This window comes from Arachis hypogaea, chromosome 14 (assembly GCF_003086295.3).
Source record: "Arachis hypogaea cultivar Tifrunner chromosome 14, arahy.Tifrunner.gnm2.J5K5, whole genome shotgun sequence".
Taxonomy (NCBI): Eukaryota; Viridiplantae; Streptophyta; class Magnoliopsida; order Fabales; family Fabaceae; genus Arachis; species Arachis hypogaea.
In genome coordinates, this window is record NC_092049.1 from 128065481 (window position 1) to 128137569 (window position 72089).

Consider the following 72089-nt stretch of genomic DNA (forward strand, 5'->3'; position numbering starts at 1 on the left):
AGGTCATTCTCAACTCTCTTAAGAAAAAACTTGGCAATGCAAAAGGAGAATGGGCCGAGTTAATACCAGAGGTACTCTGGGGTTATAACATAACAATTCAATCCACAACACAAGAAACACCGTTCAGACTGGTATATGGAGCAGATGCCATGATCCCAGTTGAGGTCTCAATAACGTCAACACGTAGAAATCAAATATCGACCGAACAAAATGACAACATCAGACGGACAGAGCTCGACACGATCGACGAAGACAGAGAGAAAGCCTGAATAAAACAACTCGCAATGCAACAAATAATTAGAAGAAAATATAACAAGAAAGTACAACCAAGAGCATTCCACGAACAGGACCTCGTCCTCAGAAAAACAAAGGAAGCAAGAAGACAACATACACATGGCAAACTAGCAGCTTCATGGGAAGGACCCTACCAAGTTCTCAAATTACTCGGAAAAGGAGCATACAAACTACAGACACTAGAAGGTGAAGAAGTCCCAGGAATCTGGAACATTTCCTCTTTGAAGTCTTACTTATTATAGAAATGATATGGACAAGAGGAGATACTCTTTTTCCTACCCCCAGGATTTTCCCCACATAGGGTTTTGTCTGGGAGAGGTTTTAATGAGGTCCCTCACACCCATATCAACAACATGTACAAACCATTCATATATATAACAAAACAACATTGTCAAATCCATTCATTCAAAACTCAAACAAAAGTACAAACATGCTCTACCAAACCATAACAAAATCAACCACACATTATCCAGTGTTCCAAAAGAAAGCAAAAAGCTTTACAAAAAACAAACTAAAACATAATAACTTCTTCAATCTACTTTCTCAACAGAAGCACTCCCATTCCCCTTATCAGACAGAGCTTCATCATCGAGCGACTGACCATTACTAGCAATTTTTGTAACATCTAATTACTAACATCAAAAGAGGGAGATAACACTCCTATCTGAGCTACAGCACGATCAAACCCAAGAGTAAAGGCTGACAAAACCTCCTCCTGCAGCTCAGGAATCTGAGCATTCGCCTTTTCAGCCTCTTCAACTTTTGACTCAAGATCTCGCTAACTTTCTGAAGCTCAGACTCAACATTCTTTACCTTCTCCTTCAAACCCCTAACTTCAGTTTTTAACTTCTCAGCCCGAGCATCCCTCTCCTCCAAAGACTCTTTCAGCTTCTTAATTGCAGCAACCTGATCACCCTCCAAGATAGCATCCAACTCCGAAGTCTGACCAATAGAAAGAAGCCTAGCCCCAATCACCTACGAAAAAAGGAATCATCACAAACCAGTATTTACAATAGCAAAAAGACAAAGCACACTAGAAAATATACCTGCAAATAGCGAGCAACCCCAACCTTTCCTGCATCATGAATTATCTTAACATCAGAATCCACCTGAGCAACCTCGTCAGCCACGGCCATAAAAAGATACCCAGAGGACCACAGAGAGTTACGAGGACCTTCCCTATAACCATGAAGAACCACCTGACTCTCATAAGCAGCACTTATCTCCTCAGGAGTAAAAATGGCAGAACTATCTCTCGTAGCAGTAAGGTCAACAATTTTTGGTGAACCATCACCTCTCTTCCTCTTAAAGCTTCCGTCAAGCTTCCCAACACCTCCCTCACCTTCTTTAACTACATTGGTAGAGGATCCCTCCTTTTCTTTCTTTCTGTTCTTCGAAACAAAAGCTTTCAAATTCGCCGTAGTGAGCATGGAAGTTTTCTCACCTACACAAAAAACACAGAAACCATATAAGATAAAAATACCAAACCCAAACCACAGCTCAAACCACACAACCTACAGGTTACCTAGATACTCCTCCAACGCCTCCTTATTCCCTTTAAGCTCTAGAAGAGTAGACGTAGAAAGTAAAGAAGACGACGACATTGCAGACATCAAAAAATTTAACAACAAATCTTCGCTAGAAACCCTATTTTCGCAATCTAAAACCTGTTTGGGCTTGGGAGACCAAAAAACCAGAAATCTCTCCTCAAGCAACGAGTCCAAAAAGAAGGGATAAAAACCTTCAACAATCTGAACTTTAACAAACATTTCTTTAAAATCTTTGAAAGATTGTTTGTATAAAGTGAAAATCCCATGACCTGGATGACCACTCAAATTCACCTACCCACCTCTACGAACACCCTTAGCTTGGAACAAAGAGAAAAATAAACCAAGTGAAGGATAACATTCCAAATAATCCATCAGACATTCGAAAGCTCTAACAAACACCCAGGAATTTGGGTGCAATTGTGTCGGAGCACAGTTTAACACCCCCCCGAGATATGCTTCAACAGGAATCACACAGGGGTAGATTGATACAATAGAAACCTCTGGTAAAATGCCCACCCGTAACCCGATAAAGTACATATGCGCCAACCGAAACCAGGCGTTGAGCTCATCCTCGATGCAGTGAAAAGCTGACACCTTCCTCAGCCGCTTTTGATCGGCCCTAAATAAAATCCTTGCCCTTGTTCGATAGAAGAATCTGGAGCGGATTTCCGATAGTAAACAAATTCTCTATGGTGGAACAGGATATCTTTTATTTTTTCCTCGAGTAAATTCTTTTTTTTCGGAGCAATCTTAATAAGTTGTCTTTGCTTTGAAGGCTGTGTTACCCTTTTGAATCCGGTAGACGATGTTTGTATCGCCGACGAGAATGTGGCCTGGCCTCTCTTCTTTATCGCCAGACAGTAAATGATCTAGGTCTCGCAATAAGAAAAGATGTAAAACTCCACACTCGAAGTCAGTAAAAGGAAAACGTATACCAAGTTCAGTCAACAAACATGTAACACTCTACAATACAGAGTCTTATGCTTAAGTCATAATTCAGAGATGGCAAGGTATTACGACCTCAAAAATAAAAATATAGTACGTATAGTAGTATGAATGATTGATTATAACTAGGAGCCTTTGTAGAAAAAGGGGTAAACAAAAATCGCAACTCGAAAGCGCAACACTCCGATCGATAACGTAACGAACAAGGATAACCAACGCGAGATTATATATATACAAAGGAGTGTCAAAAACAGGAATATCAAGACTCAAAATCCGGCTGCGAAGATAACCGGTCCGAGCATAGCAATATATACATATGATAAAATAAGGAAAAACCCCAAAGGAAACCCAAAGGGACACAAATACATAAAACCTATTCTCCAAAATCTCCCATAAGAGGAGTCATTACAGTTTGTATTATTTAAAGGAGATAAAAGTATCTAAGCAAAACATATAAACCAAAATATAGTCCTGAGAACAAAGGATCTTCGCAAATCTAGAAGTCTCCAGCATGCCTCAGCGGGAAACCTCACGTCCTACATCTGAAAACCACAAAATCCGAATAGGTGAGAACTAGAGGTCCCCAGCATGGTAACATCTTCCACATATATAATACATAATAATAGAGGAACGCCGAAGGCAATCCTAGAACTTCCTCTAGATAAAAATCAAAGCTTATAAACAAGCTAAACCATAAAAGGGCATCTGACTAAAGATTCTTCAGTCTAACTAATACTTCCCTTTCCAATTCCTTCAAACCTCCCAACCACCAGCAGGAGTATAATGTAGCAAACACAGTTATATCAAACAAGAAATATACAAATAGGAACAATTAAGGTATTTAGATAATTACCAAATAATATGCAGTCAATTAGGCAATCTCGAACAATTCATATAGTATGCATATGATGAATGCCTGTCCCTAGTGGCTGATGATATCATCTGTCAGTTATAGAGCCAACCCGACAAGTCCTGGTAGCTAACCATTGGACTGTCCCTCTGTCACGCATCCCCAACTCGAGTTATACTCATCATAAACTTGATCATAATCATGATCCATATCCATCACCTTCACTGGTGAATATTTACGGGGGCGAGCTCATCCAGGTCTTTCACAGTGCCCGGCCACACTTATGACATAGGGTCAAAAGAGCTTCGAGTCTCAACCTGGAGCACGTGGTGGCTGGCCACTGCTTCCTCCCAGGGAAACTCTCATCTCCAACAGTGGAAGTGCAACATTCACAATTCATTCAACAGCATATATGCATTTATACATAGCCATAATCATGGCTCCGCCGTAACACGGCAATAATCTAGCCATCCGGCTCACGGTTAAATCCATAACCAGCCAATTCATTAACAATTACGGCCCTTCGGCCCATGGCATAACAAGCACTTCTACCACCATCCTCCGCCTCTCACATAATCATCTTTGATCCTCATTGATCATTTATTTTTTCCTTGCTTCACTCGCAAGTTACCACATTCACTAGCCCTTCTTCTCATAGCTAGACATGTCATAATGATTTAAGACATAAGTGGTGAGATCGGAGGCTTAGAAGTATGAAATTTGGCTTTTAAAACTCAAAAATCAACTTTGGGATGAAAACAGGGCCACACGTACGCGTACTCCACGTGCATACGTGGATGGCCTCGAAAACTCATCGACGCGTATGCGTCATGCACGCTAACGCGTGGATTGAAAATTAGCCAAGTGACGCGCACGCGTCGCCCACGCGTACGCGTGGGTGCTCTCGTGCCCTAGGCACAAAACTAGCACAGTTCTGGCACAACTCTCTGGCAAATTGGCTGGGCATTGGGTGTAGCACATCGGCGCGCCCGTGCAGACCACGCGCACGCGTGGATGGCGTTTTCCAGAAGAACGGCGCGTACGCGCCAAGTGCGCCTACACACAAGGGGTCATTCTGCTAAAAATTTTTCTAAGTTAAAAGCTGCAGAATTCACAGATTTAAACCCCAATCTTCCAACGGACATAACTTTCTAATTTTAAATCATTTTTCACCCGTTCTTCGAACGGCATGGACATCCCGGATCTAATTTCATTTCTAAACAGATTTGGCACAAAATGTAGATCCGTAGTCCAAGTTATGTCCCATCAAAGTATGCCCAAAAACCATATTTTCATACAAAACCACAACATGCCATTTTCAAAACAAGCCATTTTCAACTTTTATCAAAATCAATCAAAACATGCCAATTTCATCCCTTTTCTTTGAAATCAATCAAAATATATCAAATTCAACATCAAGCCTCCTCAACTCACACATTGAGACTTTACCGCAATTTACCAAAATCACTATCTCATCATTTTAACCCACTTCACCCAAGTGGCTCAAATTCAAACATATTGACATATCATATACTCTTCCTCATGCCAATTCTCAACAACACCAATTCCAATAAATCATCATTATACACAATTAATATCATACTCACCATCAACATGGTTCAACCCACAATTCAACCATAACCAATCATCAAGCATATATCACAACATACATATTTCTCATACATCATACCATCAAGGCATCATTAATCATCATCACATATATGACCACATCACATATTTCAACCATTCAACAATATCAACAATTCAATGCCTATCTTAGGGCCTCTAGCCTAAGTATTTCCTACCACATTACATATTAGATACGGGAAACCGAGACCATACCTTAGCCGATTTCCCAAGCTCAACCGGAGCACTTCCAAACCACTTTTTCTTCAAGCTCTCAAGGTCTCAACACCTTCAAGAATAGATTTTTCACCACCAAATCCCTTTTTAAGCTTTCCAAAATCACCAATCAAGCTCCAATATTCACACATACACAACTTAAGCCACAATCATCATACCCATACACAACATCTCAAAACCCAAACATCATAGAACAACAAAATTACACTAGGGTTGAGAATCTTACCACACCCAAGGTCCAAGGAGATAAGATTAACCTTCTCCTTCAAGAGAGTTGGGTCCTATAACATCAAAGAGCCCAAAATCTCAACATTTTTGCTCATAAAACTCGAAAACAAGGCTGGAAATTCGAAGAGAAAAACGTGGCTTACCTCAAGATTAATTGTATGGGTTTTGTAGAGCTCTCCGCGGTGAATGCGTGGCCGCAAATGGAGCGGCAATCGGAGCTCTAGATCAAAAGTTATGGTAGTTTAAAGATCAAGTGAGAGATAGAAGTTGAGAGAGTGTTCTTCCCTCTTCCATCTCAATTTTCAGCGTGTTTTGGTGTTGTGTGAGGAGAGAGAGTACTGAAAACTAGGGTTTTGGTTTAGTTATGTTGGGCCAAGGGCCCACTTTGGGTTTGATTGGCCCGGTTTGGCCCGTTCGGTCCAATCTTGGTCCGAATTCTATAAAATTGGTACTGAAATTCTCGTATCAATCTCCTCTATCATATTTAGCCATAAAAACCACATTTTTGGCTTTCTATAATAAATTCTCATTTATAGGTTAATTAGCCGTTAATTAACAGGGTTTTACATTCTACCCACCTAATTGGGAATTTCGCCTACAAAATTCAAATGCAATTACCTGAGAATAAATGCGAATAATCCGTTCGCATCTCCGACTCAAGTTCCCAAGTGTGTTCCTCAACACCGTCTCGACTCCAAGCCACTTTGACTAATGAAACCTCTTTTTTCACGCAACCGTTTGATACTAGTATCATTAATTCTGACCGGAGCTACTAGAAGCGTCAAATCTTCCCTTAACTGAACCGACTCAGGTTCTAACACATGGCTAGCATCTGGAGTGTACTTCCGAAGCTGCGACACGTGAAACACGTCGTGCAGGTTTGAAAGATGAGGTGGTAGAGCCATCCGATACGCCACCGGTCCAATCCTCTCCAGGATCTAAAATGGACCAATGTATCGAGGATTCAACTTCTTTGTTTTAATCGCCCTACCTACTCCCGTGGTCGGAGTAACCTTAAGGAAAACATGGTCTCCTTCCTCAAATTCTAAGGGCCTTCGCCTCTGATCGGCGTAACTCTTTTGACGACTCTGCGCCGTAAGCATGCTATCTCGGATTTTCTTGACTTGTTCAGTAGTCTCAGCTATCATTTCCGGTCCCAACAAGCTTTTCTCTCCAGCTTCATACCAACATAGCGGAGATTAACATTTCCTCCCATACAAGGCCTCATACGGAGCCATTCCGATGCTCGCATGATAACTATTATTGTATGCAAACTCCACTAATGGCATATACCGATCCCAACTCGCCGGTTGGTCCAAAACACAAGCTCTCAACATATCCTCTAGTGTTTGGATCGTCCTCTCAGATTGACCATCTATTTGAGGATGGTAAGCCGTGCTCAAGATTAGTCGAGTTCCAAAAGCTTTCTGAAATGCACCCCAAAACCTTGAAGTGAAACGAGGATCTCTATCAGAGATTATAGTAGCGGGTACACCATGAAGTCTCACAATCTCCTTTATGTATAACCGTGCTAGCTCCTCAAGGGTGTAAGTCATCCGAATGGGTAAAAAGTGAGCTGACTTCGTCAGTCGGTCCACAATCACCCAAACAGCATCAAAACCAGCCCTAGTCCTTGGCAATCCTGACACAAAGTCTATTGCAATACTTTCCCACTTCCATTGTGGAATCTCTAAAGGTTGCAACATCCCGGAAGGTCTTTGATGTTCAATCTTTACCTTTTGACAAGTTAAGCACTTTGATACATATTCCACCACATCATTCTTCATACCCGGCCACCAGAACATCGCCTTTAAATCATGGTACATCTTAGTACTTCCCGGGTGAATGGAGAATCCGCTTTTGTGTGCCTCCTTTAAGATATCTTGCCTCAAAGTGCCAACATCCGGCACAATGATCCTACCCTTGAACCTCCATAACCCATCTTTTTCTTCCGACACTCTCCACTGTTTTTCTTGCTCAATAGCCGGTAACACCTTCCATAACGCTTCATCATTTTGATGAGCCTTTAGGAGTTTGGACTTAAAGTCACTTGAGATTTCTAGTCGACTCAAACACAAGGTTCCGGATACTTCTCGAGCACCAATTTTCAGACTCTCAAATCCATTGAGCAACTTCTCCTCTTGGAGCATCATCCAAGCCGCATATAACGACTTCTAACTTAACACATCCGCCACTACGTTCACCTTTCCCGGATGGTAATGCAACTCAAAGTCGTAGTCCTTCAATAATTCCATCCACCTCCGCTGCCTATTGTTAAGCTCTTTCTGATCAAAGAGGTACTTCAAGCTCTTATGATCAGAGAAAACTTGGAACTTAACCCCATAGAGATAATGCCTCCACACCTTCAAGGCAAACACAACCGCAGCGAGTTCCAAATCGTGCGTAGGGTAACTAACTTCGTGAGGTCTCAACTATCGTGAGGCATACGCCACCACATTATGATGTTGCATCAGCACGCACCCTAGACCCTTCAATGAGGCATCACAATACACCTCAAAAGGCTCGTTTGGCTCAGGTAACACTAACACAGGTGCAGTGGTCAACTTTTTCTTCAATGCCTGAAAGCTCTCCTCGCACTCAGGAGTCCAAACAAACGGAGTGTCTTTGCGGGTTAACTTTGTCATTGGCAAAGCTATCTATGAAAAGCCCTTGATAAACCTTCGGTAATAGCTAGTTAAGCCCAGAAAACTCCTTATCTTCGTTACGGTGGTTGGTTGCTTCCAATCCATCACAGCCTCCACCTTAGTTGGATCTACGGCTATTCCCTTTTTACTCACTACATGCCCCCAAAAACTTCACCTCACTCTTCCAGAACTCACACTTAGACAGTTTCGCATAGAGTTTCTTCTCCTTTAGAATCTGCAACACGGTCCTCAAGTGTTCCGCATGCTCTTCTTCAGTCTTGGAGTAAATCAGTATGTCATCAATGAAGACAACAACAAATTTATCCAGAAACGGATGGAAAACTCTATTCATATAATCCATGAATACCGCAGGAGCGTTCGTCAACCCAAAGGACATTACAGTGTACTCGTAATGACCATAACGAGTCCTAAAAGCGGTCTTAGGGATATCCTCACCCCTCACCCTTATCTGGTGATAATCGGATCACAAATCGATCTTGGAGAAAACTCCAGCTCCTTGTAACTGATCCATGAGATCATCAATTCTCGGCAATGGGTACTTATTCTTTATTGTAACCTTGTTCAGCTGCCTGTAATCCACACAGAGCCACATACTCACATCCTTCTTCTTTACCAGTAGCACTGGCGCACCCCACGGAGAGACACTTGGTAGTATAAAATTCTTTCCCAACAAATCCTCTAACTGAGACTTTAGCTCGTTCATCTCTAACAGTGACATCCTATACCTGCACTTGAGATTGGGCCTGCCCCAGGCACCAATTCAATAGCAAACTCAACCTCTCGGTTAGGTGAAAACTCATCAATATTATCGGGAAACACTTCTGGAAACTCACACACAACCGGAATCTGCTCCAACCTTTGATCATCACCCGAAACACCCGCGGTTAACAATAGGATACCCTGACATTCGGTTCCGGAACAGTTCACCATCATCAAATTCAAGTAATAATTATTCACCACGACCGGCGCTTCTGTATCTTCCGGCATAAAGTATACCAACTTTGTAGAACAATCAAGCAGAACATGGTTCTTAGATAACCAGTCCAATCCCAAGATAAGATCAAGACCAATCATCGGTAAGCAGACTAAATTATGAACAAAATCACGCTGCTTGAACCTAAAGGAAACTTCCGGGCATCCTAGCCTAGTCACCATGGCTTCATGGGTAGCATTATACACTCTTAGATCATAACCTAAGGTTACAATCTTCAATCTTAACTCATGGGCTTTCTCAAATGCAATGAATGAATGTGATGCTCCCGAATCAAATAAAGCATTTAAAGTTTGACCAGCCATTTCACAGTTACCTCGAATAAGTGTCTCAGATCCCTCGGCACCTATAGCTGAGGTGGTGAACACCCGACCAGTCTGTTGTGCTTTCCCAACACCTTGTTTCTGCTTCTCCGGACAGCTTGCGGCTTTATGCCCCGCCTTTCCACAATTGTAGCACAAACCCCATCCGGCCTTGCATGGTGCTCCCGGATGGTGACTTCCACATCTAGTACAAGCTTGATCATTCTGAGGCTGCTTTCCAAACTTCTTCCCTTGGGAGTTGTTGTTGTTGGGCCTCCTAAAAGAGTTTTCCCTCTTGAAAGGCGGACTTCTAGGTGCAAAGCTCTTCCCTCGGTTCTGTGGGAATGATCCTTTGTGACTCCCTTTCTCAGCGGTTGCCCTTTTTACACACTCTTCAGCAACCCTACACTTGTTTACCAACTCGGAAAAAGTCCTAATCTCCATTGGTCCCACTAAACTGAAAATATCGCTCCGGAGTCCTCCTTCATACTTAACACACTTACATTCCTCATATTCCACCGGAGTCCCTTGGCACATACGAGAGAACCTGAACAGCTCCTCAAACTTGTCAGTATACTCTGATATGGACATGGTACCCTTCTTCAGCTGCAGTAACTCAAGTTCCTTAGCCGTCCTGGCAGAAGTCAGAAAGTACTTCTTATAGAACTCCTCTTGGAAGACATTCCAGGTGATATACTCATCACCCTGCTATAGAAGACGTCGGATACCTTGCCACCAATGCGACGCTTCACCGGTGAGCATATAGGTAGCAAACTCGACACGCTGTCCTTCAGGTACCACTTGTGCTTGCAGTGCTCGCTCTATAGCCTGAAACCATGTATCAGCCTCAGTCGGACTAGCAGTTCCCTTGAACTTAGGTGGATTAACTTTCAAAAAGTCTGCCAGTGTCATCGGGCCCTGAACTCCACCTCCATCATTACCATGGTTGTTCATCTGTTGACCAAGAGCCTCAACAGTGGCTTGCATAGCAGCAACCATGTTCTCCAACGCAGTCATAAAGTTCACCGGGTCATTAGGGTTATTCTCCGGCGCATGAGCATTCGTACGACCTCTCACACTACCTCTACCGCGTCCACGAGGCGCCATCTGGTTCCTATACACACCAAACAATCGATATTAAGTTGATCAGTCTCAATATCGGAAGTCTAGTACTTCAAGGTCCCAAATGTAAGCTCATGAATGTTTATGCCAATTATATCAAGCAGATATACTAATAGCACATAACACACACACAGAGAATGCACAGAAGCATAGTCAGTCCATCCCTCAGGCTCTACAGGAACGAACTGCACTGATACCATAATGTAACACCCTACCATACAGAGTCTTATGCTTAAGTCATAATTCAGAGATGGCAAGGTATTTGATAAACCCATATTTCATGAGTTCTTTTGTGCTTAATTAGAGTGATTTATTCAACTCTTCACCTACTTATTCACATTAATTGCATAGTTTTACTTTCCCTTCCTTATTATGTCATATAATGAAAAACATGTTTTCTAAGCTTTAAAAATTAATTATTTTAATTACCTTTATTTCCATTCGATGTCGTGATTAGTGTGTTGAGTAGTTTCAGATTTTCTAAGGCAGAATGACTTAAGGGATGAAAAAGGAAACATACTAAAACGGAAGGAGGAAGCAAAACAGAGCTTTAAAGAAACTGGTATCCACGCGATCGCATGGATGACGCGATCGCGTGCCAAGCACAAATCAACAGCGACGCAGCCGCATGACTGACGCGACCGCGCGCCTTAAGCAGAACGCACATGATGCGGTCGTATGACTGACACGACCGCGTGGCAAGGAAAAGCTCCAAATGATGCGACCGCGTGACCCACGCGGACGCGTGACCCACGCGGACGCGTGACAGAGGCCACGCACCAAAAATTGCAGAAAATGCTCGTGACGAGTTTCGAGGCCCTTTTTGGCCCAAATCCAAGTCCAGAAGGCCTAGACCAGAGGTTATGAAGTGGGGGAATGCATCCAATTCAGAGAGAGCTCGCATATTTTTACTTTTCAATGATTTAGATTTAGTTGAGAGGGAGATCTTCTCTCTCTCTCTTAGGATTTAGGATTTCTTCTTGTTTTGGGAGTAACTCTGGATCCAGGTTTAATTGTTCTTTTATTTTAATTCTACAATTATTTATTCCAACATTTGAATTGATTATTATAATTTATGAATTATTCCATGTTATAGATTCCTATTTGAATTAATGATAATTTGAGGTATTTTCAGTTTATGATTGTTTTCTTTGATTTAAGTTGCCATTGCTTCCCATCTAAGGACATTTTTATTATTTCAGCAATTTACTTTTTCCCCTTTTGGTTTCGGTTAAGAATTTAGTAACTCAACAGTTATCAAACTCAACGTAATTGATAATCGTTATCTTGCTAATTAAGTTGAACTTGAATAATCCCAACCTTTTCTTAGGAAATAATTAGGATTCAAAGGTCAATTTAATTAGTCCCTTAACTTTCTTTTGCTCTGGTAAAGGTTGACCAAGTGGAATTAAGATACAACTTTCATTATAGTTGAGAAGGATAACTAAGTTGGACTTCAAATTTCCCTTATCTTGCCAAAAGTTGTTTTACAGTTATTATTTATTTTTAATTGCCATTTAATTCACTCGTCACTTAAATTACTTGCTTCTCACCTTCTAAACCCCGATTACAACCTTTATAACCAATAATAAGAACATACTTCCTCGCAGTTCCTTGAGAAGACGACCCGAGGTTTGAATACTCGGTTAACAATTTTTAAGGGGTTTGTTACTTGTGACAACCAAAACGTTTGTAAGAAAGGTTGATTGCTTGGTTTAGTAACTATACTTACAACGAGAGTTTTTATAACCTCTAAACCATCAATCCACAGTTCTTCAAAATGGCGCCGTTGCCGGGGAACTGCTAACGTGTGCCTTATTATTGGTTATTGTAAATATTTTTCTTTTGCTTGTTTAATAATTGTTGTTTTTCCTTTTTCTCTTTATTTGCTACTATGAACTCTCACCCCTCTCGCTTTGAGTTTGGTTCTAATATTGTTAAAGGAAATAGAAGTTATAGCAGGAATGTGCATCAAGGTCAGACCAATCAAGGATGGATGGAGCCAAGAGGATCTAATCAACCCTTTAGGCAGCAACACCCTCCGAGATATCCTGGACAAAGACCATTCTACAATGCATACCCAGCTGAAAGACATGGTGGACAACCTTGTAACTACCAACAAGCCCCACCCCGTGCATATGAACCATCCTTTCAACATAACCTCGAACCACCACACTCACAAGCTTCTCTTCACCATTCGCCATCATATGATCCTTCCTTACCCCAATACCAATCCAATCGTTCCCAATCATCACCACTTTCCTTTGTATCATGTCCAAGTCTGGCAAACCGCGAAGCAAAGGATCGCCTAAAAGAAACAATGATTAAATTTCAAACAACCGTTCAACAACTGGAGCAAGCACTAATTCAATGGGCCACTATGCGCTCAAATATACAAGGATCAACCACAGCTCCGTGTGGACAGCCCGATGAAGAGCGTAGCATGAAAGAAATACTAGAGACTCCAGTGGACAAGACAGAGAATGAATTCGTACTAGAACAAGTGGAAGAAGCTGTCATTGTTCAAGAAGAAGAATTGGTTGAAGATCTAGGCAATGCTGAACTTCCTTGGGAATCCAGAATTGAGGAAAACTCCGTTCAAGATGCCACAGTTGATGCTAAGGAGGATACCGTACAATCTCCAAGGCAAGTCGTTTACGAAGAATCAGACGGAATAATCCAAGAAGCAATTTTCCTTGATGATGATAGTCACAAGTCTAGTTCTCCTAGTGATGAACTTGCATCCGCAAGTGAATTCTCTAAGATCGAAGAATCTTCCCCAAGTGAATATGAAGATGATGCGGAGGTAGATTTCTCTCAACCTCCAATATATGACTCGAGTGATGAGGAAGACATAGAAGACTTTGACCAGGATACAGATACAATTGAAGATCTTTGCAAGGAAGTGGAAGAACTCACAGAAGAGCACAAGGAAACGGGACTTGCTGAACCACCAAAAACACCTATCCCACGGCCATTACCACCTAATACAAGCTTCAAGTGGGTACAATCCTTAACTTATAATTTTACTTATTCACTTGATTATGGTTTGCTTGAAACAGATGGCCAGCTTAGAGCTCTTTGCGGCTTTAAGAGTAAGAGGGAATTGGCTCGTACTCAGAACTGGTACACCAGGTTCAATAAGGTTCCACACTTTACCTCGAAGTACACGGATTGGTATCATGCTCAATTGCACGGATCACAGAGAACGTTTGGTCACCACGGTGAAATTCTACTTTTTAAACCGCCCGGATGGAGACATGTAGACCAAGACGGAGGCGGATTTAATCGCAAGGCTTGGAATCCTGAGGTTTATTCTGATATTTGTTACCCCAGGAGCCTAAAAATTTGTTTGAAGCTGCTCAGAAGCTTTACATGCCTAGTTTGGGACCCCGGAGGCTATTGGCATTCCAAGCACTGGTGGAGATTTTTGGACGAATTTAAACACAAGCCACCATAACAGGATACTCTTTCAATGTCCAACTTAAGGACTTTAACTAAAAGTGCTAGGTGGGAGACAACCCACCATGGTATGGTCGCCTCTTTTTCAACTTATTTTACTGTTAATTGCTTTTATTTTTCCTTTTTCATTTTAATTTATTAAACCTGGAATCATGCATAAGCATTCATGATAGTCATTGCATTCTGCACTTTTCATGTACAAAAAAAAAAGAGGCTGCACGACGCGACCGCATGCCCCATGCGATCGCGTCATATCGCGAAAAACACCACCCATGCGACCGCGTGACCCACGCGGCCGCGTGATATATATATCGGCGTAAGGATCCAACGAATAGAAAGTTGGGCTGGAATCGTGCGGCCCTTGTGCGTTTCGCACAAATTAGCCCACGCGATCGCATGCCCCATGCGACCACGTCACTTGCACAATACCAATCCCACGCGACCGCGTGAGCGACGCGATCGCGTCGCATGGATTGCACATCGCCCCAAAAGGAGACAGAGAGTTACGCTAAAACGGCGCTGGAGTCGTGCGTTTAGCACGACTTCCAGTGACGCGATCGCACGACCCATGCGATCGCGTCACCCTTCTTTCCCCCTCGCATGCGATCGCGTACCCCACGCGATCGCGTCACTTCCATTCTCGCCCCAACCATGCAACCGCGTGCCCCACGCGCCTGCGTGGATTCGAAAATATAACCCCCCCAGCCCGCGAACCCTATCAGTCGCGCAGCCCTCACCCCCAACCCTCTTCCCCTTCTCTGCCTCCTCTCCCTCCAACCACCACCCACCACCTTCCAGCCGCCACCGCACCATCACCCAGACGCCGCCGCCGACCCGCCACCGCCGCCGTACCACCCCCTCCCCTACTCTCTCCTTCGTTCTTCCTCTCTCCTCCCCTTTTCATCGTTGCTCGCCTCCGCCACCGCCCACCACCGCCGGCCATCCACCGCGCCCCACCCCTTCCGCCAGCAACCCCAACCCCCACCTCCCACCCCTATCCTCTCCCTCTAACCACCACCCACCACCTAAACCCTTTCTCCGACACCAACCCCCTCCGCCGCCACCACCGCATCGCCGTGCACCACCACCGCGCCGGACGCCGCCGCAGCCACCTTCTTCCCTGTTCCACCCCTTCCGCTTACCAGGTTCCGCAAAACGCAACCAATTTTTTTTTATTTTATCTGTTCGTCACTTTTCTGTATTTTTTTTATTCCATTTATGTTCATAATTAGGATAGTTAGACTTGCATGTCGTAGTGGATTTTTAGGTTGTTAGGTAGCTTAGGCTGTGGTTAGTGGATCTAGGTCTGTTTACTTGCACTGTTCTTACTTCTGTTTTACCCTATGTGCCAATCTGTTGCTGCTATAATCATGATTCATATGCTGCTTTCTTGTATGTTGCTGCTGTTTACAATTGAGTTTTTATGTTTATTTTATATCTATGTACATGCGGCTTGATTTTTTTTTTAATGCATATGAACTGATTAAATTGCTGTTTATTTTCCGGGACAATCCAATTTTAGCCGGAATGCTGCCCAAATTTTTTAAAATTATTTTCATGCATGTTTTGGTTTGGCATTTCTGAAATCTGTTTTACTTTGCTTTACCCAAACCTTTACATGCATGCTATGGCAGACTTTCTCATCCTTTTTGATTTCCTGGTTCATAAACTGCTTGTTCAATTATGAGTACTTCTATTCTTACCTGTGAATCCTTGTTACATGGAATTTTTTCTATGCCACTTACCTTCCTAACTCACTGATTTTAATTTACTAATTTTTTTTCAAATCCTAACCACACTAACCCTTTTGGTCTCTTTTCTGATTATTTTTACTTTCCTCTAACTTTCTAACCATGGCATATTGCTTATTTTTTTTTTCCATTTAACATTCATTCAATGACATTTCAATTACTCATTTTTCTTATTCTATTTCTCCCTTACCGCTTTGAGTCTCCTTTGTTTAATTGCCTATTTGCTTTCCTATATTTTTTTATCCATTCCTGATTTTCTGTTTTTCAGGATGTCTGCCTCACACAGGAAAGGTAAAGGCAAGGCCACTGGTAAGCGCAAGAGAGGAGAATCCTCCCAGTCCATCATTTCTCTAATGCACGATACCTCATGGCGGGAGAAGAACTTCACACCGCAGGAGAAAGCTAACCAGCTGCTTCCTGCAAATGATCCTATAAAATTTGCAAACCGGTACTGTGAACTGAAGTACCCGGCTTTTGCAAACTCCAAAAATCTATATCTGGAACGTACCTTGAAGAATCCAGAAGCCCTTCAGCAGTACACTACTGAGCAAATCAAGCAAAGGGGCTGGTACTTTCTGGAGAGACCACTGACAGAGGTCAATGCATCTTGGGTCCGGGAATTCTATTGCAACTACTACCTTACTACCCTAGATGCAGTGAACCTGAGGGAAAAGTAAATTTTGGTCACAGAGGAAGCCATAGAGACCATTCTCCAACTCCCAGCCAAGTCCGATCAGCCATATGGTTTTGCACAGGCTGATGAGGACATGGGCCAGATGCAGTTTGACTGGGATGCTGTGAAAGCACGGATAGCTCTCGACCCTGCTGTTCCTTGGGAGATGGGTCAGAACACCACTATGCCTAGAGGGATCAAGAGAGTGTACTTAAATGATGAGGCTCAACTATGGCATCAGATCTTGAGTAATTTTATGATGCCGAGTACTCACGAGACCGAGATCCCGGCTACCATGATCACCCTCCTTTGGTGTGTGCTGGAGGGTAAGGACATTTATCTGACTCGTTTTATCTGGCATTATATGGCCAGGGCCCACGTCCGAGGCAACCTCCCCTTTCCTTACCTGGTTACACGGCTAGGCCGTCAGGCTGATGTGCCTTGGGAGGATGCCGATGAGCGACCACCAGCAGCGGACTGCAGGAAGATCATCCCGCACAGCAGGAACTTCCTTGCCTTGGGCTACAGACCACCACCTGTCACTGCTACTGACGAGACAGCCCCTCCGTCTGCTGGACCCTCTTCATCCACAGCTGCCCCAGCTGCCCCTGCTGCCATCACTGCACCTCCACCCGCCTCTGTGCCGGTCTATCGCCTCGTGCACCGTCTATTCCGCCAGCTTGATCAGATGGAGCGCCGTAACAGGCGCCGGTATGAGAGATTAGAGCACCGTAGCAGGTGACGCTATTCCCATCTGAAGCTGATGATCAGATAGGGCGCCGACATCTCCTCCGAGCCCGACACCCCTTCAGAGCCATCAGAGGATGAGCACGAGGAGGAGGATGAGCATGAGGAGGAGCCTCATTTCCAGACGGAGACTCATCAGCAAGCAGCCACAGAGCAGGCTGCCCCGCATCAGGAGGTTATGCCCCAGATAGAGGCTACAGATCCGGAGATCCCGCTCCAGTCCGTCCCACCTCCACAGCAGCCAGACCCTCAGCCCACCACCGCCACGGAGACCCCAGCTACCATCCCTACCATTGATGACACTCCTTCACACTAGGCTTGATTGAGCATCGAGGACAATGCTTCATTTTAAGTGTGGGGAGGTCGCCATCTCTGGCGTTTATTTTGGTGAACTACTACATACTTTTTCTTTTATTTTGGATATTTTTCTGTATTTTTCTCTTTTTCTTTTATTGTTATTTTCTTAGTACTTATACATTGCTACTTGTGTATTTTACTCTATGTGCTGCATTTTGCATCTTTAGTTCATACTTTAGCCATTTAGTTTATTTTAGTTATTTAGTTTAGTTTGCAATTCTGATTTATTAGTGGATTAATTAGTATAGTTTACTCTTTTTGGCATAAGATAGTATAGTTTAAATAGAAAAATATAAAAAGGAAGTAAACTAGAAACTTTAAACAGAATCAAAACACCCACACCTTATATATATAGCATTACATGTTAGTTGACAACATTTCATCAAGGAGGAACATTAGAACTTTAAAAGCTACCCTAAATAATTTTTTCAAGAGAATAATGGGAATTTTTAACTAAACCTGCATACAATATATGAATGATATATGATGCTTGAGTTAGAGAACACACAGCCTGTGAGTCTTGAGCTTAAAGTGTATGGTTGCATTCAGACCATAATTTTATTTCTGTGTGTCACATTTCTTTTTATTCTGATGTTCTTTACTTTGCTTTAATCTATATGTCTAATTATAGAATATAGAATAGATACATACCAAGAGAATGATTGAGGCCATCATTTGATTTTAGCTCACTCACCCCAAATCAGCCTACCTTTTACATCACCCTTGTTAGCCCCCTTGAGCCTTTTAAAACCCCTTTATTCTATTTAGCCAAATAACTAGCCTTAAGCAGAAAAACAAAGAAAAATCCCAAGTGAATCCTTAGTTAGCTTAAGATAGAAAATTAGGAATAGAGTTAAATGTGGGAAACCTTTTGGGAACATGGATGATAGAAACAAAAGGTAGAGAAGTTAAAAGGAATGAAATAAAATTTGGAAAGCATGCTCATGAGAAAATCTAAATGATTTAATTATCATGTGCATTAAAATATATATATATATATATTTTATTTCTTAAAGGGGATACAAAAGAAATTCCCCAATACAAAATAAAAATAATGCACATGGAATAAAAATAAAAATTAAACATGAGCATGTAACAATAAGTGGAGAATTATGGAAATTAGGTAAAGAAATTTTATTTTACTAAATATGTATGTTAGGTGAGATCTTAGTCTAATTAAGGATTCACTTATTAGCTCACTTAACCATATACATAAACCCTTACCTTTACCTTGGCCCCATTACAACCTTAATTAAGACCTCATGACTTTTTGGTATGACTATATTCTATAATTGTTGATTGGTTAGATGAAAAACAAAGCTGTAGAAATTAAGAATAAAAAGAAAAATAGAGTGGATAAACCCAATAAACACTGAGTGACTAGAGAGTAAACACAAAATCCAGCGAGGGTTCAATAACTCATCAACATATATCCGTGCTCAAAATTTACTAATTGTTTTGCAAGTTGTACAATGTTTTCTTTCCCATCTCATTTGCTAAAGTGCTTTATTATTTAAGGGTTGGCTATATATATATATATATCCATAACTCCTTGAGAATGTGAATTAACTTAGCTACATGTAAGCTTTATATATGAGTGGATGAATTAGGAATTGCATGACTCATTAGGTAGATACATTTAGCATAGGTTGCATTTCATAACATTCCATCACTTTAACCTTAATTATTTGCCTTGGATTTAGCATGAGGCATGCTAGTGTTTAAGTGTGGGGAGGTTGATAAACCCATATTTCATGAGTTCTTTTATGCTTAATTAGAGTGATTTATTCAACTCTTCACCTACTTATTCACATTAATTGCATAGTTTTACTTTCCCTTCCTTATTATGTCATATAATGAAAAACATGTTTTCTAAGCTTTAAAAATTAATTATTTTAATTACCTTTATTTCCATTCGATGCCATGTTTAGTGTGTTGAGTAGTTTCAGATTTTCTAAGGCAGAATGACTTAAGGGATGAAAAAGGAAACATACTAGAATGGAAGGAGGAAGCAAAACGGAGCTTTAAAGAAACTGGTATCCACGCGATCGCATGGATGACGCGATCGCGTGCCAAGCACGAATCAGCAGCGACGCGGCCGCATGACTGACGCGACCGCGTGGCAAGGAAAAGCTCCAAATGATGCGACCGCGTGACCCACGCGGACGCGTGACAGAGGCCACGCACCAGAAATTGCAGAAAACGCTCGTGACGAGTTCCGAGGCCCTTTTTGGCCCAAATCCAAGTCCAGAAGGCATAGACTAGAGGTTATGAAGTGGGGGAATGCATCCATTCAGAGAGAGCTCGCATATTTTCACTTTTCAATGATTTAGATTTAGTTGAGAGGGAGATCTTCTCTCTCTCTCTCTCTTAGGATTTAGGATTTCTTCTTGTTTTGGGAGTAACTCTGGATCCAGGTTTAATTGTTCTTTTATTTTAATTCTACAATTATTTATTCCAACATTTGAATTGATTATTATAATTTATGAATTATTCCATGTTACAGATTCCTATTTGAATTAATGATAATTTGAGGTATTTTCAGTTTATGATTGTTCTCTTTGATTTAAGTTGCCATTGCTTCCCATCTAAGGACACTTTTATTATTTCAGCAATTTAATTTTTCCCCTTTTGGTTTCGGTTAAGAATTTAGTAACTCAACAGTTATCAAACTCAACGTAATTGATAATCGTTATCTTGCTAATTAAGTTGAACTTGAATAATCCCAACCTTTTCTTAGGAAATAATTAGGATTCAAAGGTCAATTTAATTAGTCCCTTAACTTTCCTTTGCTCTGGTAAAGGTTGACCAAGTGGAATTAAGATACAACTTTCATTATAGTTGAGAAGGATAACTAAGTTGGACTTCAAATTTCCCTTATCTTGCCAAAAGTTGTTTTACAGTTATTATTTATTTTTAATTGACATTTAATTCACTCGTCACTTAAATTACTTGCTTCTCACCTTCTAAACCCCGATTACAACCTTTATAACCAATAATAAGAACATACTTCCTCGCAGTTCCTTGAGAAGACGACCCGAGGTTTGAATACTCGGTTAACAATTTTTAAGGGGTTTGTTACTTGTGACAACCAAAACGTTTGTAAGAAAGGTTGATTGCTTGGTTTAGTAACTATACTTACAACGAGAGTTTTTATAACCTCTAAACCATCAATCCACAGTTCTTCAGTATTACGACATCAAAAATAAAAATATAGTACGTATAGTAGTATGAATGATTGATTATAACTAGGAGCCTTTGTATAAAAAGGGGTAAACAAAAATCGCAACTCGACAGCGCAACACTCCGATCGATAACGTAACGAACAAGGATAACCAATGCGAGATTATATATATACAAAGGAGTGTCAAAAACAGGAATATAAAGACTCAAAATCCGGCTGCGAAGATAACCAGTTTGAGCATAACAATATATACATATGATAAAATAAGGAAAAACTCCAAAGGAAATCCAAAGGGACACAAATACATAAAACCTATTCTCCAAAATCTCCCATAAGATGAGTCATCACAGTTTGTATTATTTAAAGGAGATAAAAGTATCTAAGCAAAACATATAAACCAAAATATAGTCCCGAGAACAAAGGATCTTCGCAAATCTAGAAGTCTCCAGCATGCCTCAGCGGGAAACCTCACGTCCTGCATCTGAAAACCACAAAATCCGCATGGGTGAGAACCAGAGGTCCCCAGCATGGTAACAGCTTCCACATATATAATACATAATAATAGAGGAAAGCCGAAGGCAATCCTAGAACTTCCTCCAGATAAAAATCAAAGCTTATAAACAAGCTAAACCATAAAAGGGCATCTGACTAAAGATTCTTCAGTCTAACTTATACTTCCCTTTCCAATTCCTTCAAATCTCCCAACCACCAGCAGGAGTATAATGTAGCAAACACAGTTATATCAAATAGGAAATATACAAATAGGAATAATTAAGGCATTTAGACAATTACCAAATAATATACAGCCAATTAGGCAATCTCAAACAATTCATATAGTATGCATATGATGAATGCCTGTCCCTAGTGGCTGATGATATCATCTGTCGGTTATAGAGCCAACCCGAGAAGTCCCGGTAGCTAACCATTGGACTGTCCCTCTGTCACGCATCCCCAACTCGAGTTATACTCATCATAAACTTGATCATAATCATGATCCATATCCATCACCTTCACTGGTGAATATTTACGGGGGCGAGCTCATTCGGGTCTTTCACAGTGCCCGGCCACACTTATGACATAGGGTCAAAAGAGCTTCGAGTCTCAACCTGGAGCACGGGGTAGCTAGCTACTGCTTCCTCCCAGGGAAACTCTCATCTCCAACAGTGGAAGTGCAACATTCACAATTCATTCAACAGCATATATGCATTTATACATAGCCATAATCATGGCTCCGCCGTAACACGGCAATAATCTAGCCATCCGGCTCATGGTTAAATCCATAACCAGCCAATTCATTAACAATTACGGCCCTTCGGCCCATGGCATAACAAGCACTTCCACCACCATCCTCCGCCTCTCACATAATCATCTTTGATCCTCATTGATCATTCATTTTTCCCTTGCTTCACTCGCAAGTTACCACATTCACTAGCCCTTCTTCTCATAGCTAGACATGTCATAATGATTTAAGACATAAGTGGTGAGATCGGAGGCTTAGAAGTATGAAATTTGACTTTTAAAACTCAAAAATCAACTTTGGGATGAAAACAGGGCCACGCGTACGCGCACTCCACGCGCACGTGTGGATGGCCTCGAAAACTCATCGACGCGTATGCATCATACACGCTAACGCGTGGATTGAAAATTAGCCAAGCGACGCGCACGTGTCGCCCAAGCGTACGCGTGGGTGCTCTCGTGCCCTAGGCACAAAACTAGCACAGTTCTGGCACAACTCTCTGGCAAATTGGCTGGGCATTGGGTGCAGCACATCGGCGCGCCCGCACACACCACGTGCACGCGTGGATGGCATTTTCCGGAAGAACGGCACGTACACGCCAAGTGCGCCTACGTGCAAGGGGTCATTCTGCTAAAAATTTTTCTAAGTTAAAAGCTGCAGAATTCACAAATTTAAACCCCAATCTTCCAACGGACATAACTTTCTCATTTTAAATCGTTTTTCACCCGTTCTTCGAACGGCATGGACATCCCGGATCCAATTTCATTTCTAAACAGATTTGGCACAAAACAAAGATCCGTAGTCCAAGTTATGTCCCGTCAAAGTATGCCCAAAAACTATATTTTCATACAAAACCACAACATGCCATTTTCAAAACAAGTCATTTTCAACTCTTATCAAAATCAATCAAAACATGCCAATTTCATCCCTTTTCTTTGAAATCAATCAAAATATATCAAATTCAACATCAAGCCTCCACATATTGACATATCATATACTCTTCCTCATGCCAATTCTCAACAACACCAATTCCAATAAATCATCATTGTACACAATTAATATCATACTCACCATCAACATGGTTCAACCCATAATTCAACCATAACCAATCATCAAGCATATATCACAACATGTATATTTCTCATACATCATACCATCAAGGCATCATTAATCATCATCACATATATGACCACATCATATATTTCAACCATTCAACAACATCAACAATTCAATGCCTATCTTAGGGCCTCTAGCCTAAGTATTTCCTACCACATTACATATTAGATACGGAAAACCGAGACCATACCTTAGCCGATTTCCCAAACTCAACCGGAGCACTTCCAAACCACTTTTTCCTCAAGCTCTCAAGGTCTCAACACCTTCAAGAATAGATTTTTCACCACCAAATCCCTTTTTAAGCTTTCCAAAATCACCAATCAAGCTCCAATATTCACACATACACAACCTAAGCCACAATCATCATACCCATACACAACATCTCAAAACCCAAACATCATAGAACAACAAAATTATACTAGGGCTGAGAATCTTACCACACCCAAGGTCCAAGGAGATACGATTAACCTTCTCCTTCAAGAGAGTTGGGTCCTATAACATCAAAGAGCCCAAAATCTCAACATTTTTGCTCATGAAACTCGAAAACAAGGCTGGAAATTCGAAGAGTAAAACGTGGCTTACCTCAATATTAATTGTATGGGTTTTGTAGAGCTCTTCACGGTGAACGCGTGGCCGCAAACGGGGCGCCAATCGGAGCTCTAGATCAAAAGTTATGGTGGTTTGAAGATCAAGTGAGAGATAGAAGTTGAGAGAGTGTTCTTCCCCCTTCCATCTCAATTTTCAGCGTGTTTTGGTGTTGTGTGAGGAGAGAGAGTGCTAAAAACTAGGGTTTTGGTTTAGTTATGTTGGGCCAAGGGCCCACTTTGGGTCCGATTGGCCCGGTTTGGCCCGTTCGGTCCAATCTTGGTCCGAATTCTATAAAATTGGTACCGAAATTCTCGTCTCAATCTCCTTTATCATATTTAGCCATAAAAACCACATTTTGGGCTTTCTAGAATAAATTCTCATTTATAGGTTAATTCGCCGTTAATTAACCGGATTTTATAAAACACGTATACATATAGAAGTAGCTCCAGTCAGACCTTTTCTCACAAACCCTGTCATTCTCACTACATGGCAGAAACCTAACCTCAAAATCATGCCCACGCCTTACCCAATTAGCCTCATTCAGTTGTTTCACAAGCTCATCATTACAAAATATAGATACGCAACCCCTAACATCACTATCAACCCAGCTATAGACATCACTCTCATCAATAGCAACAGTACCTTTTTTTCCCCATTTTAACAAAGAAACGAAAGAAAACCAACAGACAATAACAATTTACTAACCTTTTTTTAGTCATGATGCGTTCCAAGAACAATGTAATGAACTCCAACGCGAACACAGTAGCCAGTTGAAGAGACAACCCCAACTCCCAAGATACCCACTACCCCACGTTTCCTAAAACCACTAAAGGAAGCGGGAACGAACATCACACTTCGCATAAAAGCCCAACACATAATAGCCCAAAAAAAAGTTGAACTTGGGGGCTCCGTTACGGTCAACAAAGCTTCAAAAGCCAAAAACATAAAAAGCTCAACTTGTTTTTTCACAGGACAAGCTTGGGGGCTGTGATCCATACCAAAATACTCGGCTTCCAGAAGCTTTGACCGAGCTTAACCACAAATAGAAAACGTCGGATTCGAATTCTCCAAACTAACCGATAATAGCTGAATCTTCCAAACTTACCGAGATATAAGGGCACAACAGAAAATATCCATAACAGCCCTACTATCAAGGTCGGCATAACGGTGGAATCACTAAGCTTTCCCATCTATATAAGTCACCTCCTAACCCCACTAGGGGACACGATTCTGATCCAATCTCATCTGAGCACTGAAGAATAAAGCACTTCAGCACACATAAGACACCTATTTTATTTTCTTTTAAAGTATTTTTCGTTATCTTAGAATATTACTGACTTGGGCGTCGGAGTCCCTTTTGCAGGTTCCACGCCGACCTCATCCCGGTTCCAAGGAGGACGTTCCGAGTAATAGAAGGACCTCTCAATCTGACCGTAGCTGAGTTATAAGTCGGAAGCCACACTCCAGAGCGGAACAGTTTCAATTCACAAATGTCATCACTCTTCAATCCTCTCATCTCATACTTGAATCTCTTCATCATGTCTCTTTTATTTTTGAGTTTGCATAAATTTTATTTATGTTTTTTTAATTTACTTTTTAATTTGATATTATATCATAAAATTACTTAATTTAAATATTTAAATTAAAAAAAAAGAAATAAATAAATGATTATATATCTACCAATATCACATCCGTTAAGTTTGCATAATTTGCTTTGTGTCTAGCCATTTTTTTCTTTTTATTTTTTTATACTAAAATTCTTTTTTTTTCAAAAATAACAAAAATTAAATTCTAAAATTTTTTGTCATAAAAATTTTAATATCATATCATGGAATTATGTATACTAAAAATTTAAATTGATAATTAATAAAAATATATAAATAATTATAATTTTAACATTCATAATTTACTAATTAATTGCACGCACTCATTATGGCATGCAACCAAATAATTACATGAACTGGTGTTATATTATGAATAATACAGATATCAGGTATGATAGTTATAATTGAATAAATACACCAATAAAAAAAATTATAAATTTAAGTCTCTTTATGATAAAAAAAAAAATTGAATAGATACAATGATAGTAGGTTGCCATGATAGTATATACCAATTTCGAAGTGGCAATTTTTTAATATAAAAACCTTATAAAACCATTTTTAATAAGCTTTGCGATTCTTTTAAAATTTTATATAAATAGACTAATTAATTATATATGATTTTTTATTTTTTCAAAAATAGATTCTAAGATCAAATTACATTATTATATAATATATTATCGTTATCACCGCTAATCGAATATTTATTGTTTTAATTTTATTATTTTATTTATTTTGATTTTGTAATTACTTTATTTATTTTGATTTTGTATCTAATATTTTAAATATATTTTCGTTATACTGTTATTTGGGACTAATATAAAGCATACAATTCGTTAATGGAAATAACTAACGCATCAATTTTAAGTTGGTATGTCATTGACACATAACAATATATACTAGTAATGTTAAGTCCAACCATGTTAGAAACTAAGGAAAAATAACTTAAAGTCCAATTATAAAATTAAAAACAATACTAAAATTAAAAGTGAAAATATAAACACTGAACAAAAAATAGTTTTTCATTTATTGATATTCTCTCCTTTTATGAAAGAGCGTAATTTATTAAATAAAAAAAAATCTTAAGTTGAATCATGTGATCAGAAAAAACTAATAATCAAAATTAATCGCTCTCTTATCTTAATTGTCTATTTTTACACTTGTGTAGTTATAAATTGAATAATATGAATAGTTTTGTGTAATTATATACCTCATGTATATCTACTATTAAAACCAGAAAATTATACTGTATATTTAAAATGCATTAAAAAATTAACCATATATTTTCGAAAAACAAAATCAATAATTCAAAAGTTAATGAAATACCCTAAAAAATAGCAAACTAAAAAAAAATGCTAACTCTTTTAGAGAAATTGTAACATCCTAACTATCAAAATGTCACGCTTCCGGCTGTGCCACTCTGATAGCTCAGGTATTACGACGACTTTTAAAATATTTAATACTAAAATATAAGCTTGTTTAAAAGTTTAAACCGTATAACCGCTCAAGAGACTTCTTATCTGACAACATATAACCACATTTACAAAACAAACCACAATACTTACAAAAGATACATATACATATATCTACATATTATCAATATTACAAGCATTGCATAATCAAAATTCTATCCCTCTTGTGAAGACTTGCAAAATTAAAGGCGAGGGAAACATAAAACTAAGATAATACAAAATAATATCGAATAAACAGAAAATAAATATAACTCTCGTGAAACTCCATCGCCCATATCCTGAAAAGGGAAAAAACTGTAGGGGAGTGAGAACATCGTTCTCGAAAGGGTTCTCACTATAGGGTTACAGAATTGCTATAATAAGATACAAAAATAAAACCATTTTTAATGTATAGTGATTAATAACCGCCTTATGCTTCTTTTCAAAACCAAAGATTTAATATTCAAAATCCGAAATCCTTTCTAAAAGGGAAAGCTGTTAATTTGCTCAGAAATCCAAAAGCTCTTTTTTTTTAAGTTTTTTCCTAGAAAGCATGAATGACCAAACTGTTCCAAGCATAGGTTCATTAAGTCTATGCTGAACCAGTTTGGTTTTTCATACTTTTCTAAACCGAAAACACAACCAAACACAACATTCAGCCCATCTCATAATCAACCACGGCCCTAGGCTCAAGCAGCTCAATCAAAAACCAATTCATCACAATCCAACCAATTCTCAGCCACAAACACAAGTAAGAAGGTTCAAACACAATCAAGCAGTTATATCAAGTAGAGCAATTAGCAATTAACATAACTATTCACATAGGCAAACCAATTATAATATGCACACCCAAACAATGTCATATAAATGCATATGATGCATGCCTGTCCTACTGGCCATGAGCTCATGCGTCGGTTATGTTGCCAGACCCGACTCGGATAAGCGGGATTCAACCACCATCCTTATCTGTAGGTTCCACAAGCAAGCGGGACTAAACCACCATCCTTGCCCGGAACACGCAAGCGGGATTTAAACCACCGTCCTTGCCAAATAATTTATCAATATGTGAGCGGGACAAAACCACCATCCTCACTGCAGGCGGGACAAAACCACCATCCCTGCATAACGGTTTACGCACTGAGCAAGCGGGACTATACCACCATCCTTGCCAGGCCTCATCATATTTTCAATAACATCCACAGTCAATCAGACTCAATCTTATTTCAAAAATCATTCTTGGCCCAGTTTTAAATCACAAACGTATTCAGTTCACATCTTGCCAAGAACCACTTTTCTTAAGTAAATTTTCTTTTCAAAACTTTCAAACAACTTCATAACCAAGCCAGATTCAAAATCTCTTCTGAAAGACTCAAAATCACTCATTTTCAAATCATTCGCTCCATCACTTTGAAATCAAGAGTTATTAATCAACAACCATGGCAAGGACTCAAGACTTTAGGGAAGAATAACCTGCATCATTTCTTAAACTCTTCAGAAATTCTCGGAATCATAGTTGCTTTAGTTGAGATAAATTAAAGTAAAGATTTAAAATCAAAACCAAAGCATGTAAGCCAAGAGTTCTGAACCAGTTTCAAAACCAAAATTATTTAAGTCCAAAAAAAAAACCCAATTTCTTTTCATTCTTAAATCATAAACTCTCCCAAAGGCTCAGAATTGTTTAGTCGAACTTAAAGTCAAACTTAAAGAATACTTTAAGAGCAACACGAAATTAATTAATCAAGTTCAATTTCTTTCAAATTCCGCTAAACTCACCCAAAGGTACTTCTTTAACCAAACTTCAAAGCATAGGCCCCTTCATATTTAAATCAATTGGGAAACATAAACTTTTATTAAACAGTTTAAACTCAAAACACCAATTTCTTAATAAATCAAGAACCAATTTGTAGAACCTCTCAAGTCCAAATCTTTTTCTAAATCACATTTTAAAACAGAATCTAGATTTTTATGAAAATTCGGCAGCATCTCCTCTAAAACTTGGACTTTGCCACCCTTTCGGGTCCCAAGCAAACCAGTATACAACCCATTCCACGGGTTCAAAACCAAATCAGTTTAAAATCAGACTAATTTCAAAAATTCATATCCTTCTCATAATTCAAGAAATCAAATCCAAACTCAATCCATTTTCAATGAACCAAACTCGTTTTCCAAAATTATAATGAAATATTTCAGCAACCAACCATATAACCAAATCAAACAACAATCCAATCCAACCATAAATACGTTCATCACAAAACGGCCCAGCAATACATAAGGCTTATACAACCACCAAAAGTACATTTATCACATTAATATCCATTTATAACAACTCCAAATCATAAAATTAAGTTCTTTGAAAAGGCCCCTACCTCGAATACGACTTAACCACGCGACAGAAACTCTTTTTCTCACAGCCCGCAACAACACAACCTCAACCACAGCAACTTTAATCACGGCACGTAAGAACCGAACTCAAACCTAAAGCATTAACGTTGCAAGAACCTTAGAAACATATAATAGAATAGAATCCATAGAGGTTCGGGACGAGGAACAACTTACTATACTTACCAATAAGCCAGAGAACATAGCAGTGGCAACTCCGATGATGATGCAGCAGCTTGATGTCGCATGCAACCGTCTTAGAACCCAGCATGCAAGACCCGTAACTCGATCCTATGACACCAAAATCTCATATCCCTAAACAACTTAAAACGGAAGTACTATTTCAAAGGTTCCGGAACGAAGCGCTTACCCAAACAAGGAAGGACGGCTGAACTGAAACAGTGGTAACTCCGATGGTGGTTTCGGTGATCACAGCCACGTTCCCAGTGACCCGAACGGTGGCAGAGGATCCCAACGGTGACTGCACATGCAGATAGGTGTCACCAGCAGCTTCTGACGGCGACTGGAGCTTTGGCGACAGCTACGATTCTCCCCGGCGGCTCTGCTCGACGGTGACGGACCCAGAGGCGGCGACGATCACACGCGCAGCAGCAGCCTGCGATGATGGCGATGGCAGCAGCTCTGCACGGTGACGACGAAAGCTTCGAGGACAATGACCCGCGGTCTCCTCTCCTTTGCGTCTCTGTTCTCGACGGCGACGCAGTGTGGTTGTGGCGCGATAGATGGTGGCGACGGTGACGCGGTGGTGGCGCTGGCTTCCCTCGGCGACGACGGCATGGATGGCTGCAGCGACGCAAATCCTTCTCCCTCTTTGCGTCTCTCTCTGTCGATCTCTCTCTCCTCCGGCGTGGGTGGCTGGCGCGACGGCAAGCTGGGCAGCAAGGCGTGGAAGATTCGGCGGATCGGTAGGAGGCGGCAGCTCCCTTTCTTCTCCCTCACCCCCTCGACGCTTCCTCTCTTTTACCCCTTTCCCCGATTCTATTTCCCCCTCTTCCCTTTCTTTCTTGTTTCCACTCACAAAACCGTGTCTGTGTGTGTTGGTGAGGAAGAGTGAGGTGTGTGCTAAGCGTGTGAGCCGTGGGTGGGGGATTGGGTGAGAGAGATGAGTGTAGTGTTAGGGTTTAGGGGTAGTTTAGGTATTTTCATTAAAAATAGGGTTAGTAGTATAATTTCATAAAATAATTAGGAAGATAAAATAATAATCAAAAAACCAAATTAAGTATAAAATTTCTATCTTTAACATACCTTCCAATTACAAGTTGTAAATTATTTTCCATTCGAATACTAATTTAATAAAAATTAGATATAAGTAAATTAATTCTCCTTTATTTATAAAATAAGGTCAAAAATCTAAATATTAAAATTAAGGTATATAAAATATTCACTATTTTTTTTCAATTATAAGAACTCTATATAATAAATAATAATTTACTCAACTTATATATAAAAATCTCTAAAAATAAAATCTTAAAATAAATACAATAACTCATAAATAATTTATTAATAACTTTTTAAAATCTGGGGTTTTATATTCTACCCCACTTATAAAAATTTTCGTCCTCGAAAATTAACTTAATACACAAAATACTAAAATAGTTTTGAATACTTTACTTTCGTATACTTTAGAAAACAAAGGTCTTGGCATATATATGTATATAATTTTCTAAATACCGAAAATCTTGTAAAAATTTAGGTGTAAGAAAAAAAAGTTTGGTCTAAAGCAAAAGTTACAGGATGGTTCAAAACAAAGATGTCACATGGGGCTACTATTCTACCAAAACTTGAAGCATAAGAGGGTGCAAGTGTTCTAGTTAAGTGTCTGCGAAAACAAAGGGGATATCTAGGTGGCAAAAGTTTGAAAATAGGTTGACGTAAACAAATAGAATGATGCCTGTGCACCGACCTTGTACCAACTTCAAAACTTCAATTTCCTAACTCTATCAGTCACTTCACAGCACTTTAACCTGTCACAAGCCTAACATCTGCCAATTTTCACAAGGAACAAAACTCCCACAACTCCTCAAGATGTTGTACACTTACCACTCCTCCCTTTCACACTTACCACTTCTCCTTTTCACGTTCACGAACAGCATTTTAAAAAGACTAACGTTTCGCTTGCTATGCCTAAAGGTCATACATGACTCTAAAAACTAAAGTAATTCTCGAGTTCATTAAAAAGAATACAAGACCTTGAAAAAGGACAAGCGACAAGGACAATATCTACAAGGACATGAAAAGATTATTGAGATCACAAGTAATCAGGGATGCACAAGGAATGAAAAGTGCCAGAAAGGAAATTAGTTTGGCAATCTCAAGAATGATTCCCAAATCAATGAAATCCGATGGGAATAATAAAAAGAAAAGTAGTGTTATAATTTGAACAAAATCAAGTTGAATCAAAGAAGTGTGAAGTTTATAGAAGAAGAATGTCTTAAACTTAAGACAGTTTATAAGACTTGAGTTAGGATCAAGAATATCTTCGAACGCATTGCTCATAAAGAATGGAAACTTTTTCAAAACCCACTTCACATTCTCAAAGAAAAGGCGTAACCAACATTTTGCAAAAGAATAACAAGAGTATGAATGTGGCATCACTTTAATGCAAATTTCACGTTGAAATAGATCATGTAGAGTTTTAAAACAAAATGAACACTAGTTTGACTAAAAACAAATTATTTTCTCAAATATTTAGAAAGGTGGTTAGGTGCACAACTTAACCAAAAGTATGCATAAAGCTCAGAAGAAAATTAAAAGTTTGTTCAAAATTTTCTCAAAGCTCATATTCAATCAAACGTGTGTAAAGGTTATAACAAAGATAGAAGAAGTCAAACTTTATTTAGAAAAGAAAGATCCGAGGTAAAAGTTTCCGTAAACACACTTCTATCAAAAGCAGGGTTCTGCGTATGCGCGATAAGGTTTTTAGAATTTCCCGTAAAGTGTACGCTAAGTCAAAACAATCTTATCAAAATTTTAATAAATGGTTTTCAGTTACAATCAAGCAAGAAAATTTTAATTTGAAACTTCTTCAAAAAGAATTCAAAACTTCTTCAAGATAGTTCAAAACAAGTCTCCGAAAATATACTTGAAATTATCACCTTCGCAGGAATATTCAAGGGATTAAGGTGCACTTAAAAGGAAATCAGCCCATATGAGAAAGGATATTTAAATCAAGGGAGTTCAAACAAAATTCACTAGCCTTGGAATATCAAACAAGTTTTCAATTGATCCAAAGGAATACAAAACGCGCAAGAAAAGACAACTCAATCAATAGAAAATTCTCAAGAAAGAACCTTTGACTAAAGAATGACAATTAAGAGGGCAAACGGTGCATTAGATGGAAACAAAGTCAAGCTTACTCAGATGAGTGTGAGATTCATAAGAGAAGGAAAATTAAGACTAATGGTGACGTTTACAAAAGTAAGAGAGTAATTAAATACAGAATCAAATATGACATCCATAAAAGTGAAAAGCTCAAAAAGGAATTGGTCCATCCTTGAAAGGGAAGATATGAATCCAACATTTTCGAAAGAGCAAGAATGCTTAATTAACGTGTTATGCTAAACCAAATTCAAATTAAAAAATAGATCAGGCGAAATTTATTAAACGAAAATCAACTAGAAGGAGACAAAAATCTTCCTTTGAAGAGTATCTAAATACATAATCAAGCAAAAATATTCATAAAAATTGTAATATAGTTGTTAGAAAATCAAGCTGTATATATATATATTTTAAAATAAGTATATTTTCATAAATCAGTAAAAGAATTGGCGAGGTATTAGGAGTAAATAGTTTCTAAATTGCATAAAGAATTTTCAAAGTTCTATTTAGAGGAGGTTATACCGAATCAAAAACGATTTTATAAAGGCTTTAAGAATTATGGTTGTGGATATAGTCAAGTAAGAGAAAAATTAAATCACAATTTCTTTAGAAAGAACTTGGAATAGGAGCTTAAAGAAATACACTGCATCAATAAGACCAAAGTTGTATCAAAGAATATATGGATCAAGAAAAGGGTTTAAACAAAGGAAGGCAAACACACCAAGGACATTAGGCAGACATATGCGGTTGGAATCAAAGGAGAAAGCATATGAACAGAAGAGGAAGGTTGGAACAATCAAACTACTTTCCAAAAGAAAATAGCAAACAAGAAATTCAAGATAAGCCATGAAAGAACACGTCACATGACTCCAGTAGAAAACTAGACACATAGTCGAGTAACCTTGTGAATTAATTTCTAACGTTCCCAAAACCCGCAATTCGCGTTGTCTATAACTCGTATATTGTCTATGATAACCCATTAGTGCTTCCATATACACAATTCTCTAGAGTTAAGCCGGCCAAACTTAATACCAGAAATTATGCAATGCAAGACTAATGGCATTAATCAATAGACCGTCATGTGCATAAAGCTCTAATTCTTGTTATCCAAATAAGACCTACTACATGACAGATTCTAAGAGTATGCAATTGAAGCATAGTTGGTCCATTCCTCAGGCTCTACAGGAAGGACCGCTCTGATACCATAATGTAACATCCTAACTATCAAAATGTCACGCTTCCGGCTACGCCACTCTGATAGCTCAGGTATTACGACGCTTTTTAAAATATTTAATACTAAAATATAAGCCTGTTTAAAAGTTTAAACCGTATAACCGCTCAAGAGACTTCTTATCTGACAACATATAACCACATTTACAAAACAAACCACAATACTTACAAAAGATACATATACATATATCTACATATTATTAATATTACAAGCATTGCATAATCAAAATCCTATCCCTCTTGTGAAGACTTGCAAAATTAAAGGCAAGGGAAACATAAAACTAAGATAATACAAAATAATGTCGAATAAACAGAAAATAAATATAACTCTCCTGAAACTCCATCACCCATATCCTGAAAAGGGAAAAAACTGTAGGGGAGTGAGAACATCGTCCTCGAAAGGGTTCTCATTATAGGGTTACAGAATTGCTATAATAAGATACAAAAATAAAACCGTTTTTTATGTATAGTGATTAATAACCGCCTTATGCTTCTTTTCAAAACCAAAGATTTAATATTCAAAATTCGAAATCCTTTCTAAAAGGGAAAGCTGTTAATTTGCTCAGAAATCCAAAAGCTCTTTTTTTTTTTTAAAGTTTTTCCCTAGACAGCATGAATGACCAAACTGTTCCAAGCATAGGTTCATTAAGTCTATGCTGAACCAGTTTGGTTTTTCATACTTTTCTAAACCGAAAACACAACCAAACACAGCATTCAGCCCATCTCATAATCAACCACGGCCCTAGGCCCAAGCAGCTCAATCAACAACCAATTTATCACAATCCAACCAATTCTCAGCCACAAACACAAGTAAGAAGGTTCAAACACAATCAAGCAGTTATATCAAGTAGAGCAATTAGCAATTAACATAACTATTCACATAGGCAAACCAATTATAATATGCACACCCAAACAATGTCATATAAATGCATATGATGCATGCCTGTCCTACTGGCCATGAGCTCACGCGTCGGTTATGTTGCCAGACCTGACTCGGATAAGCGGGATTCAACCACCATCCTTATCTGTAGGTTCCACAAGCAAGCGGGACTAAACCACCATCCTTGCCCGGAACACGCAAGTGGGATTTAAACCACCGTCCTTGCCAAATAATTTATCAATATGTGAGCAGGACAAAACCACCATCCTCACTGCAGGCGGGACAAAACCACCATCCCTGCATAACGGTTTACGCACTGAGCAAGCGGGACTATACCACCATCCTTGCCAGGCCTCATCATATTTTCAATAACATCCATAGTCAATCAGACTCAATCTTATTTCAAAAATCATTCTTGGCCCAGTTTCAAATCACAAATGTATTCAGTTCACATCTTGCCAAGAACCACTTTTCTTAAGTAAATTTTCTTTTCAAAACTTTCAAACAACTTCATAACCAAGCCAGATTCAAAATCTCTTCTGAAAGACTCAAAATCACTCATTTTCAAATCATTCGCTCCATCACTTTGAAATCAAGAGTTATTAATCAACAACCATGGCAAGGACTCAAGACTTTAGGGAAGAATAACCTGCATCATTTCTTAAACTCTTCAAAAATTCTCGGAATCATAGTTGCTTTAGTTGAGATAAATTAAAGTAAAGATTTAAAATCAAAACCAAAGCATGTAAGCCAAGAGTTCTGAACCAGTTTCAAAACCAAAATTATTTAAGTCCAAAAAAAAAAACCCAATTTCTTTTCATTCTTAAATCATAAACTCTCCCAAAGGCTCAGAATTGTTTAGTCGAAGTTAAAGTCGAACTTAAAGAATACTTTAAGAGCAACACGAAATTAATTAATCAAGTTCAATTTCTTTCAAATTCCGCTAAACTCACCCAAAGGTACTTCTTTAACCAAACTTCAAAGCATAGGCCCCTTCATATTTAAATCAATTGGGAAACATAAACTTTTATTAAACAGTTTAAACTCAAAACACCAATTTCTTAATAAATCAAGAACCAATTTGTAGAACCTCTCAAGTCCAAATCTTTTTCTAAATCACATTTTAAAACAGAATCTAGATTTTTATGAAAATTCGACAGCATCTCCTCTAAAACTTGGACTTTGCCACCCTTTCGGGTCCCAAGCAAACCAGTATACAACCCATTCCACGGGTTCAAAACCAAATCAGTTTAAAATCAGACTAATTTCAAAAATTTATATCCTTCTCATAATTCAAGAAATCAAATCCAAACTCAATCCATTTTCAATGAACCAAACTCGTTATCCAAAATTATAATGAAATATTTCAGCAACCAACCATATAACCAAATCAAACAACAATCCAATCCAACCATAAATACGTTCATCACAAAACGGCCCAGCAATACATAAGGCTTATACAACCACCAAAAGTACATTTATCACATTAATATCCATTTATAACAACTCCAAATCATAAAATTAAGTTCTTTGAAAAGGCCCCTACCTCGAATACGACTTAACCACGCGACAGAAACTCTTTTTCTCACAGCCCGCAACAACACAACCTCAACCACAGCAACTTTAATCACGGCACGTAAGAACCGAACTCAAACCTAAAGCATTAACGTTGCAAGAACCTTAGAAACATATAATAGAATAGAAGCCATAGAGGTTCGGGACGAGGAACAACTTACTATACTTACGAATAAGCCAGAGAACATAGCAGTGGCAACTCCGATGACGATGCAGCAGCTTGATGTCGCATGCAACCGTCTTAGAACCCAGCATGCAAGACCCGTAACTCGATCCTATGACACCAAAATCTCATATCCCTAAACAACTTAAAACAGAAGTACTATTTCAAAGGTTCCGGAACGAAGCGCTTACCCAAACAAGGAAGGACGGCTGAACTGAAACAGTGGTAACTCCGATGGTGGTTTCGGTGATCACAGCCACGTTCCCAGTGACCCGAACGGTGGCAGAGGATCCCAACGGTGACTGCGCATGCAGATCGGTGTCGGCAGCAGCTTCTGACGGCGACTGGAGCTATGGCGACAGCTACGATTCTCCCCGGCGGCTCTGCTCGACGGTGACGGACTCAGAGGCGGCGACGATCACACGCGCAGCAGCAGCAGCCTGCGATGATGGCGATGGCAGCGGCTCTGCACGGTGACGACGAAAGCTTCGAGGACAGTGACCCGCGGTCTCCTCTCCTTCGCGTCTCTGTTCTCGACGGCGACGCAGCGTGGTTGTGGCGCGATAGATGGTGGCGACTGTGACGCGGTGGTGGCGCTGGCTTCCCTCGGTGACGACGGCATGGATGGCTGCAACGACGCAAATCCTTCTCCCTCTTTGCGTCTCTCTCTCTGTCGATCTCTCTCTCCTCCGGCGTGGGTGGCTGGCGCGACGGCAAGCTGGGCAGCAAGGCGTGGCAGATTCGGCAGATCGGTGGGATGCGGCAGCTCCCTTTCTTCTCCCTCACCCCCTCGACGCTTCCTCTCTTTTCCCCTTTCCCCGATTCTATTTCCCCCTCTTCCCTTTCTTTCTTGTTTCCACTCACAAAACCGTGTCTGTGTGTGTTGGTGAGGAAGAGTGAGGTGTGTGCTGAGCGTGTGAGCCATGGGTGGGGGATTAGGTGAGAGAGATGAGTGTAGTGTTAGGGTTTGGGGGTAGTTTAGGTATTTTTATTAAAAATAGGGTTAGTAGTGTAATTTCATAAAATAATTAGGAAGATAAAATAATAATTAAAAAATTAAATTAAGTATAAAATTTCAATCTTTAACATACCTTCCAATTACAAGTTGTAAATTATTTTCCATTCAAATACTAATTTAATAAAAATTAGAGATAAGTAAATTAATTCTCCTTTATTTATAAAATAAAGTCAAAAATCTAAATATTAAAATTAAGGCATATAAAATATTCACTATTTTTTTTTCAATTATAAGAATTCTATATAATAAATAATAATTTACTCAACTTATATATAAAAATCTCTAAAAATAAAATCTTAAAATAAATACAATAGCTCATAAATAATTTATTAATAACTTTTTAAAATATGGGGTTTTATAGAAATCACTGCTATCAATATACAATTTTTTTTAAATTTGTTGTAATAGAGTCAAATAATTTTTTAAAATTCAGATATAATATAAGATTAACCTCTTAAAATATCTTAAAATATCTTAAAATAATGCATTTAAAATATACAGTGACTCTCATAGAGTGTAATTTAATTTTCTCCACATTTATCAATGAAGAATTAATATATTATTCAAACAAGTAGTCACAAAAAAAATATTATTCAAACAAGTAGTCAATTAATTATTGACTCTTCATCTTTTATCTTCTTAGAGTCAAATAATTCTATTTTAAATTAATACTTAACAAATTTATCTATTTTGTGTTAATTATAAATTAAAATTTTTTTATTAAAAATATAAATTTAAATTTTAATGTATTTATTTTATATCTATTAAATAAAAAATTTAAAATTTTTTATTAATAGTAAATTTATTATGTGTCCTAATTAATTCTAAAACTTAAAAATAAAAATAGTCAAAATTACTCATCATTATAGTTTTCAAACTATGAACACAAATTAATTTCACAATTTACGATGTTTTAAATTGCATTATTAGAAATAAATTATCAGTCTCTTTAGCTTCTGTGGATTTAAACTTCGATAAAAATAGTATATATATACCTATACACAACAATCATAATACGTCAAGAGTGAAACAAAAAGGGAGAGAATAAGAGAGAAATAATTATTCAAACATCAATAACTCTTTGTGTTAATAGAAATATTTTCATGCTATGACTTCTTGTTCTTCTTGTTCAATTATTATTATGCAGCAGCGAATTGATGCCAAAAATACATGTGACTATCCAAAATTATATGGAAGGGCATGAAAGCTTGATAGTTCATTGCAAATCCAAAGATGATCTTGGAGCGAGGCTTGTGAAGTATATGGATACATATGAGTTTAAATTTAGAATTAATTTTTTTGGTGGCACATTTTTCTTTTGTAGCTTTCGATGGTCAGGTGTGTGTCATTAGTTTAAAATATATAATAAGAGTTAATAGTCAATTTCGTCCCCGAAAGTGTCCTCGATCTCCATTTTCATCCCCGAAAGTCAAAATTAATCAAAAACGTCCTCGAAAGATACCCGTGTTGATCACGTTCGTCCTTCCGTCTTCTCGGTTGATGAGATGGCAAACGGCCGCTTACGTGGCACGTTAACTGCCAAGCTGGCCAATGCCAGGGTGTAGGATGTTGTTGCTGACAAGATAAGTTTCGTTTAAGCCATCAAATTAGTCCTTCGAGTTTATAAACCCTAATCCCAAAACGAATGATAAATACTTCGAGGTGATCACTTTCGATGGCAGTAGAGGTAACTAGGAGGCGTAATCCCTGGCTGGCTGCGTGGATGTAGAGAGGAGATGGTGGTTGTGGTGGCGGTTTGTCACATGCATCGCACGACAGTCATGGATCCGGTGTTTCGATGCGAAGGAGGAGGGTGAATGCTCATGATGGATCATGTTTCTGTGGGCTGAAGACTGTGATTAAGAAATCTGGGACAGCGGAGAATCCGAATAGATTGTTCCATGCATGTCCAAGGTACCGGGTGAGTGATGGTAAAGGAAGTTAAAGCTTTTTCATGTTCTTATCCTCTGTTGGGTGTTCTCTGATTTTTTTGTTTACTCCCATATAAAATTGCAGAAGAGTAGTCACTGCAATTATTTTAAGTGGGTTGATGATGATGAATTTAAAGCAGTGAGTGTGTGTGGTACAAAGAAAGATGCAGGAGCTGATATGGAGGTTGAAGGTGAGTATGATGAATGGAGGGTGAAGGTGGCATGGAAGTTGGGCACTGTGGAAGCTGAAGTTAGAGTTTTTCATGTTCTTATTCTATGTTGAAGGCTTGTGTTCTTTCAGAAAACTCATTGCAAGCCTTGTTTCTCCAAACCATGATGATGTGCCTCCTGTTACTTGCATAGTTTCTGATGGTGCTATGTGGTTCACTTTGAAAGTTGCTCAAGAGTTCCACATCCCTCACTTTGTGTTTTTCACTCCCAGTGCCTGTGGCATGCTGGGATACATTAACTTTGAAGAGATTCGAAAAAGAGGTTATTTCCCATTGAAAGGTACTCTCTTGTATTATATTTTGACAAGTTTTTATTTGTATCATACAATTTTTTAATAGAATAAAATAAAAATTTATTCTTTTTAGATGAGAAGAATATGCTTGATGGATATCTTGATACTGAAGTTGATTGGATTCCAGCAATGAAAGGAGCAAGACTAAAAGACCTTCTCACATTTCTTAGGACTACTAATCCTTCTGATGTAATATTCAATTACAACATAGTAAAAGTGAACACTGCTATGCATGCCAAAGGGGTTATCCTTAACACCTTTGAAGACTTAGAATCAGAGGTTTTGGATGCCATCGGAGCCAAATACTCCAATGTCTACTCCATTGGTCCATTATCAATGCTATTCAAACAGCTCTCAAACTCAAATACTCAATTGGAGTCGATTGATCTGAATCTGTGGAAGGAAGACAACAAATGCTTGGAATGGTTGGATAAAAGAGACAGAGGTTCTGTTGTGTATGTGAACTTTGGTAGCTTAGTGATTATGACACCAAAGCAACTAAGTAAATTTGCTTGGGGTTTGGTTAATAGCAAGTACCATTTCTTGTGGGTCATAAGGCCTAATCTTGTGCATGATAATAATAATAATGGTGATGGAAAATTAAGTGATGAATATGTGAATGTGATTGAAAGATGTGAGAGGGGATTGGTATTGGGGTGGTGCCAACAAGAGAAAGTTCTGTGTCATGTATCAATTGGCGGATTTCTAACACATTGTGGGTGGAACTCAACATTGGAGAGCATATGTGAGGGAGTTCCAATGGCATGTTGACCTTTCTTTGCAGAACAACAAAAAAACAGCCTCTATGCATGCAAGAAATGGGGGATTGGGATGGAGATTGAGTGTGATGTTAAGAGAGAGCAGGTTGAGGGGCTTGTGAGGGAACTCATGGAGGGGCAAAAAGGGAAAGAAATTAAGGTTTATAAACTCGAAGGACTAATTTGATGGCTTAAACGAAACGTATCTTGTCAGCAACAACATCCTACACCCTGGCGTTGGCCAGCTTGGCAGTTAACGTGCCACGTAAGCGGCCGTTTGCCATCTCATCAACCGAGAAGACGGAAGGACAAACGTGATCAACACAGGTATCTTTCGAGAACGTTTTTGATTAATTTTGACTTTCGGGGATGAAAATGGAGATCGAGGACACTTTCGGAGACGAAATTGACTATTAACTCTATATAATAAAGATAGAGATTGAAAAAAGTATAAACAATGTATTTATAGAATATCTAAAAAGAGCTTTTTAGATGTGTATCAGATAATACAGATATTTGGTATCCATAGAATGCAGATAAATGTTAATTTTTTTTATTTTATATATTTTGGATGATGGATTTTCAAGAACACTACCAATTGTTCTTGTAATCATTAAAATAAATTCTGTTAAAATAAATTTGACATTGATGATGATGATATGTGTTAGAAAATCTTATTTGTGCCTTTAAAAGAGCCGATAATTTCCTACATAACTCCCTTACTTGTTCTTTAATTATCTATTTATTTTATTTTACAAGCAAAATTTATTTGTCTCTTCATTTCTTTCCTGGTCTTGGTTTTAACTCGTGATGATTTCTCTCTTCTCCCTAAATTTCACCGTATGAAATTTGACAATATATAATATGTGTTGAGGGAAAGTTTTAATTAAGCATATATGCACAAATTAGTTTTAAAAGAATCTTGAATTAAAAGCATTGGTTCTTAATACACTTTTACTTTTTATAAATTCTCAAGAATTGAAACTTATTTGAGTATTAACAGGATTAGATCTAAAAATTTAGTAGAGGAGTCTAAAATTATAATATTATATAATCAAATATATATATATTATATATAATCATGATTAATATTTTTTAATTAAAAAATGCTAATAAATACTTGTTATATAAAAAAATTATTTTAATTCTTATAATTTTTTTATTTTGGATTCGATAAATATAAAAATTATATTTTTTTAGTTAGTTTATTTTGTTGAGTATTATTGTTATAGTAAGTTATATTTTTATGTTTTATATCATAAAAAAATATATTATAAAATAATATAAATAAATTATTCTAATAATTTTTTTATATGCATTTAAAACATATTCGTAAATGAAATATATACAATATTAATCTTTTTAATGAATTTTTACTTAATATATTATAACTTTAATATCATAATAAAAATAAAAAATTTTAAAATAACTTACTTTTATGTATGTACTGTAATATATAAAGATTTTTTTAGTTATTATAAATATTAAAATATTTTTTATGGTAATAGGTGTAAAAATTAAGAGAAAAAATATTTAAAAAAAGTTTAAATTTTTAAAATTTTTAAAAATTTATTTATTGAAAAGTGATTGACAATAATAATATCTTTCTCAATTTAAAGATTGTAATTTATTTTTGAGTTTAATAATTTATTTATATAAGACAATTATTTATTTTATTTTAAAATAAAAAATAAAATTATATAATATATAATAAGTTTTTATACTTAAAATTAGAGTAAAGTATCGGTTTTTTTCTCCAACAATTGTCTTATATATTTCTAACACGTCAATTGTACATCACGAGCTTTAATTAGAATTTTGATAATCTTTTCTTAAAGTTGGAATACAAATATTTAGGATAGAACCGATGATTCATTTCGAATAATAGCTCATCAAAAGTTGAAATTAATTCCTGTAGCATTTACATAATTTACTTTTTTAGAGACATAATTAAACATGAACACAATGCAAATAATGGGTACAATATTAAAATTAAACATATTCAAGTGAGATATATTCAATGAATACATTCACGTGAGAATAATTAAAATTGTCAATAAAAATTATAAAATAAGACAATAAGAAATTTTGTGTAATGTAACACCCTACTATACTTAATCTTATGCTTAAGTCATAAGACTGAGATAGTAAGGTATTACGACCTCTAAAAATAGTAATATATATATAATAATAGAGAAAAGATACTTAACTAGGAGCCTTGAAAAAATGGGTAAAACAAAAATCGTAAAATAAAAAGCGCAACGCTCAGGAAATGATTACTTGCGTGCTAAGAAACCTAATAGGAACATGATAAAGTTAAGCAAAAGAATAAAGGAAAGCCAAGGAAACAGCATAACAAACCCCTGACTTAGCCTGCGAAGCTAAGGCTGGCCAGAGGATATATATATATATATATACATATGAACACACATAGGTATCCCCAAAATATACCAAAATACCAAAATAAACTCCTATCTCTCCCTCAACCTCTAAGAGGAGCAGCATACACAAGTTACTTGGAGAGTAAGCTAAACAAATATATACATATATACAACCAAAAACCAAAATACACCCAAGGACTACTTCGCTTCCCAAGATCCAGACGTCTAGCGAGGAGCCTTTTGACCTGCATCTGAAAAACAACAATACAATATGGAATGAGAACCGGAGGTTCTCAGCATGGTAAAAGTGCCACGCGCATAAGAAATACGGTCCTGAGAATGCCATAGGCAATCCTAGAACTCCGTTATTCAATTATCCAACTTAAGTACTAAACAGAAGCCATAAACAGGGGTAGGTATTCTAAATCTGCCTAACTTACTCAAGTTCAAGCTTAACCTAACACCAAACCATTTCTTCCGTTTCCTCCATCCTTTCATCATTCAGAATGCAACAGAAACAAGCAACCAAACAAGTTCACGCACAAGTAATGATCAAATAGTACAAATAGCAAGTATAACAAATAGCGGGTAATATATATCAATTAGGCATACCCAGAAAATGCATAGCAATCAATACAAACAAATGCATATGATGCATGCCTGTCCTATGGCTGATGGGACCCATCTGTCGGTTATCCAGCCAACCCAACAAGTCCGAAAACCTTAGACTGTCCCCCGTCGCGCATCCCCAAGAGTCTATGCATAGAGTTCACATTCATATTTCATAAAATCACTCAATGGGGGCTATCCATACCCGGGAATTTATACGTGCCCGGTCATCCTTACGACGTAGGGTCAACAGAGTATCGAGATTCAACCTGGAACACGTGATGGCGAGCCACGACTCTTACCCAGGGAACTTGTATCTCAGATAGCATTATTCATAAGCCATTTCATAGTCATGATCATTATTTAATCATTCATCAAGCCATGGCATATTAACTCCTTTTATTAACAACCTCCCTTTCACATTTTTCATCGTCATTCCCTTATAATTCATCTTGATTACCCTTTCCGGGTCCTGACCAAACTTTTTATCAAACTCTTCTCATCCTTCTTAATATCGAATAATCTTAAAATCAACCTAACTCTAACATTAAATCAATCACATCACACGAGGATTGAACTTTAACTTCTCGAACTCATGACTATCACCAAGACATCCTCGACACTCTATTTTCTTTTCTGTTTCTAATATAGTAAATGAACTCGGAATCGCACAAACTTTATGTCCAAGCGTTCATATTAAAATAAGCTTTCTAACAAACTAAATATCATAATTTTCTGATTTTTCTAGCCTTAGGAATAAAGGAAAAACCGTGACTGCTCTGCAGTGTATAAAACCAGAAAAACAGCAGCAGCATGTGATATTCAAAATTCAATATAAAATCCAAGTTAAATCCAATGACTTTGGAAATTAATGTAGTTAAACTTTACTCATCCAGGTTTCTTTCTCAATTGGTTTTGAGTCAATACCATTTTTAATGAAAAAGTTACATTACCTGGAAATTAAGTAAAAATGAGACAAAATCTGTTTTAAAAACCAACAAGCTTAGTACCTTTCAATTGGAATAACTTTTATTACAAAACTCCAATTAAGCTAAATTTTGATTTGAGAACCCCTAGCTCATCCAGAAACAAGTGTGTCTTAGTTGGAACCCAATTTCTATTTAATTCTAAGAGTTACAAGTATTGGAAATTGATGCATAGCTTGCTGAAATCTATTTCTTTTAAGTTTTGACCACCAATATTCAAAAATTCTCAGCTCCCAATCCTCAACTCTTAAAATTCTGAAATTTTAGAGAAATAAAGAAAGTTAATCAAATTTTATAACAAAATTGGTTTCGCTCCAAAACTCAACTCGTAGAAGTCGCAGCAAGACAAACAAGTTGCTGCCCTGTTTGATCTTTTCTGCTGCTGGATAGATTTAACAACCTAACTTTAAAAATTTGCCATAAATTGTATATTTAACAAAAAGGTCCCAAATTTTTCAGTTTAGTTCCTTATATTCCTAAGTTTAGCCCAAACTTGGTCTCATATAATTCTGATCATTACATAATTAGTTACAGCATATACAATACCACCACAACACAACTCTACATCCTTATTAACAAACACCAATTCTAATCCATCATAAATAAATATAAGAGCACACCATTAATAACTTTCACACCTCATAATTCTAATATATAAATTCACTAACAAATCTATTCTAACAACATTACAAGTCTAATCATTAAATACAACAAACAATCTAACTTATTCTATGGTTCCTCTAACCTAAGTTTTCACAACACCGTAAATATTAAACGTGCGAAACTTAAACCATACCTTGGCCGATCACTTAATTCACCCAAGGCAGCCTCACAACTCAAAATTACAGCCCCTCCAAGCTCAATCAAACAGCCCCAAACCAAGCTTGATCACCAACAAGCCTCCAACAAGCATCAACATTCACATACACACTACCTTTATCCACTGATCCTTGGGCAATATCCACAAGAAATCAAGTCTAGTGGACCCTGTTTTATTTAAATAGAATTGAAGAACTCAACAAGCCTGACGCGTGGCCGCAAACGGCTCGTCAATCGGAGCTCCGGATCAAAAGTTATCAAAGAAAGAAGATCAAGCTAGGTTTTGGAATTCATTCTCTTCTTCTCCATGCATTTACGCTGCTTCTGTTGTGTTCTAAGGCAGAAAATGAGCTTTAGCTCATTTATATACTGGGCTGGTTGGGCCCGCGGACTTGGTTTGGGCCCGGTTCAACCGGTTCGGCCCATTCGACTCAATTTTGGGCCAAATTTTTTGAAAGTGATATCAAAATTCTCGTTTTGCCGAGCTCTATCCTATTTTGATATTAGTTTTGCATATTTAATTTTCCTATTGAAAATTCGATTTATTGACTAATTATATACCGATTTTAGCGGAGTTTACATGTAATCATTATTCACTAATAAACTTAAAAAGAATATATTAAATCTACTAGACTACTACTCAGTTTTTTTAAAAGAGAAGTTACGTCATTTCAATTCTTGAAAAGCTCCTTCTAAGTTATATTCATAATTTTACAAAGACATGATATTCGAATTACATTTGTGAACAAAATAGAGAAAGAAAATGCTCTAGAATTAAAGTAAAATTCATAATTAACTGTAAATAATAAGAAAACAAAGTTCTATAATTAAATCTTAAAAAAATTATACTTGGAAGGTGTGCTACTAGTAGAGTGCATTATTCCGAAGTTTTTTTCTGTCCTAAAAATGATGATAACGGTAGAAAATAGGGGTGTTTATAGATCGGATCTAATTTGTATATTTATGGTATTTATTTGAATTTAATTTAAAAATTGTGGATATTGATTCGATCTACAAAATTATCAAATTGGATCGGATTTTATCTACAAGGTTATCGGATTGGATTGCGAATTTTATGTAGGTATTGCATATCCGATTCGCATATCTGCGAATCCGCAAAAATAAACAAATAAGTATTCTTTTTATATTTTATTTCAACTAATAATTATCATATATGCTGTATTATTTAAGAAAAATATGTTTAATAATATTTTAAGAGTAAACATATTTAAAAGAGTGAAAAATAGTAATATTTTTTAAATAAAAATAAGCTTTTTAAAATATTTATATATTTTGTAGATATATTCGAGATCTGATCTGATCTGCAAATGTGCGGATCGGATCCAAACTTAAAATTACAGATATTGGATTCGATTCGATAATTTTAGTGCGGATCAGATCAAGATTTTGGTTATATCCGATCCGATCCGCATTCACCCCAGTAGAAGATACTGAGAGAATATATAAATATAAATGTGAAAAAAATTAGAATTTTAAGAAAAAATTGAGCCTAAAAATATAAATCATAAATTATAATTACTAATTAAAATAAAGGATATTTTTGTTAAAAAAATTAAAACTTCTTTTACTTCTAGTTTTTAAAGCAAAAGATTGTTAATTTTAAAAAATAAATAAATATTTTTTGATAAAAATAAAAAGTTTTTAAAAAATGTGTCTACATATATTTAAAATTAAAAAAAATACCTTTTTGATAAAAAAATACATCTTTTAATGAAAAAGTATTTTTGTTATTTTTTCAAAAAAAAAAAAATCCAAACAAAGTGATGATATAGTTAAAATTGTAATATCTATATATTATATATAAATCCCATCACTTTTTATTTCCCCCTTTAGAAGAGTTTAATTTGATCATAAGTAGTAAAAATTATCATACACTTTTAAAGACTATCCATTGTCATTTAAAACAATGCAGAATTTAATATAAACGTATAGAATCCATATATATTATCACATTTTTAAGGATAAAGTCTACTCTTTTCCCTTAACTTTTTTAAAAGATTTTAAATACATTGAATATTTAATTTGTTTCAATATAATTTTATCCTTTGCATTTTTTATAAATTTCAATTGTATTCTTACCATTGACTTTTATACTCAATATATACAGTCATTATATTTTTCTCCAATTTTAACCCTTCTTCCGTATAATCTCTCCGTTATCATGATCATATATGCCTCGTCTCCCTCTTCATTTTTTTAACCGTAAATGACTAAATTCTTACTTCATCCCACTGGTGCCAAGTGCCAACCCATCCCTCACCACTACTACTTTACCTTCTTGAAAATTGCTCAAAAATGTTGTAAAATAAATAAATAAATAAGGAAGAGAAATAAATATAAAATATAGAAATATAAATATGCTCTTATCTCACTAAAATATAAGTAATTTATCTATTAATAGTATAAATATTATAGCTTAAAACCACATAGAGATAGAGAGAGAGTTTATTTGCGGAGAAGAATATTATAATAAAAGAGGAAGAGAGTAGAATATTTTATTACTGTGTGTAATGTCTCTACCATACCCCCTATTTATACATGCATGGGGTCATTATTTTCAACATGCATTTAAGTCCATTTTCTCTTGAGAATGGACATCCACGTTGATCCTTATCACAACACTCCCCCTTGGATGCCCATTTAAGATTATTGCCTCATTAAAACCTTACTAAAAGAAAACCCTGTGGGAAAAACCTTAGTGAAGGAAAAAGAGTACAATATCCTTTGTGATGGGGACTGCCTCATTAAAAACCTTGTCAAGAAAAACCCAATGGGAAAAAAAACCTGACCAAGGGAAAAAGAGTACAGTCTCCCCCTCTTGCCGACATCATTTAATGTCTCGAAATCGGCGCATTCCAATCTCATGTACCAATCTTTCAAAGGAGGATTTTGGGAGTGACTTTGTAAATAAATCTGCCAGATTGTCACTTGAACGGATCTGTTGGACATCAATTGTCCCTTGATTTTGAAGGTCATGAGTGAAGAAGAATTTAGGAGAAATATGCTTTGTTCTATCACCTTTGATGTATCCACCCTTAAGTTGAGCAATGCATGCTGCATTATCTTCAAACAGGACAGTTGGAGCTATCTTATGATCAATCAGTCCACATGATGATAGAATATATTGAATCAGACTCCTCAGCCAAAAACACTCGCGACTAGCTTCATGAATCGCTAGTATTTCAGCATGATTAGAGGATGTTGCAGCAATCGTCTGTTTTGTGGACCTCCAAGATATAGCTGTACCACCATATGTGAACAGGTATCCTGTTTGAGATCTCCCTTTATGTGGATCAGACAAGTATCCGGCATCTGCATAGCCAACTAGTTGTGACTTGGATCCATAGGGATAAAACAATCCCATATCAACCGTTCCATGAAGATATCGGAAAATTTGTTTGATTCCACTCCAATGTCTTCTGGTTGGAGAGGAACTATACCTTGCTAGTAAATTCACCGCGAATGATATGTCAGGTCGCGTATTATTAGCAAGATACATTAGCGCTCCAATGGCACTAAGATATGGTACTTCAGGACCAAGGATATCTTCATTTTCTTCTTTAGGACGAAATTGATCCTTTTTCATATCCAAGGATCTTACGATCATTGGTGTACTTAATGGATGTGACTTATCCATATAAAATCTTTTCAAGATCCTTTCTGTGTATGTTGTTTGATGAATAAAGATCCCACCTTTTATATGCTCGATCTGCAGGCCGAGACAAAACTTAGTCTTTCCAAGATCTTTCATCTCAAACTCTTCTTTTGGAGTTTTTATAATTGTTGGAATCTCTTCAGGAGTCCCAATAATATTTAAATCATCAACGTACACAGCAATTATAATGAATCCAGATGCAGATTTCTTTATGAAAACACACGGGCAGATATCATCATTCTTGAATCCGTTTTTGGCCAGATACTCAGTAAGACGATTATACCACATTCGTCCAGATTGCTTTAGACCATATAAAGATCTTTGCAATTTGACTGAGTATAACCCTTGCGAATATTCATTGGATGGTTTAGATATCTTTAGTCCTTCAGGGACTTTCATATAGATATCACGATCTAATGAGCCGTATAAATAGGCTGTTACCACATCCATTAAATGCATATGCAGTTTATGATATGCAGATAGGCTGACCAAATAACGCAATGTTATCGCATCCACTACGGGGGAATACGTTTCTTCATAATCTATACCGGGCCTTTGTGAAAAACCTTGTGCCACAAGTCGGGCTTTATAGCGCACAACTTCATTTTTCTCATTTCGTTTTCTCACAAATACCCATTTGTATCCAACAGGTTTTACATCTTCTGGTGTACGGACTACAGGTCCAAAGACTTCACGTTTTGCAAGTGAGTCTAATTCAGCCTTCATGGCTGCTTCCCATTTTGGCCAATCATTTCTTTGTCGACATTCTTCAACTGATCTTGGCTCAAGATCCTTACTTTCATGCATGATATCTAATGCCACATTATATGCAAATATTTCACTGACAATTGTCTTATTTCGGTCCCATTTCTCTCCTGTAAAGACATAATTTATCGAGATCTCGTCATTTTCACAATTTTCAGGTACCTGAACGTCTTCTGGCGTTATATCAGAATTTTGGACAACTGCCGGTGTCTTTACTATGTCTTTTTCAACAGAAATCGTATTTACCTCTTTTCTCTTTCGAGGATTTTTATCTTTGGAACCGACAGGCCTGCCACGCTTTTGGCGTGTATTTGCTTCCGTGGTTATTTGCCCTACTGGGACATCAATTCGAATTGGGGCATTTTCCGCCCTGCCACGCTTCTGGCGTGAATTTGCTTCAGTGGCTACTTGTCCTACTGGGACGTCAATTCGAATTGAGACATTTTCCGATGGTATGTAAGATTTGGTTATCCTCTTTGTATCGGAAAATGCATCAGGCAATTCATTTGCTATTCTTTGCAAATGTATAATCTTTTGAACTTCTAGTTCACATTGCCCTGATCGAGGATCTAAATGCATCAACGATGATGCATTCCAATTAAGTTCCTTTTCAGGAAGCTTATTCTCTCCCCCTAATGTTGGAAATTTTGATTCATCAAAATGACAATCCGCAAACCGGGCTTTAAACACATCACCAGTTTGTATCTCAAGATACCTCACTATAGAGGGAGAATCATATCCAACATATATCCCCAATTTTCTTTGGGGTCCCATTTTGGTGCGATTAGGTGGTACAATAGGAACATATATCGCACATCCAAATATTCTTAAATGGGAAACATTTGGCTGTTGGCCAAAAGCTAATTGTATAGAAGAGAATTGATGATAACTCGTTGGCCTCAAACGAATAAGTGCTGCGGCATGTAAAATAGCATGCCCCCAAACCGAGGTTGGGAGATTTGTTCTCATAAGCAAGGGTCTAGCAATTAATTGGAGGCGCTTAATAAGTGATTCTGCTAACCCATTTTGTGTGTGAACATAAGCTACTGGATGTTCAACACTTATTCCATTAGCCATACAATAAGCATCAAAAGCTTGGGAAGTAAATTCACCAGCATTATCAAGACGAATTGCTTTAATTGGATTTTCTGGAAATTGTGCTTTTAATCGAATAATTTGAGCCAGTAATCTCGCAAACGCCAGGTTGCGAGAAGATAATAAGCACACATGTGACCATCTCGAAGATGCGTCTATCAGGACCATAAAATATCTAAAAGATCCACATGGTGGATGAATAGGTCCACATATATCACCTTGAATCCTCTCTAGGAATTCAGGGGACTCAAATCCAATCTTTACTGGTGATGGCCTTAAAATTAACTTCCCTTGAGAACATGCAGCACAACAAAATTCACTAGATTTAAGAATCTTCTGGTTCTTTAGTGAATGTCCATGAGAGTTTTCAATAATTCTCCTCATCATGGTTGTTCCCGGATGACCCAATCGGTCGTGCCAAGTTATGAACTCATTTGAGCTAGTAAACTTCTGGTTTACAGTGGCATGTGATTCAATTGCACTAATCTTGGTATAATACAACCCAGATGAAAGTGAGGGTAATTTTTCTAATATAACTTTCTTATTTGAATCATGAGTTGTGATACATAAATACTCATGATTTCCCTCATTCATCGTCTCAACATGATATCCATTTCGGCGAATATCTTTGAAACTCAACAAGTTTCTCAGAGACTTGGTAGATAATAGTGCATTATTTATTATAAATTTTGTTCCTCCAGGAAACAAAATTATAGCTCTTTCGGAGCCTTCTATCACATTGTCCGAGCCAATAATATTATTAACATATTCTTCTTTTGGCACAAGATGGGTAAAATATATATCACTTTTAAGAATAGTGTGCGATCTTGCACTATTCGCAAGGCAAATATCTTCAGGATATGTCCTTGCCATTTTTCTTTAAAGACAAATAATAATAATAATAAAATGAGTAGAAATACATACACAGTAAAAATTATTCACATGAATACTTAACAAACATATACACATATCAAACTATTCTATCATTGATCAAATAGCCAATATTTCTTTTAGGGTCCTCAAAGAAATCAGATACATCATAATGAGTGGTGGAGTTCTCAGCATCATTTGAAACAAAATTTGTTTCCTTTCCTTTGTCGTTCTTTTTCAAAGATGCCTGGTAAAGATCGACTAGGTGCCTTGGGGTACGACAGGTACGAGACCAATGGCCCTTTCCACCACAGCGGAAACACTTCTCCTCGGTTGATTTATTCTGCCCGATATTCTTTTCTTTGTCCCACTTCTGGTGAGATCCTCTCTTTTGAACATAATTCTTTTTCCTTCCATAATTTTTCTTGTTATTAAAAGCTTGCCATTTACCTCTTCTGGGGTAATGATTTGCCGCATTTACTTCAGGAAATGGGGCGGCGCTAGCTGGGCGCGTTTCATGATTTTTCAATAACAACTCATTGTTGCGTTCGGCAACAAGAAGGCAAGAAATTAACTCAGAATATTTCTTAAACCCTTTCTCTCGATACTGCTGCTGCAGGAGCACATTCGAGGCATGGAAGGTTGAGAAAGTTTTCTCCAACATATCATGATCAGTTATTTTTTCCCCACACAATTTCATTCGTGAGGTGATTCGAAACATTGCAGAATTATATTCATTTATAGATTTAAAATCTTGTAAACGCAAATGCGTCCATTCATATCGGGCCTGAGGAAGTATCACCGTTTTCTGATGATTATACCTTTCTTCAAGGTCTTTCCAAAGATCTGCAGGATCTTTTAATGTGAGATATTCATTTTTCAATCCCTCGTCAAGGTGACGACGAAGAAAAATCATGGCTTTGGCTTTATCCTTCTGGGATGCATTATTTTCAGCCTTAATGGTATCTCCAAGATCCATTGAATCAAGATGGATTTCAGCATCTAATATCCATGATAAATAATTGTTTCCAGATATATCAAGAGCATTGAATTCAAGATGAGAGAGCTTCGACATAATGAAAAATTGTTACCTGAGTCTTCCTAAAAATTTGATCAGAGTCTCGTGCTGATAACGTGTTGTAAAATAAATAAATAAATAAGGAAGAGAAATAAATATAAAATATAGAAATATAAATATGCTCTTATCTCACTAAAATATAAGTAATTTATCTATTAATAGTATAAATATTATAGCTTAAAACCACATAGAGATAGAGAGAGAGTTTATTTGCGGAGAAGAATATTATAATAAAAGAGGAAGAGAGTAGAATATTTTATTACTGTGTGTAATGTCTCTACCATACCCCCTATTTATACATGCATGGGGTCATTATTTTCAACATGCATTTAAGTCCATTTTCTCTTGAGAATGGACATCCACGTTGATCCTTATCACAACAAAAAACACAATTAAAGAGATTTAATTATATTAAAAAAACTTTTAGTAGCAAAATTATTTTTTATAATATTTATAGAGAAGAATAATGTTTTTTAAAAAAACAAATATATTTTTAAATTATTTATTTATTTATTTTTTATAAACATATTTTTTTAAAATACTTTATAATAATAAAATCTTTCTTATACACTTTTATCAATAACAAAATTTATTACTACAAATTAGACCCCTAATTTATTTTTAGTAAATTCTCTATAACAAATTTATTACTATAAAGTAGACACATAAACTATTATCCAAAGCACACATGGTGAATGAACCTTTAATTCACCTTAAAATTACTAAGATGTATCATAAAAGATGAAGTAGCGGTGTATATAACTCAGTGTTTGACAAGTTATAGGAAAAATTATTCCTTGAAAGCTTAAATGTCCTAGGTCCCAAATCGAAAGCCAAGACAACGGAAAAAAACTAAGCGAATTTAAGTTGAGATTTTGATTGAGCAAAACCGATAGAAAAGTTATGCAGATTGAGAGAGAAAACTGGATAAGTTAAGGAAAGAAGTTACGCATTTTTCGAGGTTGCTTCAATAGATTGGAATCGAGGGACAATCAAGACAAAGGAGATGAAATCGAGGTGTATCGAGCCGTTTGAAGTATTAAGACGGATTGGTGGCCAGCGACGTATCAAATAGTTTTACTACCATATCAGTTGAATTAGAAGATGTAACACCCTACCACCCTAAGCTTTACGCTTAAGTCGTAAAACAGAGGTGGAGAGGTATTACGACCTCTAAAATAAAATGAGTACATATAATATCACAAGAATTATAATATGCTAGGAGCCTTGAAGAAAAGAGGAAACAAAAATCGCAAAATAAAAGTGCAACGCTCAAAGCACGAGTTAACTTACGTGCTAAAAAAATCATAATTATTAAATATAAGATAACAGAAGTAGGAATAGAGTGCCAAAGAAACAAAATAATAAGCTCCTAACTCAGCCTGTGAAGTCAAGACTGACCGGAGAATATTTACACATATATACATACATATCTCAAAACCCAAAAGTACATATACACAATCCTGCCTCTCCATAAACCTCTAGGAGGATCAAAAGAACAAGTTATGCGGAGAGAAAACCAAATACATATATACACATCATAGCATAACAAAATAACCCTGTAACCACTCCGCTTCAAGGGTCCAGACGCCTAACGAGATGCCTCTCGACCTGCATCTGAAAAACAACAACATAGTATGGAATGAGAACCGGAGGTTCTCAGTATGGTAAAGGTGCCACACACATAATATATAAGGTCCTGGGAATGCCAGAGGCAATCTTAGAACGACGACACTCAGATTATAGAGCTTAAAGTATTAAACAGACGCCATAAAAGGTGGTTTTCTAAAAAAATATTTAATCCTAACTTAACTTAACCTTAAATCTAGGTCCCATACTGCCATTCCTCCATACCTCCAACTCCATCATGCATTTTCACAGATAAATAGACAGATAAGGCAAATAAAAGAAGGTTACAGTTATTACAGGTAACAAATACACATTTAGCACGACAAGTACATATAGGCACACCCAATTAAAGCACAAGCAAATAATTCAAGTAATATGCATATGATGCATGCCTATCCTATGGCTGATGAGGCTCATTTGTCGGTTATCCAGCCAATCCGACAAGTCTGAATTGTCCTTAGACTATCCCCCGACGTGCATCCTCAAGAGTCTATGCATAGCTTTTTCTCAATAATCAATATTGCTCAATGGGGGTAACATTCCCGGGAATTTATATAGTGCCTGGTCACACTTACGTCATAGGGTCAACAGAGTATCGAGTTTTAACCTGGTACATGTGGTGGCAACCCACGGCACTTGATCCAGGGAATCTCGTATCTCAGATTATTCAAATTCATAAGCCATATAAATAATTCAATTATAATTCATCAACATCCATATCATTCTCAATCGCATCTCATTCATCATTATACGTCAATCATATTCAACCCTTATCCTTCATTATCACACCTCCCATTCCGTCCATCAATAGTTCCAATTCAAAACATAATTCATTCTTTTCTAAATGAATCAAACTTAAAACATGCTCATTTTCTTAATAACTCTAATCAAACCATATAACCTTTGAATCTAAATCTATTTAAATAATCATATAAATAAAATCTCTAATTTTTATAAAATTTCGGTAGCATCTCCTCTAAAACTCGGACGTTGCCACCCTTTTTGGGTCCAAACCTGCTTTCTTTTCAATTCAACATACCCTTCCTCATCATCATAACAATCACCACAATAAATCTACCTCAAATCAACAATTATACTCATACAATATTCAAATTCAACAACCAAAGTCCAACTAAGAATCATAGTTCACAAATCCTAGGCTTTTAACATAAAATACCTCATTATCACAACAACTTCCACAATAGTTATACCTCAAATCAATAATTCACCAAATCACCAGTTAATCAACAAGCACCAAACCAACCATGTTCATCAACAGAATACTAAGCATTAAATATACACATGCAATCCAACCTATCCTATGGTCATCTAGCCTAAGTTTTCACAGAACATTATATATTAAATGCAAGAAACCTAAACCATACCTTATCCGATTTCCAAGTATTATTCCAAGACAATTTTCTTAAAAGAACACAGACCTCAAAACCTCAACTAATCCGCTTTCTCCAAGTTTCAGTATTCCCAATTTCGAGCTCCAATTATTTATTCACAACCTAATACACATCCATAATACATATATATCTAATTTAATTCTCAAAGCTCAAATTTAATAAAATTAAAATAGATTTATCATATCCTCACCTTATCTAATCCTCACATAAGTAAGAGTGAACGTTTTTCTCAAACTAATTGGATCCTAAAACATCAGAAATCAAAGAAATTCAACCTTCCCATTAAAAATTTAAAAATTGGGGGAAAAGAGGGCTGAGAGTGATTAAACAAGTTACCAGTGAAATTGTTCCGATAGAAATATACAGCTCGATGCGGTGGACGCGTGACCGCAAACGGTGCGGTAATCGGAACTCGGATGTAACACCCTACCATACAGAGTCTTATGCTTAAGTCATAATTCAGAGATGGCAAGGTATTACGACCTCTAAATTTAGTACGTATAGTAGTATGAATGATTGATTATAACTAGGAGCCTTTGTAGAAAAAGGGGTAAACAAAAATCGCAACTTGAAAGCGCAACACTCCGATCGATAACGCAACGAACAAGGATAAACCAACGCGAGATTATATATATACAAAGGAGTGTCAAAAACAGGAATATCAAGACTCAAAATCCGGCTGCGAAGATAACCGGTCCGAGCATAGCAATATATACATATGATAAAATAAGGAAAACCCCAAAGGAAACCCAAAGGGACACAAATACAGAAACTTATTCTCCAAAATCTCCCATAAGAGGAGTCATCACAGTTTGTATTATTTAATGGAGATAAAAGTATCTAAGCAAAACATATAAAGCAAAACATAGTCTCGAGAACAAAGGGTCTTCGCAAATCTAGAAATCTCTAGCATGCCTCAGCGGGAAATCTCACGTCCTGCATCTGAAAACCACAAAATCTGTATGGGTGAGAACCAGAGGTCCCCAGCATGGTAACAGCTTCCACATATATAATACATAATAATAGAGGAAAGCCAAAGGCAATCCTAGAACTTCCTCCAAATAATTCAAAGCTTATAAACAAGCTAAACCATAAAAGGGCATCTGACTAAAGATTCTTCAGTCTAAATAATACTTCCCTTTCCAATTCCTTCAAACCTCCCAACCACCAGCAGGAGCATAATATAGCAAACACAGTTATATCAGACAAGAGATATACAAATAGGAACAAGTAAGGCACTTAGACAAATAGCAAGTAATATGCAGTCAAATAGGCAATCTCAATCAATTCACATAGTATGCATATGATGAATGCCTGTCCCTAATGGCTGATGATATCATCTGTCGGTTATCAAGCCAACCTGACGTGTCCGGTAGCTAATCCGGGCACAGTCTCTCTGTTGCGGATTAATATCATTAGAGGGAATATGTGCCCTGTCACCATTAGAGGGTATTTGCGCCCTGTCGCCATTAGAGGGTATCGGTGCCCTGTCACCCTTACAACCAGAGAGAAAACACAAGCATGCTTACATTCAACATTTTCCATCATTATTCATTTATCATATTCGTTCATTTATCATATATGCCTTTATACTCAGCCATAATCCATAATGGCTTTGCCGTAACTCGGCAATAACTCAGCCATTCGGCTCACAGTTCAATCCAGAACTAGCCAATTTATCAACATGGCTCCGCTGTATCCGGCAATAACTCAGCCATCCGGCTCATGGTTCAATCAAGAACCAACCATTTATCAATAAATATAGCCCTTCGGCTCATGGCATACACGGTACTTCCACCGCCATCCTCCGTATCTCATATAATCATCTTTGATCATCATTGATCATAACTTTTCCCCTTGCTTCATTCGCAAGTTACCACATCCCCTAGCTCCTTTCTCATTGCTAGGCATATCATAATGATTTAATACATAAGGGGTGAGATCGGAGGCTTAGAAGTATGAGATTTAGCTTTTAAAACTCACAAATCAACTTTGGGATGAAAACAGGGCCACGCGTACGCGCACTCCACGCGTACGCGTGGATGGCCACAAAACTCATCGACGCGTATGCGTCATGCACGCTAACGCGTGGATTGAAAAAAATAGCCAAGCAACGCGCACGCGTCAGCCACGCTTACGCGTGGGTGCTCTCGTGCCCCAGGCACAAGACTGGCACAATTTCCGGCATAACTCTCTGGAAATTGGCTGGGCATTGGGTGCAGCACATCGGCGCGCCCGCACACACCACGCATACGCGTGGATGGCGCTTTCTAGAAGAACGGCGCATACGCGCCAGGTGTGCCTACGTGCGGGGGGGTCATTCTGCTAAAAATTTTTCTAAGTTAAAAGCTGCAGAATTCACAGTTTCAACCCCCAATCTTCCAACGGACATAACTTCCTCATTTTAAATCATTTTTCACCCGTTTTTCGAACGGCATGGACATCCCGGATCCAATTTCCTTTCTAAATAGATTTGGCACAAAACAGAGATCCGTAGTCCAAGTTATGTCCCATCAAAGTATGCTCAAAAACCATATTTTTCATACAAAACCACAAAATGCCATTTTCAAAACAAGCCATTTCCAACTCTTTTCAAAATCAGTCAAAACATGCCAATTTCATCCCTTTTCTTTGAAATCAATCAAAACATACCAAAGTCAACATCAAGCCTCCTTAGCTCACACATTGACACATTATCTCAATTTACCAAAATCACTATCTCATCATTTTAACTCACTTCACCCAAGTGGCTCAAACTCAAATACATTGACATATCATATACTCTTCCTCATGCCAATTTTCAACAACACCAATTCCAATCAACCATCATTGTACATCATCAATATCATACTCACCATCAACATGGTTTTACCCACAATTCAACCATAATCATTCATCAAGCATATATCATAACATGCATATTTCTCATACATCATACCATCAAGGCATTAATAATCATCATCACATATATGACCACATCATATATATATCAACCATTCAACAACATCAACAATTCAATGCCTATCTTAGGGCCTCTAGCCTAAGTATTTCCTACCACATTACATATTAGATACGGAAAACCGAGACTATACCTTAGCCGATTTTCCAAGCTCAACCGGAGCACTTCCAAACCACTTTTTTCTCAAGCTCTCAAGGTCTCAACACCTTCAAGAACAGATTTTTCACCACCAAACCCTTTTCAAGCTCTTCAAAGTCACCAATCAAGCTCCAATATTCACATATACACAACCTAAGCCACAATCATCATACCCATACACAACATCTCAAAACCCAAACATCATAGAACAACAAATTATACTAGGGTTGAGAATATTACCACACCCAAGGTCCAAGGAGACAAGATTAACCTTCTCCTTCAAGAGAGTTGGGTCCTATAACATCAAAGAGCCCAAAATCTCAACATTTTTGCTCATGAAACTCGAAAACAAGGCTGAAAATTCGAAGAGCAAAACGTGGCTTACCTCAAGATTAATTGTATGTTTTTTATAGAGCTCTCCGCGGTGAACGCGTGGCCACAAATGGTGCGGCAATGGGAGCTCTAGATCAAAAGTTATGGTGGTTTGAAGATCAAGTGAGAGATAGAAGTTGAGAGAGTGTTCTTCCCTCTTGTGCCTCCAATTTCAGCGTGTAAGAGTGTTATGTGAGGAGAGAGAGAGTGCTGAAAACTAGGGTTTTGGTTTAGTTATGTTGGGCCAAGGGCCCACTTTGTGTTCGGTTGGCCCGGTTTGGCCCGTTCGGCCCAATCTTGGTCCGATTTCTATAAAATTGGTACCGAAATTCTCGTTTCAATCTCCTCTATCACATTTAGCCATAAAAATAACATTTTGGATTTTCTAGAATAAATTCTCATTTATGGATTAATTAGCCGTTAATTAACCGGGTCTTACATCGGACGGAGAAGTTACGGGGATCGGAACCACCGTAAGGGTTTTCGGCGAAGTTCTCGTCCTTCCCTTCCCTGGAAGCTGAAAGCTTCATTTTTGTTAAAGTGAAGGGGAAGAAAGGCTTTGGGTTCACTAAAAGGGTTGGTCCGGTTGGACCGACAACACGGTTTAGGTTCGGTTCGGCTCTTTTGGTCCAATTTTGGACCATTTTCTTCGAAATTGGTGTCAAAATTCTCGTTTTGATGAGATCTATCCTAATTTAATATTATATTCACATTTCTAATATTCTTTATTAAAAAATAATTTATTGACTAATTATCTACTAATTTAACTGGGGTTTACAGAAGAAGATTTAACATTTCAAGTACTTTCGGTTAGAATGCACGATACCAACGTTAAGCGACTACGCGGAAGAGTAGTACCATTAGTAAAGGTTTTTTGGAGTCGAGTTAGAATTGAGGAACTAACACGCTTGAGAGCTTGAAATCCGGAATGGGAAGTGACTCCCACACCTATTATCAGGTAACTGGATCTAAATTTTTAGGACAAAATTCTTAATTAGGTGGATAGAATGTAAACCCCAAAAAATTAATAAATAATTAGCCAATAAATTAATTATTCAAAGAAATTAAGCAATTAAATTTTATAGTTTACGGAAGTAGAAATATTAAAAATATGAATTTTGACACTAATTTTAAATATTTTGGCACAAAATCGAATCAACAGACAGAACCGATCGAACTGGACGCCCATGGCCCAGCCCATTCACTTTCTTATAAGTGGCTTCAGCCACTCTTCCCTAAATCAAAGGGAATTCACGTAGGAAGAGTAAATTGATGCTAAAGACCCGTAACTCTCACCTCCGAAATTCAATCGTCCATAACTTTTAATCCGGAGTTCCGATTTACGAGTCGTCAGTGACTACGTGTTCGTCTCAAAATTCTCTACAAAATCCATGGATCAATTTGGTAAGAATCTAGAAATTTCCCTAATTTAAAAATTTAAGGTTTTGATTTTAAGAGATTATGTGATTTTGGTGTTCTAGGGTCGAAATAGCTCGTGGATAGTGTTGGGCTTTGTCCATTTCATCCATGGATAAGGTAAAGAACTGTTGAATCCTTGTGAATTATTGAATTAGTGAACTTTATGATCATTATAGTGATATTGTATGAAATTAGATTGTGTTCTTGTTGATTTGGAGTTCAATTGGGCGGTTTGAAACGAAATCCAAGTGATTAAGCTTGAGAAATTAACATTTGGAAGCTTGGAACTTATGAAATGAGAGGTTTTTGATGTATTCCGAACTTAGGAAGGAATCAACCAAGGTATGGTTTTGATTTCTTGTAGATAATATATAATATTTTGTGAAAACATAGGTTAGTTAACCATAAGATAGGTTGGAGATGAGGGAATATAGTAATGCTAGTAACCTTGATGGAAATGTGGAACTATATTGTGAATGGATTGATGAATGATGATTTTGTTGAATTGGTTTGGCTTATTGGAAATGATTTGAAAAAGGGTTTGAAAGGTGGTTTGGTTGGAACTCGAGAAGGGTGGCAAAGTTTGAATTTTAAAGAAAATATTGCCGAAATTTTTATAAAAATTGAAAATTCGATTTAAAGTATTATTTAGACAAGTATAGATAAAAGAATTATATTATTTGACTTTAATTATAAAGAAAAGAAATGCATTATATTTTGGAACTTGATTTATTAAGAAAAGTAATATGTTGGAGATTCAATTTATCAAGAAAAGTATTATGTTTTTGAGTTTTACATAGTTAAGAAGAGAATTCTGTTTTGAGTTTGAATTATTGATGAACGGAATGGGAGGTGTGATGATGATAATTGTTGAATGAATTGAATGATGATGAGGATGAATTTGATATGGAATTGTTTTGTGGGGATCGTGGTTATTTACTGCCTACCACATTTTAAAGAAAATTGTTTTTTGGAAATCGTGGTTATTTACTGCCCACCAAATTTGATAAGAAATTATTTTATGGGGATCGTGGTTATTTACCGCCCACGTGTGTGCTGTTTTTCAATTGAAAACGTCTGTGGGGATCGAAGATGTTAACCACCCGCAGATGGTGGGGATCGAGGTGATTTATCGCTCACTAGGCGGGGATTGTAGTATTGTACCGCTCACCAGTTTTCAAGAGGACGATGCCCAGATTAACTATTGGACATGTCAAATTGGTGAAAAACAGAAATCACACATTTGAGAGTAAGATTTTATGATAAAATTTTACAAGTATATAAATATAACCTTTAAATATGTAATTTTATAATAATAAAAAAATTTATAAACACAAATTTGACCTACAAATTTCTAATATTAATGAAAAACAAAATAAATTATAAACACAAACACTACTAGAAAAAGTAATTTTTTTCGACGCCAAAAATTGACAGTTATTCTGCCGTCGATATTTTTGGATAGCCTGCTATCGATATTGCTAAAAAAATAATTAAAAATAAAATATTAAAATCGACATCCAGGTTGTTGATAATTTTATGATGCATTAAAAAATAATTAAATCAACGGTTGTTCTATCGATTTTATTGAATTAAATATCGATAGAAATCTTGTCGATTTTATATAATAATATTGACGGCAAGGTTGTCGATTTTATTAAGCGGGTAAAATTTGCAAACTTATATTATAGACAGAAATATTATCGATTTTATTGAATCAAATATGGACAAAAATGTTGTCGATTTTATATAATAATATCAACAACAACGTTGTCGATTTTATTAAGGTAAAATTCTCAAACTCATATTACAGACAGAAATATTGTAGATTTTATTAAATTATTATCAACGGCTTGGAAAGCCATCGATTCTATTAGAATTTTAAAAATTCGACAAGTTTAATAGCGACCACTTCTGCTGTCAATTTTGCCATTGATTTTTAATATTATCGACAGTTTAGCTGTTGATTTTGACGATGTTTTTTGTAGTGAAATCTGTTCTTTAAATTTTTGGTACCCAAATTTGAAACCCAAATTTATTTTATTTGTCTTTCACAATTTTGTGATATACTCTTCGTCTTCATGATACAATAAAATACACACTTTTTTTCAATATTAAAAATAAAAAATACATTTTTTTGCAATGAAAAATAAATATGCCTGCATGAATGTTTATTTGACGAATTGATTTGATTTTATCTTTAATGTTTTATTTATTTTGATTTTGTATTAAATATTTTTAATATATTTTAGTTATATATAGTATTTGCATTTATAACCGTCTTAAATTTATTTATTCTTTATTTGGCCAATTGATTTTCAACCTCTAGAAATATATAGCCATCAGTTTAAAAAAAAAATACAAAAGATTAAAACAAAAAGCATTACTAAAAATGTTTGCAAGAGTGAAATGTATCATGTTCTTATTCTTGTTGGTTGTGCTACAACCACTTTCCATCGCTCGCAAGACAGCAGTTGTAGTAAAAAATACTGTAGAGAGCAACTTGAATCTCACCATTCACTGCAAATCTAAGAATGATGATCTTGGACCAGTGATTCTCATCCCAAATCAATCATATCGGTTTACTTTCACTCCAAATATTATTTTCCGCATAACATTATTTTTTTGTACTTTTCGTTGGACAGGTTCATGTCATCGGTTTGACATATATACACAAGTGAGAGATGAACGACTTTGTGATAATCCATGTGGTTGGATTATAAAGAAAGGTGGACCATGCCGGGATTTATCTAGTTCGCATGAATGTTTTCCATGGAATTCAGATACGTGTGTTTGAAGATACTTTTATGTAATAGTGTTATGTACATATGATCATGGGGGATTGGGGAATCAATGAATAAATTGATCAATGTTGATCATAGGAGACAACAAATATACGCCAAAAAATATGTGAACTCTACAAATAAAATAAATGAATTCACGAATCACAAACAATTTAGAAAAGTTTCTAGCGATCTTTTTGTTCTTTTTTTATAGTTGTTTTTTATTTTTGATAAAGAACAAAAAATTTATTTTATGTTTAATTATTCTATCGATCTTTATAATTTTATAAAATTTGCAATTAGGTTCTTATATTTTTTTCTTTTAATTGGATCCACCGAATATTTTTCTACAAATTGGCCGGATATATAGACAATTAAATCCAAATTAGATTGATTATATATTATTTGAAAAAAATATTCAGCTAATTTTAATATTTTTGACATGAAAATAATCTAAGTTTTCACGTGACATTAAACATTAACTACGAGAAACTAAAACCATACCTTCGTACGGAATCAAAATATTCGAAGCTCCGGAGAAGCTTTCTGACCGAGCTATCGAAGAAGAAAATGTCCAGAATCGTTTATACCTCCTAAAATTCCAGTTGGCCGAACTTAAAGGATAGATGAGCTACGTCATCGTCAACTTTTACTGATAAAAAGTGGTGCCAATATATAAAGGAAGAGGATACAAATACTTTTACTGGATTAGATTTTTGATTGGAGTTACGGATTGCAAGAAATCAAAGCCGGAAATTTGGTGGGGTTTACGTTCTCTCTTTCTCTCTCAGTTACTCTCTTCTTTTTTTTTTGACCGTTCTCATTCTTGCTGCTTTATATAATCCTTTGTTAGCATACAAATATAATCATTACTAGAAGGATGATATTATTATTATAATTATAATATATGGAGTACATTAATATGATATATATATATATATATATATGAAAGCATATACATAGACTAGATAATCGAAAATAGGTAAATCAAATAGTTATAATAATAATAATAATAATAATAATAATAATAATAATAATAATAATAATAATAATAATTTATATATAAAGTTAATAATATATGAGTTATTAATTTAAATGACATTAGTAACTTAAGGGTGAAAGGCATTTGGTGAAGCATTAACAAACCTAAGCTCAGCAAAAGATACTGATATTTACTCATATCGACAGATATCGAACTCGATAATAATATTATTAACTAAACTCTATTTCTAAATTAAAATATCAATTACTCAAATTAAAATATACATATAAGTTTCATTACTTATAAATTACTAGAATTATAGTTTTAATTATGTAACATAATATATATATATATATGAATTTGATTGAATTCAAATAGTTATAAAATTAGTTCAATTACTGATAATACAATAATTTCTAAAAATAGAAAACTCTAATTTATGAAATAAATTATAACTTATTTATATTTATGTTTTTAAAACTGAGGGTCGCTACATTACCCATTAGTACCTAGAATTTGTCAATTTTTTTAATTAATAGTAATAAATTTTAATAAATATGGTTAAGAGATTTAAAAATTTCTTTTTCATTATAAGCTCTCAAAAACTTTTCTATATACCATATTCATCATGCAGTTATCTTCTAAGTGTTTGTGAACTTGCAATAGCACTCGCAGACTGTCTTTACTCTTTACTCTTGATAACGCAACATACAATTGATCATGGATGAAAATTGACTTTAAAAGGTATATTCTAACTTTTGATAGAGTTTGTCTTTGAGACTTATTTATTGTCATTACAAATAAAATAATAATTGAAAATTGTCTTTGCTATGTTTGTGTTTGGGGCTGAGTTATGGTGCGGGTCAATTTGTCTGGACTGTGTCCCGTCCAAAAAAAAAAAAGCTCTTCTGTAAGTAAGCACTAAATGACCTGAAATAAAAAAGTACCCAGATAATTTAGTTAAGTACAGCATAGCAGAATATATATTTATTTTTTGTAATATCTATTTAGATTATTTTTTTTATCATAGGTTACAATTATTTTTAAAATATTTATTTAATACATCATGTGCTAATACTAATAATATTTTTAAAAAGATATATTCGTAAAAATAGATATAATATAATTACAAATATAACATAAACAAATATGTTAATAAAAGGTTAAACCAATATGCTTACCAATGCTTTTGTTAAATTTTGCAAATTAGAGAATAAGTATGTCTTTAGTTGCTTGGTGATTACGTAAATAATTGAGTAATTGGGTTGCAGTTTGATTCCACAGTGTGCACCTTATTTTTTTTATTTCTAAATAAAAACAGAAATTAAGAGAAATAAATAGTAATATATGATGAAAAAGATAAAAGATTTTGCATATGAATAGATAATTGTTACAAAACAAAATCTCATTATGAAATATTAAAATTTTACATACTGCAAATCATGAAGATCAACCACAATGTAATGGCCGTTTCTTCTTATTTTTTACCATGATATAAGTTCTCATTTATCAGTCAAGAGTCCAATAACATTTAATTGAAAAAAATTGAATTAAAAGTATCAAATTAAAGACAAATAAATGAATAACATAATAAATTACTTATAAATTAAAGAGATTTTACCAATTTATTTTATATTAAATAATAAAACTAACAATATATTAATAAAAGGATATACCTTTAAAAAAAGTAGCAATACAATTTCAAACATTTGAATAAATAAACAGTGAAAATTTATGTTATCCATAAAATGATGCTATATATTATATAATTTCTTAGCAAAAATTAAAATTAAAAAAAGTTTTGTGTAGGTTAATACAAATTAATTACGTACTAAATAAGTTGGATTGTTTATTTATTTGTTTCAATATATTAACATGAGCAAAAAAATTACAATGATTGTCAGAAATTTTATAACACCCTAACTTTTAGCACCTCATGATCATACTAAAAGTTCAAGCACTACTTATCTCCAAACCTTTTTATTATATACTATTTAATATTAAGCCTTTACACGTAAAACTATCGATGGTTTTACTAAAACTTAGAACTTTTCAACAAGAACAAACAATACATATTCACATACTTAATATTAATAATACACTGTAGTATTACATATAAAAGTAATTAAAGAACCTACCCCTCTGAATAAAACTCTAATTGACAAGTGTAACACCCTACCATACAGAGTCTTATGCTTAACTCATAATTCAGAGATGGCAAGGTATTACGACCTCTAAAATAAAAATTTAGTACGTATAGTAGTATGAATGATTGATTATAATTAGGAGCCTTTATAGAAAAAGGGGTAAACAAAAATCGCAACTCGAAAGCGCAACACTCCGATCGATAACGTAACGAACAAGGATAACCAACGCGAGATTATATATATACAAAAGAGTGTCAAAAACAGGAATATCAAGACTCAAAATCCGGCTGCGAAGATAACCGGTTCGAGCATAGCAATATATACATATGATAAAATAAGGAAAACCCTAAAGGAAACCCAAAAGGACACAAATGCAGAAACCTATTCTCCAAAATCTCCCATAAGAGGAGTCATCACAGTTTGTATTATTTAATGGAGATAAAAGTATCTAAGCAAAACATATAACCCAAAACATAGTCCCGAGAACAAAGGATCTTCGCAAATCTAGAAGTCTCCAGCATGCCTCAGCGGGAAACCTCACGTCCTGCATCTGAAAACCACAAAATCCGCATGGGTGAGAACCAGAGGTCCCCAGCATGGTAACAGCTTCCACATATATAATACATAATAATAGAGGAAAGCCGAAGGCAATCCTAGAACTTCCACCAAATAATTCAAAGCTTATAAACAAGCTAAACCATAAAGGGCATATGACTAAAGATCCTTCAGTCTAACTAATACTTCCCTTTCCAATTCCTTCAAACCTCCCAACCACCAGCAGGAGTATAATGTAGCAAACACAGTTATATCAAACAAGAAATATACAAATAGGAATAATTAAGGCATTTAGACAATTAGCAAATAATATGTAGTCAATTAGGCAATCTCAAATAATTCATATAGTATGCATATGATGAATGCCTGTCCCTAGTGACTGATGATATTATTTGTCGGTTATAGAGCCAACCCGACAAGTCCTGGTAGCTAACCATTGGACTGTCCCTCTGTCACGCATCCCCAACTCGAGTTATACTCATCATAAACTTGATCATAATCCTGATCTATATCCATCACCTTCACTGGTGAATATTTACGGGGGCGAGCTCATCCGGGTCTTTCACAGTGCCCCGCCACACTTATGACATAGGGTCAAAAGAGCTTCGAGTCTCAATCTGGAGCACGTGGTGGCTAGTCACTGCTTCCTTCCAGGGAAACTCTCATTTCCAACAGTGGAAGTGCAACATTCACAATTCATTCAACAGCATATATGCATTTATACATAGCCATAATCATGGCTCCGCCGTAACACGGCAATAATCCAGCCATCCGGCTCATGGTTAAATCCATAACCAGCCAATTCATTAACAATTACGGCCATTCGGCCCATGGCATATCAAGCACTTCCACCACCATCCTCTGCATCTCACATAATCATCTTTGATCCTCATTGATCATTCATTTTTCCCTTGCTTCACTCGCAAGTTACCACATCCCCTAGCTCCTTTTCTCATTGCTAGGCATATCATAATGATTTAAGACATAAGTGGTGAGATCGGAGGCTTAGAAGTATGAAATTTGGCTTTTAAAACTCAAAAATCAACTTTGGGATGAAAACAGGGCCACGCGTACGCGCACTCCACGCGCACGCGTGGATGGCCACAAAACTCATCGACGCGTATGCGTCATACACACTAACGCGTGGATTGAAAAATAGCCAAGCGATGCGCACACTTCAGCCACGCTTACGCGTGGATGCTCTCGTGCCCCAGGCACAAAGCTGGCATAGTTCTGACACCACTCTCTGGCAAAATGGGTGGGCATTGGGTGCAGCACATCGGTGCGCCCGCGCACACCACGCGCACGCGTGGATGGCGTTTTCTGGTAGAACGGCGCGCACGCGCAAGGTGCGCCTACGCGCGGGGGATTATTCTGCTAAAATTTTTCTAAGTTAAAAGCTGCAGAATTCACAGATTCAGCCCCCAATCTTCCGACGGACATAACTTCCTCATTTTAAATCGTTTTTCACCCGTTCTTCGAACGGCACGGACATCCCGGATCCAATTTTATTTTTAAACAGATTTGGCACAAAATAGAGATCCGTAGTCCAAGTTATTTCCCGTCAAAGTATGCCCAAAAACTGTATTTTTCATACAAAACCACAAAGTGCCATTTTAGAAACAAGCCATTTTCAACTCTTTTCAAAATCAATCAAAACATGCCAATTTCATCCCTTTTCTTTGAAATCAATTAAAATATATCAAATTCAACATCAAGCCTCCTCAACTCACACATTGACACTTTACCACAAATCACCAAAATCACTATCCCATCATTTTAACCCACTTCACCCAAGTGGCTCAAACTCAAACACATTGACATATCATATACTCTTCCTCATGCCAATTTTCAACAACACCAGTTCCAATAAATCATCATTGTACATGATGAGCGGATAATTTATACGCTTTTTGGCATTGTTTTTAGGTAGTTTTTAGTATGATCTAGTTACTTTTAGGGATGTTTTCTTTAGTTTTTATGGTAAATTCATATTTCTAGACTTTACTATGAGTTTGTGTGTTTTTCTGTGATTTCAGGTATTTTCTGGCTGAAATTGAGGGACCTGAGCAAAACTTTGATAGGAGGCTGACAAAGGACTGCTTATGCTGTTGGAATCTGACCACCCTGCACTCGAAATGGATTTTCTGGAGCTACAGAACTCCAAATGGCGTGCTCTCAACGGCGTTGGAAAGTAGACATCCATATCTTTTCAGAAATATATAATAGTCCATACTTTATTCGGGAATTGACGACGTAAACTGGCGCTCAACGCCAGTTCCAAGTTGCATTCTGGAGTCAAACGCCAGAAACACGTCACGAACCAGAGTTGAACGCCCAAAACACGTTACAACTTGGCGTTCAACTCCAAGAGAAGCCTCAGCTCGTGGATATATCAAGCTCAGCCCAAACATACACCAAGTGGGCCTTGAAAGTGGATTTATGCATCAATTACTTACTTCTGTAAACCCTAATAGCTAGTTTATTATAAATAGGACTTTTTACTAGTGTATTAGACATCTTTTGACCATTTGGTCTTTTGATCACGTTTTGGGGGCTGGCCTCTCGGCCATGTCTGGACCTTCATCACTTATGTATTTTCAACGGTGGAGTTTCTACACACCATAGATTAAGGGTGTGGAGCTCTGCTGTACCTCAAGTTTTAATGCAATTACTACTATTTTCTATTCAATTCCGTTTATTCCTGTTCTAAGATATTCGTTGCACTTCAACATGATGAATGTGATGATCCGTGACACGCATCATCATTCTCACCTATGAATGCGTGATTGACAACCACTTCCGTTCTACCTTAGGCCGGGCGCATATCTCTTGGATTCCTTAATTAGAGTCTTCGTGGTATAAGCTAGAATTGATGGCAGCATTCATGAGAATCCGGAAAGTCTAAACCTTGTCTGTGGTATTCCGAGTAGGATTCTGGGATTGAATGACTGTGACGAGCTTTAAACTCGCGATTGCTGGGCGTGATGACAAACGCAAAAGAATCAAGGGATTCTATTCCAACATGATCGAGAACCGACAGATGATTAGCCGTGCTGTGACAGAGCATTTGGACCTTTTTCACTGAGAGGATGGGATGTAGCCATTGACAACGGTGATGCCCTACATACAGCTTGCCATAGAAAGGAGTGACAAAGATTGGATAAAAGCAGTAGGAAAGCAGAGATTCATAAGGAACATAGCATCTCCATACACTTATCTGAAATTCCCACCAATGAATTTACATAAGTATTTCTATCATTTATTATTTAATTAAGTATCTCTTTATATTTTCCGAAAATCACTATCAATTTGAATCCGCCTGACTGAGATTTACAAGATGACCATAGCTTGCTTCATACCAACAATCTCTGTGGGATCGACCCTTACTCACGTAAGGTATTACTTGGACGACCCAGTACACTTGCTGGTTAGTTGTGCAGAGTTGTGACAAAGTGTGATTCACGTTTAAGAGCACCAAGTCTTTGGAGCCATTGTTGATGATCACAATTTCGTCCACCAAGTTTTTGGCGCCGTTGCCGGGGATTGTTTTAATTACAATTACGTGCAACTAGAGCGCCAAGTTTTTCTGATCCGGCAACAACACCAAGTTTTTTGCGCCGTTGCCGGGGATTGTTTTGAGTATGGATAACTGACGGTTCATCTTGTTGCTCAGATTAGGTAATTTTCTTTTCAAAAAGTTTTCAAAAATTTTTTTTCTTTATTTTCGTTTTTCTAAAGAATATTTTCGAAAAAAATAAAAGAAAATACAAAAAAAATCATAAAATCATAAAAAACCAAAAATATTTTGTGTTCTTGTTTGAGTCTTGAGTCAATTTTTAAGTTTGGTGTCAATTGCATGTTTTTAAAATTTATGCATTATTTTTTCAAAAAATTCATGCATTCATAGTGTTCTTCATGATCTTCAAGTTGTTCTTGGTAAGTCTTCTTGTTTGATCTTGATGTTTTTTTATTTTGTATCTTTTGTTGTTTTTCATATGCATTTTTCGTTTGTTAGAGTCCATGCATTAAAGATTTCTAAGTTTGGTGTCTTGCATGTTTTCTTTGCATAAAAAATTTTTCAAAATTATGTTCTTGATGTTCATCATGATCTTCAAAGTGTTCTTGGTGTTCATCTTGACATTCATAGTGTTCTTGCATGCATCTTGTGTTTTGATCCAAAATTTTCATGTTTTGGGTCATTTTTGTGTTTTTCTCTCTCATCATTAAAAATTTAAAAATAAAAAAAATATCTTTTCCTTATTTCTCTCCAAATTTTCGAAAATTTGGGTTGACTTAGTCAAAAATTTTTAAAATTAGTTATTTCTTACAAGTTAAGTCAAATTTTCAATTTTAAAAATCTTATCTTTTCAAAATCTTTTTCAAAAATCACATCTTTTTCATTTTTTTATAATTTTCGAAATTTTAAAAATTTATTTTCAAAATCTTTTTCTTATCTTTTTTTTAAAAAAAAAATTGAAACTTTACTAACAATTAATGTGATTGATTCAAAAATTTGAAGTTTGTTACTTTCTTGTTAAGAAAGGTTCAATCTTTAAATTCTAGAATCTTATCTTTTAGTTTCTTATTAGTCAAGTAATCAATTTTAATTTTGAAAATTAAATCTTTTTCAAAATATC

At 36.6% G+C, this 72089-nt stretch overlaps 1 long non-coding RNA gene and 1 pseudogene across 2 annotated transcripts; one reads left to right on the forward strand and one right to left on the reverse strand.

Annotated features, from left to right (window-relative positions):
- Positions 1-27046: 27046 nt before the first annotated feature.
- On the reverse strand, positions 27047-37506 carry LOC112744097 (uncharacterized). 2 transcript variants are annotated; one of them, XR_003172619.3, is made up of 7 exons: positions 36736-37506; positions 36552-36656; positions 36353-36461; positions 29728-31598; positions 29544-29648; positions 29345-29453; positions 27047-27293 (listed from the first exon to the last, which is right to left on the reverse strand). It is a non-coding gene; the product is annotated as an uncharacterized lncRNA (long non-coding RNA). The 2 variants fall into 2 exon arrangements; XR_011871302.1 differs by having other exon boundaries at positions 29728-34296; positions 36736-37503.
- A 2712-nt stretch (positions 37507-40218) lies between these two features.
- On the forward strand, positions 40219-40961 carry LOC112743167 (7-deoxyloganetin glucosyltransferase-like; annotated as a pseudogene).
- Positions 40962-72089: the final 31128 nt, after the last annotated feature.